Source organism: Stegostoma tigrinum, chromosome 37 (genome assembly GCF_030684315.1).
Source record: "Stegostoma tigrinum isolate sSteTig4 chromosome 37, sSteTig4.hap1, whole genome shotgun sequence".
Classification (NCBI taxonomy): Eukaryota; Metazoa; Chordata; class Chondrichthyes; order Orectolobiformes; family Stegostomatidae; genus Stegostoma; species Stegostoma tigrinum.
Window position 1 is genome coordinate 4,678,034 of NC_081390.1, and position 72,089 is coordinate 4,750,122.

Below are 72,089 nucleotides of genomic sequence, written 5' to 3' on the forward strand. Positions count from 1 at the left end.
ACAGCTTCATCTCATTCCTTAAAATAAAAGCAAAATACTGCAAATGCTGGAGATCTGAACTAAAAACAGAAAGTGCTGGATAACCAGCTCTGGCAGCATCCACGGAGAAACAAAACAGAGCTAACATTCTTAGTCCAATATAATCCTTCTTCAGCTCTCCAGCACCACAGCACCAATGCTTTGCATGCACTTTGTGTCAATTCTACATGTTGATTTTTGAATTAAAAGCAATCTCATTTCATTAATTTCAGGCTATTGTATGATGACAAGTAGTGCATGATGTCTGTTTCCAAGCAGCGATCGTGAGTTATTCATTCTGCAACAGTCTGTCCTAGTGTCTGTATTTGAGCCACCTTGGTAGGGTAAAGCTGACGACTGGGCATCAAGTGTTATCCAATCTTTCAATGGCTCTTGTGCATGGGAACATCCAACTTACAATAAGCAATGTGCTGCTGCGAGGAATGTGATGGAACACACCACTGGTGTCTCTAGGAAATGCTTCCACTGTCTCTGGAAGAGCTCTGCAATAATCAGCTGAGTGGTTTTCCAGATTTGTTGCAATCTGCTGCATGCTGCACGTACCAATGATGATGAGGGGACACCACTCATCAGAAGAAAAAATATCCAACTATCCTCTCACTTGACATTCAATAGCATTACCATCAATGAATTCTGTCAATATCAACATCCTAGAGTTATCATCGACCAGAACTGAATTGGAACAAGCGTTGAAATTCCGTGATCCAACAGCAGGTCAAAAACTAGGAATCTTGAAATGGGAAACTCACTTTGTCATTACTCATCACACAAGTCAGAAGTGTAATGTTATACTGCCCACTTCCAAGACAAAAGCAGTCTGCTTGGTTGGCACCTCATCCACCACCTTCAACATTCACCTCTCCATCACTGTCCCTTAACGGCAGGAGCGCATACCATCTACAAGATGCATTGCAGCATGGAGACAGATTATCAGCCATAACATTTCCAAATGGTGCAACAGGTTTGACAGGTGGAATGGCTAACTCCTGTTCCTACTTCCTATGTTCCTCTTCTGGTTCAATATCTTAAAATGCACAGTATCTTAACTGGCAGTTGCAACTTTGAGCGCGAGAGACTGTCTTCTTCCTCTTCCTCCACTGTCTCGCCAGATCTTAGTTACTGAGTAACCATAATGAAAAAGGGATATGAGCTGGGTCATGGTGTAGGGACAAGGGAAAGTAACAGGTACATATTCGTACCATCTTCACTTCTTAGAGACATTGTGTCATGAGGAAGAAATGAGATGAGAGAAGTAGAATTAGATATGTAGATATCTTCCTCTTGAAAACGATGGCAAAGCATGTTTGAGAGTCCAGAAACATCCCGAGCAATGTGCTGCTAATAAGTGTGAGCTGCAAGTTGAGGGTGAGCCTTGCAAGATGCTCATTGTGAGTAACATAAAGAATACAAATGATAAGGGAAAGGTAGGAGAGCGTGATAAAGAGGAAAATAGATGAAGGTAGAATGAAAGCAGGGTCTTGGGTGAGTTAGAGGACATTCTGAGTGGTGAAAGTGGGGATTGGGGGTGGAAATGAGGAGGTGAGAGGAGAGGATGGAGAACAGGGAGGGTTTGGTTTATTGAAAGAATTAGCTTTATTGTAACAGGTACTCAGACAAGTCGTGAAACATTTACAAGTCGCCACTAACAGTGCCATCTCAGGTACAAAGGGACTTAGATATAGATTTTTCAGTGCAAGTTCTTAGGAAAAAGAAATGTTAGAAAAATAAAGAAATAAAAAGCCCAGCATTGCAGACTGGAAGGATAAATTAGAAAACAGGAAAAAAATTGAGAATAACAGTCCTTCCAATCTACTCCATGCTGGCACCTGGCCTCCAATCAGTGCAGGGCATTGACTCCAGTCAGAGCTGGGCATCACCTCAAGGTTTTTGAGACCAGGACACTGCTCTGGAGTCACCTTCACACAGGAGATCCATGCTGGGCTGAAAGGCCACCATGGGCCGCTGAAAAACCATCATTCCAGGCCGAGAGACAGCTACGCTGGGCTGAAAGATTGCGATGCCAGGCCAAGAGACCACAATCCTGGGCTGAGATACCACGATGCCAGGCTGAGAGACCGTCATACAGGGCCAAAAGGACATTTCACTCGGCCAAGAGGGCGCCATGCCAGTCTGAAAGAATGCCACGCAGGGCTGAGATACCACCAGAGCGAAATATTGCCTCACTGGGCTGGGAAGCCACTACATTGTGACGAGAGAATGCCTTGTTGGGTCTGCGCTGAAACTCAGAGTCCAAGGCTGGGTTTGCAAGGCCAAGAGTCCGAGTACAAGCTCAGGCGGGGAAACTGAGATCGAGAAGAAAAAAGAAGAAAGAAAACACAAAAGAGAAATAAAACAGAAAAAAAAAACAAATGGACAGAGATGACAATATCCAGCTGAAGCAGCCTACTCCACTGGCATCTTGGTTTGGCTGGGGTGAGGATGGCAGGGTGAATCATAGAATCCCCACTGTGTGAACTGGAGTCAAGGTGGGCTCAGAGTGGCTGGTTGGGGTCAGGATGGAGGATTGAGGTTATGAGTGTGGGTGCAGAGATGTGGGGCTCGGGTCTAAGTAAGGATTAGATGTAGGGTTTTAGGTTGGGAACAGGAAGGGTAATACAGTCAGACTCGGGGAGGGCTGTTGCAGGAGATGGTGGGGGTGGGTTGCAGTTCAGGGATAGGGTTTGCATGTAGGTGTGGGAAGTTGAGGGATGGGGTGCTAGGGTCAGAGTGGAGCATTGTAGGTGGGTTCAGGGCTGTGGGAGCAGGGGCAATGGGACGGGGTCAGAATGGAAATGAGGTTTGGAATGGGAGTGAGGTCGGTGTGGGAGTGGGTCAGAGTGGGAGTGAGTCAGAGTGGGGGTAGGGTCAGTGTAAAGGGAGGGTCAGAGCGGGATGGGGGCAGAGCAGGTGCAGATTGGTAGGTAAAGGTTTGGGGTGGGGTGGGAAGCTAGTCTGCAGGTTAAGACAAGGAGGGAACGTTAACGTCAGGTTTGGGTTTGGGCTGAGTTGTGCGAGGGGATGGGGTGAGGGTCAGAGTAGAGATGGATCCAGGTTGGGGGGGGGGGGTGAAGGTAAAGGGTTGGGTTGGGGTGAGGGTGAGGGTCAGAGTGGAGGTGGGTTCAGAATGAGAGGGGTGAAAGTGGAAGGTTGGAATGGGGTGACGACGAGACTGGAGATGGATTCAGATTGAGGGGGGTGAAGGTTGGAATGGGGTGACGGCCAGACTGGAGATGGATTCAGATTGCGGGGGGGGGGGGGGGGGGTGAAGGTAGTGGGTTGGGATGGGGTAAGGGTGAGGGTCAGAGTGGAGATGGATTCAGGTTGGGGAGGTGAAGATTGGGGGATGGGATGGGGTGAGGGTGAGGGTCAGAGTGGACATGGATTAAGGTTGGAGGGGAGGTGAAGGTTGGGGGATGGGGTGAGGGTGAGGGTCAGAGTGGAGATGGATTCAGGTTGGAGGGGGTGAAGATTGGGGGATGGGATGGGGTGAGGGTCAGAGTGGAGATGGATTCAGGTTGGGTGGGGTGAAGATTGGGGGATGGGATGGGGTGAAGGTGAGGGTCAGAGTGGAGATGCATTCAGGTTGGAGGGGAGGTGAAGGTTGGGGGATGGGGTGAGGGTGAGGGGCAGAGTGGAGATGGATTCAGGTTGGAGGGGGTGAAGATTGGGGGATGGGATGGGGTGAGGGTCAGAGTGGAGATGGATTCAGGTTGGGGAGGTGAAGATTGGGGGATGGGATGGGGTGAGGGTCAGAGTGGAGATGGATTCAGGTTCGGGAGGTGAAGATTGGGGGATGGGGTGAGGGTGAGGGTCAGAGTGGAGATGGATTCAGGTTGGGTGGGGTGAAGATTGGGGGATGGGATGGGGTGAGGGTGAGGGTCAGAGTGGAGATGGATTCAGGTTGGGGAGGTGAAGATTGGGGGATGGGGTGAGGGTGAGGGTCAGAGTGGAGATGGATTCAGGTTGGAGGGGGTGAAGATTGGGGGATGGGATGGGGTGAGGGTCAGAGTGGAGATGGATTCAGGTTGGGCGGGGTGAAGATTGGGGGATGGGGTGAGGGTGAGGGTCAGAGTGGAGATGGATTCAGGTTGGGCGGGGTGAAGATTGGGGGATGGGGAGCGGTGAGGGTCAGAGTGGAGATGGATTCAGGTTGGGGAGGTGAAGATTGGGGGATGGGGTGAGGGTGAGGGTCAGAGTGGAGATGGATTCAGGTTGGGCGGGGTGAAGATTGGGGGTTGGGATGGGGTGAGGGTCAGAGTGGAGATGGATTCAGGTTGGGCGGGGTGAAGATTGGGGGTTGGGATGGGGTGAGGGTCAGAGTGGAGATGGATTCAGGTTGGAGGAGGTGAAGATTGGGAGTTGGGATGGGGTGAGGGTCAGAGTGGAGATGGATTCAGGTTGGAGGGGATGAAGATTGGGGGTTGGGATGGGGTGAGGGTCAGAGTGGAGATGGATTCAGGTTGGAGGGGGTGAAGATTGGGGGATGGGATGGGGTGAGGGTGATGGTCAGAGTGGAGATGGATTCAGGTTGGAGGGGATGAAGATTGGGGGATGGGGTGAGGGTGAGGGTCAGAGTGGAGATGGATTCAGGTTGGAGGGGATGAAGATTGGGGGATGGGGTGAGGGTGAGGGTCAGAGTGGAGATGGATTCATGTTGTGCGGGGTGAAGATTGGGGGATGGGATGGGGTGAGGGTGAGGGTCAGAGTGGAGATGGATTTAGGTTGGGCGGGGTGAAGATTGGCGGATGGGATGGGGTGAGGGTCAGAGTGGAGATGGATTCAGGTTGGGGGGGTGAATATTGGGGGTTGGGATGGGGTGACGGTGAGGGTCAGAGTGGACATGGATTCAGGTTGGAGGGGGTGAAGATTGGAGGATGGGATGGGGTGAGGGTGAGGGTCAGAGTGGACATGGATTCAGGTTGGAGGGGGTGAAGATTGGGGGATGGGATGGGGTGAGGGTCAGAGTGGAGATGGATTCAGGTTGGGGGGGTGAATATTGGGGGTTGGGATGGGGTGAGGTTGAGGGTCAGAGTGGACATGGATTCAGGTTGGTGGGGTGAATATTGGGGGATGGGGTGAGGGTGAGGGTCAGAGTGGAGATGGATTCAGGTTGTGCGGGGAGAAGATTGGGGGATGGGATGAGGTGAGGGTGAGGGTCAGAGTGGAGATGGATTTAGGTTGGGCGGGGTGAAGATTGGCGGATGGGATGGGAGAGGGTCAGAGTGGAGATGGATTCAGGTTGGGGGGGGTGAATATTGGGGGTTGGGATGGGGTGACGGTGAGGGTCAGAGTGGACATGGATTCAGGTTGGAGGGGGTGAAGATTGGGGGATGGGATGGGGTGAGGGTGAGGGTCAGAGTGGACATGGATTCAGGTTGGAGGGGGTGAAGATTGGGGGATGGGATGGGGTCAGGGTCAGAGTGGAGATGGATTCAGGTTGGGTGGGGTGAAGATTGGGGGATGGGATGGGGTGAAGGTGACGGTCAGAGTGGAGATGCATTCAGGTTGGAGGGGAGGTGAAGGTTGGGGGATGGGGTGAGGGTGAGGGGCAGAGTGGAGATGGATTCAGGTTGGAGCGGGTGAAGATTGGGGGATGGGATGGGGTGAGGGTCAGAGTGGAGATGGATTCAGGTTGGGGAGGTGAAGATTGGGGGATGGGGTGAGGGTGAGGGTCAGAGTGCAGATGGATTCAGGTTGGGCGGGGTGAAGATTGGGGGATGGGATGGGGTGAGGGTCAGAGTGGAGATGGATTCAGGTTGGGGAGGTGAAGATTGGGGGATGGGGTGAGGTTGAGGGTCAGAGTGGAGATGGATTCAGGTTGGGCGGGGTGAAGATTGGGGGATGGGATGGGGTGAGGGTGAGGGTCAGAGTGGAGATGGATTCAGGTTGGGGAGGTGAAGATTGGGGGATGGGGTGAGGGTGAGGGTCAGAGTGGAGATGGATTCAGGTTGGGCGGGGTGAAGATTGGGGGATGGGATTGGGTGAGGGTCAGAGTGGAGATGGATTCAGGTCGGGGAGGTGAAGATTGGGGGATGGGGTGAGGGTGAGGGTCAGAGTGGAGATGGATTCAGGTTGTGCGGGGAGAAGATTGGGGGATGGGATGCGGTGAGGGTGAGGGTCAGAGTGGAGATGGATTTAGGTTGGGCGGGGTGAAGATTGGCGGATGGGATGGGAGAGGGTCAGAGTGGAGATGGATTCAGGTTGGGGGGGGTGAATATTGGGGGTTGGGATGGGGTGACGGTGAGGGTCAGAGTGGACATGGATTCAGGTTGGAGGGGGTGAAGATTGGGGGATGGGATGGGGTGAGGGTGAGGGTCAGAGTGGACATGGATTCAGGTTGGAGGAGGTGAAGATTGGGGGATGGGATGGGGTCAGGGTCAGAGTGGAGATGGATTCAGGTTGGGTGGGGTGAAGATTGGGGGATGGGATGGGGTGAAGGTGAGGGTCAGAGTGGAGATGCATTCAGGTTGGAGGGGAGGTGAAGGTTGGGGGATGGGGTGAGGGTGAGGGGCAGAGTGGAGATGGATTCAGGTTGGAGCGGGTGAAGATTGGGGGATGGGATGGGGTGAGGGTCAGAGTGGAGATGGATTCAGGTTGGGGAGGTGAAGATTGGGGGATGGGGTGAGGGTGAGGGTCAGAGTGGAGATGGATTCAGGTTGGGCGGGGTGAAGATTGGGGGATGGGATGGGGTGAGGGTCAGAGTGGAGATGGATTCAGGTTGGGGAGGTGAAGATTGGGGGATGGGGTGAGGTTGAGGGTCAGAGTGGAGATGGATTCAGGTTGGGCGGGGTGAAGATTGGGGGATGGGATGGGGTGAGGGTGAGGGTCAGAGTGGAGATGGATTCAGGTTGGGGAGGTGAAGATTGGGGGATGGGGTGAGGGTGAGGGTCAGAGTGGAGATGGATTCAGGTTGGGCGGGGTGAAGATTGGGGGATGGGATTGGGTGAGGGTCAGAGTGGAGATGGATTCAGGTCGGGGAGGTGAAGATTGGGGGATGGGGTGAGGGTGAGGGTCAGAGTGGAGATGGATTCAGGTTGGGCGGGGTGAAGATTGGGGGATGGGATGCGGTGAGGGTGAGGGTCAGAGTGGAGATGGATTCAGGTTGGGGAGGTGAAGATTGGGGGATGCGGTGAGGGTGAGGGTCAGAGTGGAGATGGATTCAGGTTGGGCGGGGTGAAGATTGGGGGTTGGGATGGGGTGAGGTTCAGAGTGGAGATGGATTCAGGTTGGGCGGGGTGAAGATTGGGGGTTGGGATGGGGTGAGGGTCAGAGTGGAGATGGATTCAGGTTGGAGGAGGTGAAGATTGGGAGTTGGGATGGGGTGAGGGTCAGAGTGGGGATGGATTCAGGTTGGGTGGGGTGAAGATTGGGGGATGGGATGGGGTGAAGGTGAGGGTCAGAGTGGAGATGGATTCAGGTTGGAGGGGAGGTGAAGGTTGGGGGATGGGGTGAGGGTGAGGGACAGAGTGGAGGTGGATTCAGGTTGGAGGGGATGAAGATTGGGGGATGGGGTGAGGGTGAGGGTCGGAGTGGAGATGGATTCAGTTTGGGCGGGGTGAAGATTGGGGGATGGGATGGGGTGAGGGTCAGAGTGGAGATGGATTCAGGTTGGGCGGGGTGAAGATTGGGGGATGGGATGGGGTGAGGGTAAGGGTCAGAGTGGAGATGGATTCAGGTTGGAGGGGATGAAGATTGGGGGATGGGGTGAGGGTGAGGGTCAGAGTGGAGATGGATTCAGGTTGTGCGGGGTGAAGATTAGCGGATGGGATGGGGTGAGGGTGAGGGTCAGAGTGGAGATGGATTCAGGTTGGGGAGGTGAAGATTGGGGTATGGGGTGAGGGTGAGGGTCAAAGTGGACATGGATTCAGGTTGGAGGGGATGAAGATTGGGGGTTGGGATGGGGTGAGGGTGAGGGTCAGAGTGGAGATGGATTCAGGTTGGGCGGGGTGAAGATTGGGGATGGGGTGAGGGTGAGGGTCAGAGTGGAGATGGATTCAGGTTGGGGAGGTGAAGATTGGGGGATGGGGTGAGGGTGAGGGTCAGAGTGGAGATGGATTCAGGTTGGGGAGGTGAAGATTGGGGGTTGGGATGGGGTGAGGGTGAGGGTCAGAGTGGAGATGGATTCAGGTTGGGGGGGTGAAGATTGGGGGATGGGATGGGGTGAGGGTCAGAGTGGAGATGGATTCAGGTTGGGCGGGGTGAAGATTGGGGGTTGGGATGGGGTGAGGGTCAGAGTGGAGATGGATTCAGGTTGGAGGAGGTGAAGATTGGGAGTTGGGATGGGGTGAGGGTCAGAGTGGAGATGGATTCAGGTTGGGTGGGGTGAAGATTGGGGGATGGGATGGGGTGAAGGTGAGGGTCAGAGTGGAGATGGATTCAGGTTGGAGGGGAGGTGAAGGTTGGGGGATGGGGTGAGGGTGAGGGTCGGAGTGGAGATGGATTCAGGTTGGGCGGGGTGAAGATTGGGGGATGGGATGGGGTGAGGGTCAGAGTGGAGATGGATTCAGGTTGGGCGGGGTGAAGATTGGGGGATGGGATGGGGTGAGGGTAAGGGTCAGAGTGGAGATGGATTCAGGTTGGAGGGGATGAAGATTGGGGGATGGGGTGAGGGTGAGGGTCAGAGTGGAGATGGATTCAGGTTGTGCGGGGTGAAGATTGGGGGATGGGATGGGGTGAGGGTGAGGGTCAGAGTGGAGATGGATTTAGGTTGGGCGGGGTGAAGATTGGCGGATGGGATGGGGTGAGGGTCAGAGTGGAGATGGGATTCAGGTTGGGGGGGTGAATATTGGGGGTTGGGATGGGGTGACGGTGAGGGTCAGAGTGGACATGGATTCAGGTTGGAGGGGGTGAAGATTGGGGGATGGGATGGGGTGAGGGTGAGGGTCAGAGTGGACATGGATTCAGGTTGGAGGGGTGAAGATTGGGGGATGGGATGGGGTGAGGGTCAGAGTGGAGATGGATTCAGGTTGGGGGGGTGAATATTGGGGGTTGGGATGGGGTGAGGGTGAGGGTCAGAGTGGACATGGATTCAGGTTGGGGGGGTGAATATTGGGGGATGGGGTGAGGGTGAGGGTCAGAGTGGAGATGGATTCAGGTTGTGCGGGGTGAAGATTGGGGGATGGGATGGGGTGAGGGTGAGGGTCAGAGTGGAGATGGATTTAGGTTGGGCGGGGTGAAGATTGGCGGATGGGGTGAGGGTGAGGGTCAGAGTGGACATGGATTCAGGTTGGGGGGGTGAATATTGGGGGATGGGATGGGGTGAGGGTGAGGGTCAGAGTGGACATGGATTCAGGTTGGAGGGGGTGAAGATTGGGGGATGGGATGGGGTGAGGGTCAGAGTGGAGATGGATTCACGTTGGGCGGGGTGAAGATTGGGGGATGGGGTGAGGGTGAGGGTCAGAGTGGACATGGATTCAGGTTGGGGGGGGTGAATATTGGGGGTTGGGATGGGGTGAGGGTGAGTGTCAGAGTGGACATGGATTCAGGTTGGGGAGGTGAAGATTGGGGGTTGGGATGGGGTGAGGGTGAGGGTCAGATTGGACATGGATTCAGGTTGGGGGGGTGAATATTGGGGGTTGGGATGGGGTGAGGGTGAGGGTCAGAGTGGACATGGATTCAGGTTGGGGAGGTGAAGATTGGGGGTTGGGATGGGGTGAGGGTGAGGGTCAGAGTGGACATGGATTCAGGTTGGAGGGGGTGAAGATTGGGGGATGGGATGGGGTGAGGGTCCGAGTGGAGATGGATTCAGGTTGGGCGGGGTGAAGATTGGGGGATGGGGTGAGGGTGAGGGTCAGAGTGGACATGGATTCAGGTTGGGGAGGTGAAGATTGGGGGTTGGGATGGGGTGAGGGTGAGGGTCAGAGTGGACATGGATTCAGGTTGGAGGGGATGAAGATTGGGGGTTGGGATGGGGTGAGGGTGAGGGTCAGAGTGGAGATGGATTCAGGTTGGGGGGCGGTGTTTGGGGTATCCAGGGCACGGGGTAATCACTCCCCAGCCCCTGTTGCCCAGGAAACTCTAAGGCCCAATCATTGGTGGTCGCTGAAGACGCTCGCCGCTTCACCAATCAGAACAAAGACAGCGATGCACGTGACGTACGCTCGCGCTCCCCACGGCATTCTCGGCCTTGTAGTGCCGCCACGGCGCATGCGTCTACCCCCTGGAGAAGGTTCCGGAAAGAAGCCGACAGTGAGTGCGCAGCAACTGGAGCCGGAGAGGTGAGGGACCGTTCCCCCCGCAACTGGGATAGGGCCCGGCTCAGCGAGAATCCAAACCCCCCCCCCCCCCCCCCCCCCGGCGGGGAACGAGACACACGTGGTGAGAGACGTTGTTAACCCTCCTACCACCGGAATGAGAGACATAATCTCCCCACCCCCCCCCCCCCGGGGTGTGAGAGTTTATCTGTCCCCACCCCCACCCCACCTCCCCCCGGGGTGAGAGAGGTTGTTTCTCCCCACACCACCCACCCCCCAAGCCTGCCTTCCCCCGGGGTGCGAGAGGTTGTCTGTCCCCACCCCCCAGCCTGCCTCCCCCCTCAGGGTGAGAGTGATTATTTCCCCGCCACCCGGGGTGATAGACGTTATTCTCCCCCATTCCCCATGCCCCTGAAGAGATTATGCTTGGGTTCCTACACAGAGGAACAGAGTTGTGGTTTCTGAGCCAGAGCTGTTTGACTGTTAATGTCATACCTACTGTTCATCCGTCTGAAATCGCAATACAGGGTAGATCCACTAATATCTCTTGTGAACTTGATGAAGATTGTACTTGTTATCTCACAATTCCCTCCCGTCTGTTTTTTGGATTTGGCTTCTCATTTTCTGTGCTGCTTCTAATCCTTTGCTCATGGGATGGCAGGATTGTAATTGTGTGAGGCAGTTGACTGTCTGTATTGCACCATGTGATTATTGTTCAGATCTCAACTGTGAATGCTATGAGTTAGAATCAAACTAGGTATCTATTGCCCCACGTTTTTGTGTTAATGTTATCTTGACTTGAAAATGAAAACTGAATAACCTTCAGTTTCTCCTCTTAATGCTATTGTACTGTTTATCCTAACCTGGAAGCAAGTGTTTTGACCAGCCTGCTCCTGCCCCACCGAACTCATCTCCACCTATCTGGACTCCATTTTCTCCCTTTTGGTCCAGGAACTCCCCACCTACGTCCGTGACACCACCCACGCCCTCCACCTCCTCCAGGACTTCCAATTCCCTGGCCCCCAACACCTCATATTCACCATGGACGTCCAGTCCCTATACACCTGCATTCCGCATGCAGATGGCCTCAAGGCCCTCCGCTTCTTCCTGTCCCGCAGGCCCAACCAGTCCCCCTCCACCGACACTCTCATCCGCCTAGCTGAACTCGTCCTCACCCTCAACAACTTCTCTTATGACTCCTCCCACTTCCTACAGACTAAGGGGGTGGCCATGGGCCCCAGCTATGCCTGCCTCTCTGTTGGTTACGTGGAACAGTCCCTCTTCCGCACCTACACAGGCCCCAAACCCCACCTCTTTCTCCGGTACATTGATGACTGTATCGGCGCCGCCTCTTGCTCCCCAGAGGAGCTCGAACAGTTCATCCACTTCACCAACACCTTCCACCCCAACCTTCAGTTCACCTGGGCCATCTCCAGCACATCCCTCACCTTCCTGGACCTCTCAGTCTCCATCTCAGGCAACCAGCTTGTAACTGATGTCCATTTCAAGCCCACCGACTCCCACAGCTACCTAGAATACACCTCCTCCCACCCACCGTCCTGCAAAAATTCCATCCCCTATTCCCAATTCCTCCGCCGCATCTGCTCCCACGATAAGACATTCCACTCCCGCACATCCCAGATGTCCAAGTTCTTTAAGGACCGCAACTTTCCCCCCCACAGTGATCGAGAACGCCCTTGACCGCGTCTCCCGTATTTCCCGCAACACATCCCTCACACCCCGCCCCCGCCACAACCACCCTAAGAGGATCCCCCTCGTTCTCACACACCACCCTATCAACCTCCGGATACAACGCATCATCCTCCGACACTTTCGCCATTTACAATCCGACCCCACCACCCAAGACATTTTTCCATCCCCACCCCTGCCTGCTCTCCGGAGAGACCACTCTCTCCGTGACTCCCTTGTTCGCTCCACACTGCCCTCCAACCCCACCACACCCGGAACCTTCCCCTGCAACAGCAGGAAATGCTACACTTGCCCCCACGCCACCTCCCTCACCCCTATCCCAGGCCCCAAGATGACATTCCACATTAAGCAGAGGTTCACCTGTACATCTGTCAATGTGGTATACTGCATCCACTGTACCCGGTGCGGCTTCCTCTACATTGGGGGAACCAAGCGGAGGCTTGGAGACCGCTTCGCAGAACACCTCCGCTCAGTTCGCAACAAACAACTGCACCTCCCAGTCGCAAACCATTTCCACTCCCCCTCCCATTCTCTAGATGACATGTCCATCATGGGCCTCCTGCACTGCCACAACGATGCCACCCGAAGGTTGCAGGAACATCAACTCATATTCCGCCTGGGAACCCTGCAGCCTAATGGTATCAATGTGGACTTCACCAGTTTCAAAATCTCCCCTCCCCTACTGCATCCCTAAACCAGCCCAGTTCGTCCCCTCCCCCCACTGCACCACACAACCAGCCCAGCTCTTCCCCTCCACCCACTGCATCCCAAAACCAGTCCAACCTGTCTCTGCCTCCCTAACCGGTTCTTCCTCTCACCTTATCCCTTCCTCCCACCCCAAGCCGCACCCCCATCTACCTACTAACCTCATCCCACCGCCTTGACCTGTCTGTCTTCCCTGGACTGACCTATCCCCTCCCTACCTATACTCTCCTCCCCACCTATCATCTTTTCTCTCCATCTTCGGTCCGCCTCCCCCTCTCTCCCTATTTGTTCCAGAACCCTCACCCCATCCCCCTCTCTGATGAAGGGTCTAGGCCCGAAACGTCAGCTTTTGTGCACCTGAGATGCTGCTGGGCCTGCTGTGTTCATCCAGCCTCACATTTTATTATCTTGGATTCTCTAGCATCTGCAGTTCCCATTATCACCTATACATCCTTACACCCTGCTTCCTGTAAAGACTCTATTCCATTTTCCCAGTTCCTCTGCCTCCATCATATAAATTCCAATGCTGCCATGTTTGACAGGGGAGCATCCAAAACATCCACCTTCTTCCTCAACGGAGGATTGCCCAGCACCGTATCAACTGGGGCCGAACCATGTCATGCCGTCATGCCGTCATCCCTTCTCTTCCTTCCCGCAACAGTAATAGGGTTCCCTGTGTCCTTAACTATCATCCCACCAGCATCCACATCCAGAAGATCATTAGCCACTATTTCCAGCACCTCCAGAGAGATGCCACCACCAGTCACATATTCCCCTCCCCTCCCTTGTCCATCTTCCACAGGGGCCATTCCCTCCAGGACACCTCGGTCCACTGTTCCTTCATTCCCAACACCCACCACCCCCCCAGCCCCATGGCACCTTTCCCTAAAATTGCTGAACTTGGACACTTGCCCATTTACCTCCTCTCTCCTCACTATCCAAGGGGCTAAACATACCTTCCAAGCGAAGCAGTGCTTTTTACCTGCATTTCACACAGTCCAGTCTACTGCATTCGCTGCTCATCCCCTCCCTACCTCCCCACCTATACTCTCCTCCCCACCCATCTTCTTTTCTCTCTATCTTCGGTCCGGCTCCCCCTCTCTCCCTATTTATTCCAGAACCCTCACCCCATCCCCCTCTCTGATGAAGGGTCTAGGCCCGAAACGTCAGCTTTTGTGCTCCTGAGATGCTGCTGGGCCTGCTGTGTTCATCCAGCCTCACATTTTATTACCTATGTAAGGATGTATAGTCTGGTTTACTATGGGAGTCAGTGAGTTTATAGTGGATGTCAGTGGCCAGTCTATCCCCAGAAATACAAACAGATTTTGCGGAAGGGAGGAGTCAGATGGGCCAGGTAAAAGTGAGGGCATAGTGGAAACTGGACGCAAATTCGATGAATCATTCCAATTCCATGAGAGAGACGGAAGCACCACCGACGATATCATCTATACATCAGAGACAAAGTTACGAATGGGGGGCTGGAATAGCGCTTGCAACAACGTTCCACTTGCGCCACGAAGAGGCAGGCATAACTGGGACCCATGCAAGTACCAGTGGCCACCCCATCTGACCTGAAGGAATTGAGAGAAAGTTGTTTAGGGTGAGGACAAGCTTTGCCAAGCAGCAAAGGGTGGTGGTGGGTGGAGACAGTTCAGGGCTTTGCTTCAGGAAGTAGGGGAGAGTCTGAGACCATCCTTATGGGGGATGGGCATGTAGAGGGATTGCAAGTCCATGGTGAAGAGGAGTCTGCAAACTGAAAATTCCAAAACTGGTGTAAGGCATCAGAGGAACTGTGGACAGAGACTGGACCAGAAGAGAAAAACCCGAGTCAAGTTAGGAAGACAGAAGACCTCAGCAAGCTATGTAGCATCTGAAGGAAACATTTTGGGTATTACCCTTCTTCAGGAATGGCTTTACCAGCTTGGTGCTGACTATGTTACCAAGCTGGGTAATGAAACATTTGTGACCAAACACATTGGCTTGATGAGCAAGTTTACATATTCATCCACAGCCTGACCTACAAATCTTTCCAAAGACTCTAAATGCGAAACTACAACAGCACCACCGTATTGGGAGGCTTAATAACAAAGTCAGTTTTGGAGCTGAGTGCAGTCAGTTCAGGGAGATAGGTTGGAATGGGTGACGGGAGGGTCTGAGAATATCACGTTGATAGTTTTCGATGAACCGGTTGAGTCAAGGTAAAAGGCCAGGTGGAGGGGAAGAGTGTTGGAGGTGGGTGAAGGGCTCTGTGGGATAGGGAGAGGACATTTGCCCAAAGAAATGGGCACAAGGCCAAAGACAACAGAAGAGGTCGATGTCCTGTTGTGCCCAGAGTTCATTAAGGTGGAGATGCAGAGGGTTAAAACTGGGAGCTTTGCTAAGTACAGAATGTTCAGCGTCGGAGAGCAGATGGTTAGGAAGGATGGTAAATATGTGACAGTAGGTGGGGTTGAGGGAGGGGATGGAGTCAGATGGAAGGTTCCAGAGGGCAGTGGGTTTCACTGAGTAACCAGAAGGCATAAATTTAAAGGTGACTAAGTGATGTTGAAAAATTTCCCCTTGATATTTAATGCCAGAGAATGATGGAAGATCAGGAATTCACAGTCTGAAAGTGGTTGAGGCAGCAACACTCAACATTGAAAGATGTACCTGATGCTACATCACCTACAAAACCAGAGATGCTGATTGGGAAGTGTGATTTAGGCTGGGTGGGGACATGTAGGACAGCATAATATCATGGACTCCTGCAATTTCTGTGAATGCTTTTTTGCAGCACAGCAGTCCCTCAGTACTAACCTAGACACCCACCCCCCCAACCCTAACTCCGTTACAATTCTTTTAGTTCTGAGGCAAGAGTCTTACCAAGTGAGGAAAGCTGTTAGTTTTAGCCCGTAGAACAGTACAGCAAAGTACAGGCCCTTTGGCCCATGATGTTGTGATGAACTTTTACCCAAACCTAAGGCCTATCTAACCTCCGCCGCTACCTTATACTATCATCCATATGGCTATCTAATAGCCGCTTAAATGCCCCTAATGAGGCTGACTCCACTACCCTCTCCGGCAATGCATTCCACGCCCGACACTGAGTAAAGAACCTACCCTGACGTCTCCCCGATATCACCTTCCTTTCACTTTAAAACTATGCCCCCTCATAAAAGCTACCTCTACCCAGGAGAATGTCTCTGGCTGTCTACTCTATCATTTTGTACAACTTTGTCAAGTCACCTCTCATCCTTTGTGCTCCTGAGATGCTGCTGGACCTGCTGTATTCATCCAGCCTCACATTTTATTATCTTGGATTCTCCAGCATCTGCAGTTCCCATTATCACCTCTCTTCCTTTGTCGTTCTAAAGAGAAAAGCTGTAGCGCTGTCGACCTTTTACTGGAACAAGTGAATATTTTGTAATGACATTGTCAGGTTATTGTATCCAATGATGTACTGTATCACATTTGTTGTTCAGACTTTATTTATTTATTTCTTGCTCTCTTTTTCTCACTCGCTCTCTGGCGCGCTCTCTCACTCACTCTCTCTCTCTGTCATATGAAACTCCCTATTTTCCCATCTCTTTCCTTTTGTAGAGCAGCTGCAGGTTTTTCAAGATCCAAGCACAGCATTGCTTCCATTTGATTTATCTTATTGCTCCTATTCTTTTTGACTTGTGGTGGTAAAGGGTGTAATTTTTCATCTGGCTTTCCCAATTCTCTCAAACTTTTGAAATTGCATCATGTTATGAATAAATGATGCAGTTGTAAATGTTTGTAACTATACTGCAACAGAGTGAGCTGATGTTCTGTAATCGATCAAGATGATGAAGCAAGCTATGATCAGAGATCTGTGTGTACTGTTAGAAGAGATCACACTTTTGTCAAACAGTGTCCTTCATTGAATAATAAACATTTTTAGTTAGAGCTGGCTTAGTGCAATAGCCAAAAATCCAGAATTCAGGAAAGCACAAAGGTCTTTCAAATCAAGTATTCATTTCAGTAATAACATCCTGGGCTCTCTGGTTCTCATTCTTCTCATCAGAGTCTCTAGTATGGGTTTTTGGGGAGTAGTTCAGCAATATTTTACACCGACAGTATGGTGCACCTGCCACATCTGATATATCTCTTTGCTTTCTTGACAGTTACAATCACTATTACATGCTGGGACATCATGTTCGCAGCAAAGTTCACCTGTCTGAGAAATTTACCAGCCCTGAGCCTGAGGCCAGTTCTCACCCAAGGGGGTCCAGCATGGAGGAGCTGCAACTTTAAAGGCACTCAGTGGCTTCTGCAGCCCAAACAAGTGAGTTTGTTTGTCACTAAACAAGATTGTGATGCAGTAACAATGACTATGCTCAGTCCACTTCAGTGTGTGTGTAAGTCAGACAATGCCTCTTTCTTTGGAGAAAGCTAGAGAAGTTGGTGTTGCCATGACATTGGCTATAACAAGATAGATATGACTGGATTAAAAAACAGTGGTTCTGCTGCAGTGCTTTCTTAACCCAGTACTGAGAAATTACTTTGGATCCAACTTGGGGACATGTGGTCCCCTTCATATTTCTCATGTACACTCTCAGCTCTGAACTCTAACCTCACTACCAATGATCCCATGTGTTTTTATGCTCTGTTGTAAGACTAAGTCACTGATTTCACATCTTGTTACAAATGATGTTCCCCACCACAGAAACAGTCCATCTCCCTGGCCAATATGTCAAACAGCACTCGTCTGTTCCCAAGCTTAACATTCTACTCAACACTGTATATTCTTTCATTCAAAAAGACTAACTACGTGCAGCTCTACTCATCTCTACGGCTGCCTCAGCTTATCTGTGGCTTAGAAAGGGAAGCCTGAGTGAGTCACACCTGTTCCAGAGATTTGTATTAATATATTGACTGATGCTTCTCAGTGTCTCAGTCCCACAGTTATTTTCATAGGGTTCTGTACCTCTACTTGTTTGGTTCTCTTCCAGTGATAGTTGTTCGTTAACTCAAGTGGCTTTCTGTGAGCTGTAAATTAACTGGCTTTGAGATGTAGCAAGAGGTACACACAGGTGTTAGTTAAAGACTGCAATGATTGCTACATTTAGATCCAGAAAAGTCATTCTTCAACACTGGTAACTGTGATTTTATGTATTATGAACTTGAGATGTTTCTTGAACTTGTCTGTTTATTTATCAATGTGTCATCCCCTAACTCCCCTTCCGTTTTGAATGTATGTCTTTCCCACTTCACAATATCTTACTGGTTCAATAGCAATAATCACGAGCTTTCCTGTTCCAGAATTATGCCACCAAGTCACGTGTTAACATACGACGGACAAAAACAATGCGTGAAAAGATGAAGGAAGCAGTATTCAGCCCTTCGTTGGAAACTGCAGCAAGATGTAAGACTGTTTCAAGAGCTTGTCCTTGTCTGCAAAGATTTGTAGTTTAAGAGCAAAATGATGTTTGAAGCAGTTGGAAGATACTGCACCATGAATGAAATATACTTATGATAGTCTGACATTATGATGTGATATAAGGCACAGGGAAATAGAATACCTTGTGTCCACTTGATGTCCATGTGTTATGTTTAGCCTTGGACTGTCATCTTCCATCAGTTTAAGCTTTTCCTAACTACCTTTATAGTGAGCCTACTTTGTGATAAGGTAACGAAAATAATAGAGCCACAGTAGGTCCTTTAAAACATGTTGTGCCTTTGAACAGTATTATGGTTGGCTATCTATCTCAACTCCATCTTCTGCCACACCCCCATAACTATTAAGCCTCTTGTCTATCTTGAATATGTGCATCCACAGCTGTGATTTTTAAAAAAAATCCCAAAGTATCATAATTCTTTGGGTGAAGATATCTCAGTCCCAAATGGTTGACCTCTTATTCAGAGACTTTGTCCCCAACTGGAAGAAGCACCTTCTCATCAACTGTCCTGTCAAGTCTCATAAAAAATTTTATATTTTTTAATCAGATTTGTCCCTCATTTTTCTTCTTTCCAGGGATGATGTCCATCATCCAATCTTAGGTTAATTAGTATTCTTTTGATTGAAGTGAATTAGTTCCTAATGTGCATGGAGTGTGGAAATTCATATTTCTTGCTAATATTTTCTTAATGGCATTTCACCAATGAGTGACCACCCTATGCATTATATTCACCCTTAAAATTCTCGGCCATGCTTCTTTTTTTCAATGGAGCTATCACAACACCCTTATAATATATTTTGATCAGTGACCAGGCTCAAAGCATTAACTGTAGTTTCTCCCTGCAGATGCTGCCAGACCTGCTGAGTTTCAGCAATTTTTGTTTCTGTTGCCTGTAATATATGGATTAGTTTTAGTCTATGCCAAACAGTTTTTTACCATCGGGATTTACCTTGAGTTTTGCTGAATTCTTCCAATATTGACAGCTGTACAAGACTTTACAAACTGTAGCTCAGTCGGTTAGCACCTTTTGTACCGAAAGGTTGCTAGCTGAAGTTTGCTATCTGGGAATAATGTTTCCACCATCTTCACCCCATTAACATTACTTGTTAGATTTAAATGTTGAAAAAAAGTTCCTCAAATGGTGTAGTTAGTCTGGGTATTATGTAGTGAGAAAGCAATAATTCGCAGCTTAGATGTGCAAGTGATCTTGGGGCAACGGAAGCATAACTTGATGTTAAGTGGCATAGTTGATTCTGAGATTAGGGTCATGAATCCAAATGAAACTATGATAGTATGAGGCATGAGCTGGCTGTTTTAAATTGGGAGCATTCCTCAAAGGATTCACAGTGGATACACAGTGGCAGACATTTAAAGAGTGCATGGGTGAACTGTATGAATTGTTCATTCCTGTCTATCACAAAAATAAAATGTGGAAAGGTGGCCGAACCACAGTTGACAAGGGAAATTAAGGGTAGTATTAGATCCAAGAAAGGAGCATACAGATTGGCAAAAGAGCAGGAGCAATTTAGCAAAGAAGTACAACAGGTTAAGGGGGAGGAAATAGAGCACAAGGGTAAGCTAGCAGGGAATAAACTGATTGTAAAGTGAAGTGAAACAAATTAGTACTGACAAATGTAGGGCTTTTGCAGTTAAAATGAGGGAAGTTACATGGGGGGAGGAAAGAGATGGCAGACCAACTAAATGAATATTAAGCTTACCCTTGTACTCGATTTCCTCCCTCTTAACTCCGTTGTACTCCTTTGCTAAATTTGAACTGCTGCTCTTTTGCCAATTTGTATGCTCCTTTCTTGGATCTAATACTACCCTTAATTTCCCTTGTCAACTGTGGCTCGGCCATCTTTCCACATTTTATATTTGTGACAGAAATGAACCATTCATGCAGTTCACCCATGCACAAATAATGTCCCAAAAATGTTGGGGAACACAAGGTCTAGTTGAACAGAGGAGCTGAAGAAAATAGGTATGAGTAGAAAAATAGGAAATTGTTGAGATTAAAGACCAATGAATACCCAGGATAATCTCCATTCCAGGGAACTTCAGGAAGTGCCCCTTGGAATAGTGGATACATTGGTTATCTTTCAAGGTATTTTAGAAATTGAAATAGTTACAATGGATTAGGTGGTTGCTAATGTAACCCACTATTTTTTTAAAACATAGGTAGGGAGAAAACCGAAATTAAATGAGTAGCAATAGATTGGGAGAGGGGGTGGTGCAGCGTGACCTTGGTGTCCTCATATACCTGTCACTGAGAAGGAGCAGGCAGGTGCAGAAGGCTGTGAAGGTGGTAAGTGGTATGTTGGCCTTCATAGCTTGAGGATTCAAGCGCAAGAACAGATATATCTTGCTGCACTTCTACAGGGAATTGGTAAGACCATGCCCAGAGTATTATGTGCACTTCCAACCCTAACCCTAACCCCATCGCAGATATTCTGGCCATTGGAGTACATCACACTGATTTCTGGGATGACCAGACTGATACATGAAGATGCATTAGATCTGTTGAACTACGTTCACTGGCGTTTAGAAGAAAATGAGGGAGAATCTCAAACACACAACATTCTAACAGGCTGTAGTAAATGCAGAAAGGATGTTCTCAAAGATCAGGGAGTCTAGAACCAGGAGTCAGAGCCACAGTCTCAGGATGTGACACAGGCCTTTTAAGGCAGTAATAAGTAGAAATTTCTTCATCCAGCAAGTGGTGAGCCTGTGGAAATCTATGCCACAGAACGCAAACAAGGCCAAACCGTTGAATGTTTTTAAGGAATTAAATATAGTTTTTAGGGCCAAAGTGTTCAGAGTTCTGGGAGAAAGCGTGATTTGGTTTGACGTGATTTATTGTCATGGACCTAAATACAGTGAAAAGTTCTTGTATGCAGTACAGACACATCATAGCATATACGGCCATATAGATCATGGGGTGGTTGAACAGAGACATACAAAATTAGAGCTGCATAGAATGTAAACAGAAGTAAGATCAACATTAGATGCGAAATTTCAGAAGCCCATTCACTATAATAACTATAGGGAAGATGCTGCTCTTGAGTCTGTTGGTATGTGTTTAAGCTTCTGTCCCATCTGTCTGACAGAAGAGGTCAGAAGGTATTATAACGGGTGGGAGGGGTCTTTGGCTGCTTTTCCATGGCAGTGTGAAGTGTAGATATAGCTGATGGATGGGAGGCTGGTTTGTGTGATGGTCTGGACTGTGTTCACACATTTTTATACTTTAACAGTCCTGTGCAGAGCAGTTCCATATCAAGCTATGATGCACCCAAATACAATGCTTTCTGTGGTGCATCTGTAAAAGTTGACGCAGGTCCTTATGGACATTCCAAATTTCCCTACGCTTGCAGAGGAAGAAGGGGTGTTGCTGTGCATTCTTGACCATCTCGTCTACATGGGTAGTCCAGGACAGATTGTTTATCGTCACTCCCAGGAACTTGATGCTGATATGAATAGAGGCATGTCCTCCTCCCTTCTTCCTGAAGTCAGTTTTGCTGACCTTGAGGCATTCTTATCTTTGCACAAGGACACCAAGCATCTTGTCTCCTTCCTGTATTCTGACTCATTGCTTCGTATCCAGCCTACAACATGGTGTCATCAGCAGACTTGTCGATTGCATTTGAATGAAATTTGGCCATGCAGTCACGTGTACAGGGAGTAAGTAGGGTGTTGTGTACATATCCTTGTGAGGTGTCACTGTTGAGGATTATTGTGGAGAAGGTGCTATTGTCTATCTTCACTGATAGGATAGAATAGTGAGGTGGATAATCAACCATGATCATATTGAATGTTGGGCAGGCTCAAAGGTTCAAATGGCCTACTACTACTACTGTTTTCTTTCTTTGTTATCCTGCAAGTTCTGACACTAACATTGGACTCTTGTGGCAGAGTGGTGGCATCCCTGTCTCTAGGCCAAAAGATCCAAGTTCAAATTCCATTGTCCTGTAGGTATGTCATAAGTCAAGATGGCAGCAGAGGAGTAGGCTTACTTGATAAGAGTGCTGTTCTGTCAACAAACAACTTTAATGGGCTCTGGAGCAGTGGCAGCAGGGCTACAGAGTCCACTTGGCCTGTGATGCTTGGAGCAAGACTTTTACTTCAGTGCAGTGGGCCCCTGGCAGTGGCATGGTGTGGGCTAGGTTAGCATGAAGTGGGACTCTATCAGCAGGGAAGGAAAAGTTGGACACTCACTCTAAATTTTTTTTAATACTGTTAATGTGACTGGCACCTATGTACAGTGATGGTGTACACATTTCACTGTTTTATATTGAATACAGACGACAAATGATTTGATTCATAAAATGTCTGAACTGGTTGATTCAAACTACTTACAAGAACAAAGCTTGTCAGCAGTTAAATAATCCTCTCACTACAATCTGTGTCCATTGTAATATGCTCTCTACTTTTGTTCTGCACTCCTGTAATCATTTCTGCTCTTCAGCTTTCTCCTCCACTTTCTATGTTACCAATTCATTCCTCCACCCTTTCTCCTCTGTTTATCCTCACCTAGAAGTAACCTCATCTATTTCACTTGCATCTTTCTCCAAAAGGTGAAATTCTTACTTTGTTCAGATGTCACTTTGCAGTCAGTAGTTTTATAAAGTCAGATTTCAGCAGGTCGTCGATCTTCTTAATTCACCACCACGTTCTAGTTTTGTCACTCTTTGAGACGTCTTGGAATTTTGTTTTTCAATATTAGGTATGTGCCATCATTCAGAACATTACTGTGAAGTGGAAGATGGATTAAAGACAGCTGTACCTTCTGTTCAGTATGAAGTACTATCTGGTTGGATGCTTCATAAAGCTTTCTGTATGCTGTTTCACTCATGTTTTAGCGAATCTGACATCAATAATATCTTGGTGACCCTTGAGTAAATTGGCTCATTAAATCTGTATTATGAGTTGTAGTCTGTGGATTAGTATCCATAGGAGCCAAGCAGCCTAGTTATCAGGGATTGTCTCAAATCTACATTTAATGTGTGTGAAAGACTTAACTAGCACACTGTTGCCTGGTGTGCTTACTAGACCTTTTGATTCTACTAACATTCATTTAGCTTGGAATGCAGAATTTTCTGACAAATCTGAACTATTGTATTTCAGTCGACTCCACAGGAAGATTGCTTGTGGCTGGAGGAGCAGCTGTAGGTCTTGGGGCACTTTGTTACTATGGACTGGGAATGTCCAACGAGATTGGAGCCATTGAGAAAGCTGTGTAAGTATGTAACTGTGAGCATTTGTAAGGAATGACAAAGAAATTTGATACAAATTTAGAATGACCTTTCAAGAATATTCCCTACAGGTCATTGGAATGTTTATGTACATGTAATGTTCAGAGTTGATATTTAGCATTCTGTTTTCACCAAAGGCAAAGATTGCAATTTAAATTTAACTACTTTGTTTAAAAGTCATGAGTGTTTGCCCTGAATTGCCAAAGAATTTTCACAGCAAATTTGAGTTATTTTTGGTGACACTGGCTGACAAGCTGCCATTTATTTCCTATCCATATTTACCCTTGAATTGGGTGGTGAGCTACCTTGAATAGCTGTGTTCCATGCGGGGTGGGTAGACTTTTATAATGCCTTTGTGAAGGGAATTCCAGGATTTGAACCCAGTGAGAGTGAAGGAACAGTGATATGTTTCCAAGCCAAGATGGCTTGGAGGGAAACTTGCAGTTGTTTCCAGGTATCTGCTGGCCTTTCCTTCAAGATGGTAGTGGTCATGGAATTTCTGCAGAGCATCTTATAGATGATAGACACTGCTACTGAGTTTTGGTGGAGGGAGTGGTCGTGGTGCCAATCAAGCAGGCTGCTTTGTTCGGGATAAGTGTCAAGTTTGGAGTGTTGGTGGAGCTTCACCCATCCACGTAAGTGGGGTGTATTCTGTCATAATCTTAACTTGTGCTTTGTAGCTGGTGGGGCAGGTTACAGGGCATTGAGAGATGAGTTACTCCAGTATTGCTAGCCTGTGACCTTCTCTGTAGCCGTTGTATTTATATGGCAAACCCAGTTGAGTTTCTGGTCAGTGGTAACCCACAGAATGCTTATAGTGGGGGATTCAGTGATGGTAATACCATTGAATGATGAGGGGCGATTGAAATTTTTGTAGTTTGGCATTTGCGTGGCGCAAATGCCACTTGCGACTTGTCAAGCTAAATCTGGATGTTGTCCAGATCTTATTGAATTTGAACATGGACTGCTTCATTATCTGAGGAGTTGCAAATGCTGCTTAACATTGTTCAGTCATTGGCAAACATCCCCACTTCCCTTTACAATGGAGGGAAGTTCATTGATGAAACACCTGAAGATGGTTGGGCATCGGAGATTATCCTGAGGATTTCCTGGTGTAATGTCCTGGAGCTGAGATGACTGACCTCCAATAACCATAACTATATCTTTGTGTCAGACATCTCTCTATTCAGAGAGTTTGCAGCCCCCCACTCCCCATACCTACTGATTCCAGTTTTTGCTTAGGGGTCCTTGATGCCACACTTCCACATGTGGCCATGTCAAGGGCTGTCACTCTCACCTTCCCTGTTAGTTGGGATCAAAGCTCTAGGATAAATATCAAGTGGAAATGTATAAATGAGATATTGTTAACTTTTCCAGTGCTGGGACTGGACAGACGTAAAGTAATGGTTTCTTCCGGTTGTCTAAATTTCAAGTATCTCAAGTAAGATTGACAAACCATGTGCAAAGAGCTGTGGAAAATTGGAGGCAGGAAATCAACAGGGTTCTTATTATTATACTTAGTGGGTATTAATTTTAAGATGCTATCCACAATGAAGAAAAGTAAAAGCTGAGAAAGTGCAGCTGTTTTGCCAGAATCGTTAGAGCTGGGACGAGCACAGGGCAGACATGTATTCTGAGTTACTAGAAGCTAGGTTATTTTAGAATGGTGATTTCACTTGTCTCTGGCTGGGTAACCAGTCACAGAGGGCAGACTTGTATTGTTTCATCAGCCACCAGGACACCTGGTAATTGCACAGCTTAACTTGAGCAAGAGGAGCAGGGAAAACTCTCTCTTTCTGAAGAATATGTTTTAACAACCTCTAGCCTGACTGGATTGGCTCCCTCTTGAACATCCAGTTTGCCAGTTCAGGTGAGGCAGGTGAAAATACCCATTGGAGGGGAAAGAAAAATAAAATCACCTGATTTCCTTCACCTTTGCTTTCACTAGACTGCTACCTCACAGGTGGTAGTGACCTTACAGTAGCCAAACACATTCTTCATCTCTGACTCCAGTCAGTGTATGCTTGTGGGATATTGGCCGTCAGTGATCATGAATAAAAGAGAATTATCCTGTAGTCGTCAAACTCTGGAACAGAAGTTGAATAGGCAAGCAATAGAATAAAGTTTGTTACTTTAAACTCTACTTCATTTGAAAGTGATCTCACATGACATTACCTCTCTACTTAAGATAAACAAAGTAGAATTGACAGTAGAAAAAGAATTTCTGAATCCAGAATTGGAGACTAAAGTAAAATTAGCAGTATATTTCCCATCAAAAGCAAGTAATTGGAAGTTGACCTCAGTTCACATTAGGGATGAGTACTGAAGCTAATAAATTTTAAGATTGAAATTTCTAGCATCAGTTGTAAACATAGTTTAAGTTATCTCTTAGTCATGGTCCATGAGTGATAGTTTACTGTTTACTAACTAGGGATGCTGAAGTCAATTCTAGTACCTAACTACTCCTGTAATTAAGATCAGCTCAGTAATCAGTGTTGAAACTTGGAACCCCCTTACACTATTTGATCTAGCATGCTTTACTTCAAGTTGGCAAAGGAGAAATATTTGGAATTAAAGTCTGACTTTATAAAATGTAACTAACCTGATAATCCATTCCCGCAGCGTTTGGCCACAGTACGTGAAAGAAAGGATCCGCTCCACATACATGTATTTTTCAGGAGGTATAGGACTCACAGCACTGTCGGCTGTAGCAATCAGCAGATCACCAGCAATCATGAATCTCATGATGAAGAATTCCTTCCTGGTAAGTTATCAAGAATAGTACCATTGGGCACCACCTTGCGTCACTTAGTAAAGTCTCCACGATGATGTGCTGATGTTTACTTAAACACTTCCAAAGGTATTTCATTGAACCATCTTGAAGGTTTTTAAAAATCTTCCCTCCAGGAAGGGGTTGTTGAAAACTAATTTTTAATATTGTTTGATAAGGAATAAATAAATCTCTCAAGATTGTTTTGGACAAGTCAATTCAGGTTAGTTTAGAATTACTTTGCTAGTTTTGTTTTTTGTCATGTTGACAAGACTTTACCCTGACTGTGTAACCAGTCCTGCAACCAAAGTGAACTGTTCCCAGAGCTGACAGCCATAATCCAAATCTGTCCTGAGTTTACCAAGTTTATAATATTCATGTATGTGATATTGCTTGATGATACTGACAGGGTTTGTGCTGGAACTTCAGGATTGGCAAAATAGACTTCTTGCAGCTCTCGGTATGCTCGTCTAGCACGTGACTGCCAGTGAATTTAGTAAATTATATCTTGCAAGAAATTAAGCATGTCATTAGCGCTAAACTAGTTTGTACCTTGAGTTACGGAGCCTGAGTAAAGCTGATAAATAAACCACTGCAGTGCTTTGCCTTCTGCCACATGGAGAGTCTCGAGGCAATGTTTCAAGTTCTCATGCTGGGCTTTTGACTTAAATCCATTGCACATCACCACTTCCATTGGTATATCATAATGATTTGACCTAAATTCTTGTTTGGCAAAGGAGCAATATAAATGTTGATTGTTAAAATGTAGATTGTTAAAAGGTATTGTCTTTGGTAACTAACTGTGCTTTGGATGCATATTTGTAATCTTGCGTTTTTAATGAGTTCACTATGAAATGTCGAATTGTTAAAGTAATTTATATCCAGTACTGCTCAAAAAAAACTTCTAAACTTTGATTTGAATAGTAGCTTGGAGAAAGACTTAGACTCAAACTGCACATCAATAACATTATCCTAGTTAGCTTTTCAGGATAAAATTACAGTAATTGTTGGAAAAGCTGATCAGGTCTGGCAGCATTTGTGAAGAAAAAGTCAGCTGAGGAAGGGTCACCGGACCCGAAATGTTAACTGATTCTTTTTGTCTTAGATGCTGCCAGACCTGTTGAGCTTTTCCAGCAACTTCAGTTTTTGTTCCTGATTTACAGCCTCTGCAGTTCTTTTGGTTTTTACAATGGTTGTCTGTTTCCAATCTGGTTCCTGTAATTGGTTTGTTCTGCTGTATGGCTTAAATGTTACACCTGTGTCCTGAAGTTTGATTTCCTTTCTAACTGCTAACAGGCAATAGGAGCATCATTTGCAGCAATGATAGGAGCAAGTGTTTTGGTGAGGTCCATACCCTATGAAGAAGGGCTGAATTCGAAGCACTTAGCCTGGATACTGCATTCGGGTGAGAACTGTGTTTAAACAGTTTGATTTTAACATAACTGGTTCACATCTGCTAAGATGCCAGACATAAGAATTTCATAACTAAATTATATTGACATTCAGATGCTGTATTTTTTATTTCAATATTTTAGCATTTAAGCCTAATAAACATTCAACTTCTGACATATTTGAAAACCTTGATTTATTAATCTATGATTTTATTTCTATTCAGGTGTGATGGGAGCTATGGTTGCTCCAATGGTTCTTCTTGGTGGCCCCATCCTAATGAGAGCTGCCTGGTACACAGTAGGGATTGTCGGTGGTCTCTCCACTGTGGCGATGTGTGCCCCCAGTGAAAAGTTCCTGCACATTGGTGGGCCATTGGCTGTTGGTCTGGGATTGGTTTTTGCTTCCTCTATAGGTAAGTGACTTCAGTGAAAGTCAGTCTCTGCGCCTTTGAGGTTTTAATCTATTTTTGAGAGTGTACTCGGGTAAATTTGTGTGCTTTTTCAGGCTCCATGTTCCTGCCCCCTACCTCAGCATTTGGCGCTGGTCTGTACTCTGTAGCTGTCTATGGAGGCCTTGTCCTTTTTGGCATGTTCCTGTTGTATGATACCCAAAAGGTGATCAAACGAGCAGAGATGTACCCAGTATACGGCATTCGAAAATTTGATCCCATTAATGCGTAAGTATTGTATTTTTTCTTGGATTTTCTTTTGCAGAATAATAAAGGAAGGATCTTGCAAATGTACAGTACCTTTCTTGTTTTTGTAAAACACCTTCCAGTCAATAAAGTTTATTTGCCTACTTGCCGTAGTATTGTAGGTAAACACAATACGTTTCAAAGCTGCCATGTGATTAATGACCATATCTGTGTTAGCGATTAAAGTTTGAGGGACAGAAAGTTACCACTGTCTCATTAAAGAGTAACAACTGGTGGTAGTTTAACTTGAGAGTTACCATGCCTCAACTGAGGGGAGAGGTTGAGGACTGGTGACCTCTGGGAATCGAACCCGTGCTGTGCATCGCAAACCAGCCACCCAGCCAACTGATCCAGTTGAGGAATAATGGTTGGCAAGGACACCTTAACAACTCTCCAGCTCAAAATGGCGTCATGGGATTTGACTGAAATTACTTGCAATTAAAGTTGGGAAGAATACAATCACCTTCTCGAGACGGAAATCATGACTACAAACTCCATATCTTCATCACCATTGACTCCACCCCCTCAAATCTTTCAAGCAGAGCCTTCTCAATCTTGGCATCCTAGTTAACCCAGTTCCTTCTCACGCGAAAGATTGCCCACTTTCAGCTATATAATGTTGCATTTCTTGGCTCTCCCCTTGAGTTTATTTCCTACTGAAATTTCATCCTTGTTTTTGTTAGCTGTATTACAACTCTTCATAATCTGCTTTACTGACCTTCATCTGTTACATTTGTAAAATGTGAGCTCATTTCAAACACTTCCCATTTATTAAATCAAAGCAAGCCCGACTCACCCTTTCCCAATTGTTCATTCACCTGCCTTGGCTTCTGGCCCTTTATCATGGTTTTAAAATTCTTATTCGTGTTTAAGTGCTTCAATTAACTTAACTTTCCCTATCTTTATAATTGACAAAACTGCACTCTTTCAACTCCTTTCACAGGAATCATACATCACCTCCCTTTTCCAAGTAGTAGAATTTCCTCATTATACTTGCCCTCCTCAGTATCTGACATCTGATTAAGGTGTACCTTAAAAATGTCTTTGTCACCTTTTGTAATATTACATTTGATTTGGACTCCTATCTGTTCGATTTTATGGTATAATGGCCAAGGGCACTATAAAGCTGGAAATGTTGCACAATATCCATTCAATATCTTGTACTCGGTTGACAATCATCTTTTCCCAAGAAGTGTTTTTTTCAGGAGATTTGGTCCCTTGATTAATATTGTCCTTTTACTACTTGTGCTTGAATTCACTCCAAATGTCTGTTACTTTACACTGGCCGATCGCTTCGCTGCCCTTAGAATCCAGTAACACTTTCAATTATTTAGTAATCCAGTAAGTTGATGTTTAGAAGTAATAGACCCAGAATCCATTTCGATTATAATTCACAAGGAGCATTGACAGTGACAAAGGCATCTTTCTGGCTGAATGCGAATTATAATACTGCTTCCCACTCATTGGATTGGCCCCAAAGCATCTTAATCTATTTTGTCAGCAACTCCGTGTTTCAGGTAGACTTTGAGCGTTGCTTTACACTTCCTCTGTTTTTGCCAAAAAGTGTTTTGTCTTTCTGCAGCTACCATAAATCAGTAACTGTCCTCTATAAATGATTAGTTCAGATCTCTTAGTGTCTTTTCTGTATTCTTAAGGTCTGTACAGCCGAGGTCCTTGTGGTTGAGCAGCTTGCCTCTATGTGACTCTTGAGCTAAAGTCAGCCACTCCAGTTTGATAGTTGGACCCGAACATGAGGCCAGCCATTGGCACAGGACTGAGCCTGAAGTCAGTCAACGTAATGAATCGTGGTTGCAGAATCAGATACTGTCAAGCTAAGTTTCATACCCATGCCATCTGGCTGAAAGTGCAGTCAAGGTGAACAGTGTGGAGCTAGATGAACACCAGGTCAGACAGCAGCAGAGGAGCTTGGGACCCTTAATCAAGACTGGGGAGGGGGGAATGAAGCTAGGAAATAAATAGAGGAAGGAGGGGTGGGGCTTGGGGAAGGTAGGTGGGATGGTGATTGGTGGATGCATGTAGCATGTAGATTGGATTCGTCAGTGGGAATGTTGGGATGGATAGGTGGGAAAGAAGATTGGACAAGTTGTTAGGTCAGAGAGGCAGGGATAAGAGGGAGGGTTGGACATGGGATGAAGCTATCGGTGAGGAGATTTTGAAACTGGTGAATTATTTGTTCAGGCCATCGGGCGGTAGCCTCCTGAGGTAGAATGAGATGCTTTTCCTCCAGTTTGCCTGTGGTGTCATTGTGGAACTGGAGGAGACCCCAGGATGGACATGTTGCCCTTGGAGTAAGAGTTAAAATGTTAGCAACTGGAAGATGGTGGTGGCTATAGCATAATGAGCGCAGATGCTCCGCGAATTGGTCACTGAGTCTGCACATGGTCTCACTGATTGTAGAAGAGGTCTCATCGGGAGCAGTGGATACTGTGGACCAAGTTGGAGGATGTACAGGTTTGGATTTGGAAAGTTTGTCTTGGGCCTTCAATGGAGGTGAAGGGGGAGGTGTCTGCGCAGGTATAGCACTTTGTGCAGTTGCAGGGAATGGTGCCGGGGTGGTGGGGTTAGTGGGGAGTGTGGAGTGGACAAGGGAATTGCGGAGAGAGCAGTCCATACGAATAGGGTGGGGAGGGAAATATCTTTGGGGTCGGATTGTAGGTGGCAGAGGATGATGCACTGGATGTGGAGGTTGGTGGGGTGGTATGTGCACCTTGACTGTAATATGCTCCGTTTGCTGATAAATTTAAGTGTCAAATGGTGTACTTCTGAATAATGTGCACATTTCCACAGTCTGTAGCCTACATCCTTTTATGCATCTTTATTTATGCAAATTGAGTCTAACAAACGATCTAAATCATACCCAGTTTTTATTTTTAATATTCATTCATGGGTTGAGGGCATTTGTTGACCATCTCTAGTTGCCCAGAGGCAGTTGATACTCAACCACATTGCTATGGGGCAGTTTCCTTCCCTAAAGGATATCAGTGAACCAGATAACTGCATATTGGAGACAATAGGCCTTTCAGGTTGTCTATATCGTGGATTCTTGGTTGGTAATCGATATAGGAAACATGTAGTACGGGCATTTACTGAAAGGATGTTTTTGGTAAGGACTGAAGAAGGACTTTCTAATGTTAAATTGCTGGGGTCCTGTGCTAAGTGCTAGAGAAGTATATTGGGGGCATATGTGTAAAATTGATCTGCGATGATGTCATCCAGCAAATTCAGTCTTTCAGTACATTGGATGTCACAGGTATGGGAGGAGTGCTGCCAAGAGGAAGTTATCCATGATCATAGTGACAGTCTTTACATGAAATGCATGGACTGTGTTAATTGACAGAAGCACAACCAAGATCAGTTTTGGCCTCCATCTGATCTACTTGCAGTCTTAAATTGGCAAGAGTTATTCGAAACTTCTCCCTGATTGATTGACAGAGCTAATGACAGACCCCAGACCTCTTTTAAAACGTAAAGTGGTCTGTACTTTTGAATAAATGTGAAGCACTTTGCTGTGCTAGTGTTAATCTTTGTGCTTCTTCCTAGGTGTATGGGGATCTATATGGATACATTAAATATCTTCATTCGAGTAGCAACTATTCTGTCAAGCAGTGGCACTGGCAGGAAGAACTGATGGGAAGAAAACTGGCTGATTAAACTCAAGACTTTGTGAATTTGCTCTCCACTATTTTTAAGTTGCTGAACCATCACTGTACCTGCTAATCAGAGCCAAGTATAAACCCTCTGCTGAAACAGCTCGCAATAAAGGGACAGTGGCTTAACGTGGATATTCTTTGCACCTCGTTTGTTTTCCATGAAGAATAAAATCAGTTATAATTGGGTATATTGAGTTCTATGTAGGTCTGTGTGCACAGAGGTGATCTTTATATTTTCAAGATTTGAAAGCCATTTTCATGCACTTTCAAAGATAACTTGCATTTTTATTGCTTCTGTTCAATAAAGTTTTCTCAAATGAAACTGCAGTTAATAGTTGTAACATTGTACCAGGATGAGAGAGATTAGCCAAGATCTGCAAAGTTTATTTTGTGGTCCAGTGTTGTGGCTGAAGAATAACAGCATGGTTGAATTGTGAATGTAGAAACATTGAGCTGAAAAGTTGCGTACAACCAGTCTAAGCTTCAAATACATACACTTTGTAATCGGTGTTTGATGGTCACTGTTAAGAATCTACTTTCGAGACAGTTGTGATGTCCCATCAGGCCATGAGAGGTAGGAGCAACAGCCATTGAGCCTGCTGTGGCGTCCAGTAAGCGCACACTGCATCTTGGAACTTTGTTTTTGTGTGGGATCTGGGTAATGGCAACAGGCTGCCTGTTGCTATTTGCCCTTAAGCTGAGTGGGTTGCCATACAGTTGAGGGTCTTTGTGAGTCTGACACATTGCTGTGGGTCTAGAGTTATTTTAAGAACACAAGATTTCCTTCTGTGTTTTCATAAAAAATTGGCAACAGTTCCGTGGTTGTCATTAGGTCAGCTTTTCATTCCTTTTCAGTGGTTCAGTGGTTAGCACTGCTCCTTCACCAGTGACCCGGGTTCAATTCCACCCTTGGGTAATTGTGGAATTGACACGTTCTCCCTGTTTCTGTGGGTTTCCTCCGGTGTTCTGGTTTCCTCCCACAGTCTAAATATTTGGCCATGCTAAATTACCTATAATGCTCAAGGGCATATAGCATAGCTAAATTAGCCTTTGAGAAATGTAGGGTTACAGGGAAAGGGTAGGGGAGTAGGTCTGTGGGATGGTCTTCAGAGGGTCAAGTGGACTTGTTGAGCTGAATGGCCATCTTGTACACTATGGATTTCTGTGGAAAAATTTTGCTTTCTGTCTTGAGCCCTGTCTCCAGAGCTTTATCTTGACTTTGTGGATAAGTAATCCACTAGGATTAAGGATTTTATAACTGTGTGCTCTTGCAGGGCGGGTTGGGGGGAAGCCCAGGGTAATCCTGAAAGAATCAGCATGGGTTCTGTGAAAGGGAAGTCATGGACAGCCTATTGGAATTTCTAAAAGAAATAAAGGAGATCTCATTCATGTACTAAAATTTCCAAAAGGCATTTGACAGTTCTACATGAAATGTTATGCAAAGTATGAGCCCTTGGCATGTTGAGCAATACAACATGACTAGAAGATTGGTGTCTCGGAGGAAACTATGTACATGTATAAATGAGATAATGGGAACTGCAGATGCTGGAGAATTCCAAGACAACAAAATGTGAGGCTGGATGAACACAGCAGGCCGAGCACAAAAGCTGACGTTTCGGGCCTAGACCCTTCATCAGATGCCTCTCTGATGAGAAGACAGTTCACCACTACCATCTACTACTATTTTCTCATGGAAAACTCAGGATGGGCAATAAATGCTGGTCCAGCCAGTGACACCCAAGTCCAATGGGTGATTCTTTCTAAAAGAAAAGGTACAGCTAGTGATTAAGAATTTTAATGAATTGGTATCTTTTATTAGGAGAGGAACTGAATATAAAAGCCAGGGCACTAAAAAGTTGGTTAAGATCCTGAATCTAAATCTTGACAAGGTAGACATGGAAAGGTGCGTATGCATGAGTGAATGCACAACTAGATGATGCTTTTAAAATTAGGGTTCACCCTTTTCAGGAGGGAATTGATTACTCTTGGGGTTGTGCAACTTGGGATTCTTCCTGTGTGGAGGTGGGGATAGATTAATTCTCTGACATAGCAAGAATCTAAGATTATCAGGGATAGATGGGGATGTGGAATTTTGAACACAAGTAGATTAACCATGATCTTACTGAATAACAGAGCAGGTTTGAAGGGCCAAATCACCTACCACCACTCCTGGTATGTATGTCTGTTCTTAGTAAATCTCCAGGACCTGATGATCTCCACCAGGGTGTGTGGAAAAAGATAGCCACCAAATTTATTGATACATCGGTGATCATTTTTCAAAATTATATTAATTCCACCACATTTGGAAGCTTGCCAAATGTAAATCCACCGTTTAAGAAAGGAAGGAATTTAAACTGGGAACATTAGCCTTGATGTCAATAGAAGGGAAAATGTTAGAACGCCATTATAAAGGATGTAAATACTGGACATTTGGAAAATAACTGGATGGAGCCAACATGAATTTGCAAAAGGAAAATCGTGATTGACGAACCAGATAGGGTTTTGTTTTGAGGTTGTTATTGGGAGATCAAGAAAGAGAAACTGGAGGATGTGGTGTATTCTTGCTCCCATGTCCATATTTGCCAATGGTTTTATCAATAGCACCAGAGCTTATACGTATTTTACTGAAATTTACGTGGCGACTGTACGCTGCTGTTACAGGAGAAGCATTGATGCCTAGTTCTTCGGGAGAGTATTTCACTCCTGTGGGAGTGATAAATGGATATTTGCTGGAGCTTCTGACATAGACTCATTCACTCTTTTTATTTGGAAGAATGGGGAATAGCAAGTGTGGTTCTTAAAAAAAGTTTAGCTGCTTTTATTTTCAATCCAGACACATTGTTAATGATTCAATCTTTAACCAATGATGAGAGAAATGAGCTTTTGTTCAGCCAAAACTCAAGTAAGAGAGATTTAAAATAATTATAGGATTATAGTCAATACCATTACTGACCGACTTGGTCCTAAATGTAAATGTCCTTCCCTGGTGAGTTTTCATATTACTGAATTTATCTCAATCAAATAAATTTACATGTGTATATTGTAACAGAAACATTAAAGTTAACCAATATCACATCCTGACGAGAATTCGAGAATAGTTTTAATTATTTGTGGGTCTTGCATTAAGTGTGAATCTGCAATTTTTTAATGCTTCTTTAATGACACTTTATTGTAAAAATCAATGCTGGTTTACAATATAATAATGGTTATAATATTGTGTGGTGTAGGAAAATTAAAATAGTCAATTCATCTAGAACTAACCAGCAGTAACGAATGCATAGAGATAATGTTGGTTTTGTACATTCAACTAGAAAGAAACCTAACAACACTTTCTATTTGGAAATAAGTGTTCAAATTCCTGTAGAAACAGATGTTCAGAATGCTCACATTTAGACAGCAATATATGTGAAGTGTTTAAATTCACCGAGACACACAGTCAGCATATATGAACAAATATTTTACAAAAACCCATCAGATATAAATTTATGGTTTTATTTTGTGTCTTATCAACCTTTTTGAGGTGGTCTTAGAAAATGACTGGCAACGAGTGGTGGTCGATGGAAAATATTCAGCCTGGAGTCCGGTTACTAGTGGTATGCCACAAGGATCTGTGTTGGGACCACTGCTGTTTGTCATTTTTATAAATGACTTGGACACAGGCATAGGTGGATCGGTTAGTAAGTTTGCAGATGACATTAAAGTCGGTGGAGTGGTGGACAGTGTGGAAGAAAGTTGCAGGTTGCAGTGGGATAAACTGCAGAATTGGGCTAAAAGGTGACAAATGGAGTTCAATGCAGATAAATGTGAGGTGATTCACTTTGGGAAGAATAATAGGAAGGCAGAATGGAAAGATTCTTGGTAATGTGGTTGTGTAGAGGATCTTGGTGTCCATGTACACAGATCCCTGAAAGTTGCCACCCAGATTGAGGTGCAGTTAAGAAGGCATACAACGTGTTAGGTTTTATTGGTAGAGGGATTGAGATCCGGAGCTGTGATGTCATGCTGCAACTGTGCAAAATGCTAGTGTGGCCTCACTTGGAATATTGCATGCAGTTCTGGCCGCCCCATTACAGGAAGGATGTGGAAGCATTGGAAAAGATGCAGAGGAGATTTACCAGGATGTTGCCTGGTCTGGAGCGAAGGTCTTATGAGGAAAGGCTAAGGGACTTAGCTGTGTTATCATTGGAGAGAAGAAGGCTAAAATGGGATTTAATGGAGACATACAAGATGATCAGAGGATTAGATAGGGTGGACAGTGAGAGTCCGAGGATGATGACGGCTTGTAGAAGGGGGCATAGCTACAAATTGAGGGGTGATAGATTTAGGACAGATGTCAGAGGCAGGTTCTTTACTCAGAGAGTGGTAAGGGCATGGAATGCCCTGCCTGCCAATGTAGTTAACTCAGCCGCATTAGGGGCATTTAAACAGTCCTTGGATAGGCATATGGATGATGATGGGATAGTGTAGGGGGATGGGTTAGTTCACAGGTCGGCGCAACATCGAGGGTCGAAGGGCCTGTTCTGTGCTCTATTGTTCTATGTTCTATGTTCTCTGACTCTGGGTTTTGTGTCAAAGACAGCCGACCTGCTTTGCCTTAAAAGCGTGCTGTAAGTATTTTCTACGTAAATTTGAGAAACAGTTGCTAAAAATAAATTTCTTTTTTTTTCATTTCATGTTATATGAAAAAGTATTTTCTCAGGCTAAAATGGGCTTTTCTGCAGGTATCTGCAACTATGAAAGAAAAAGATCTTCCACCAGCCTGCTGCCCCTGCACAAAACTGTCCCTGACTAAAACAGAAATTGCTGGAGAAACTCAGCAGGTTTGGCAGGAAGAAAGTAAAGTTAATGTTTTGAGTCCAGTGACTCTGACCCTGACTATCAAGATTTATGGAAAGTCAGTGGACAGTATGAAGAGGAAGACACAATCGGTGAAAATCAACATTGCCTCCAGTGGCCAGATCAGTCTTTTGCCAAGTAAGTAACAGAATGTTCAATGGTGAAGAACTCAAGCCCAATACCAAGCTTCAGGGCAACAATATTACCAGCTCTCCTGTATGTGTCAGAGGTGTGGACAATGAACAGCAGACACCTCAAATCTCTTGAGAAATATCACAAAATCCTGTGAAGACGCTGGGCACTGGAATATCACCGTCTTGATATCCTGTCTTGGGCCTACATACCCAATACCAAGGCACTGGTTCCAGTCAATCAGCTGTTTTAGGCAGGTCACATCGTCCATATTCCTGACACAAGGCTGTTGAAAAGGGGTTCACTCTTCCATGCTTCAGACAGTAGGCAGAGAAACGTCTTCAAGGATGACCTCAAAGCCTCCCTTGAAAAAAAATCAAGCCTCTTCCCCAGTTTGTGGGAGTTTCTTACCCAAGACCACTGAAACTGTGCAAAGAAGCATTTGCAACAATGCAGAGCATTAGTGACAGGCCCAGATTGCGGGCCAAGTTCAAACAGTGGAAAGAACCTGCAAAAAAAACTAGATCAACTCATCCCCTCGCCAGCCCCACCTGCAGTGGGATGTTCTCATCCAGAATCGGGCTGGTCGTCACCTCAGGACCCCCCACCGTGGAATGGAAGAAAGTCATCGTAGATCTCAAGGGATGCTGAAGGAGGAGTATGTATCTTCACTTACCTGCTGGTTTTTCTGTCACCCTTTCCCATGCAGGCTTGTTTATGGGTCTCAGCCTTGGCAAAGATTCAGATTCAGTGTTGTTCAGTTTTCAAGATTTTATTCCCAATGGTATTTTGTTTTGAAGTTTAGCACTACAAAGGCTCCATTAAGATTCCCCTTACACTGTTCTTTTAAATCCAGACACATTAACAATTTTGACAAAAGAATTACAGCTCACAGACTTTACAATTGAGTTTCACTTAAAGCGGGGGATCATTCACATTTCAAGGTGTTTTGCTTTTCAGTTTGTTTACAACTGTTGCTGGTAGAGTATTGTCAGTTTGAAATCCGGCTTCCTGGAGCTGTTCCCTGAGATATAAGAAAGTTGTCCGTTACAAATCCAAACACTCACTCAGGTGGAGAGTAGTAGTATCAGTGATATTGTCACTAGATTAGTAATTCAGAAAGATAGCCTAATCCAATAGTGGCATGGGTTCAAATTCCACCCTGCCCCTCCCAAGGTAGCAGGTGCAATTTCAATTCATTTTTTAAAAAAATCTGGAAAATGAAGCTAGCCTCAGTAATGGATGTCACAGTGGTTGAGTAGTTAGCACTGATCCCTCAGAACCAGGGACCCAGGTTCGATTCCATCCTTAGGCAGATGTCTGTGTGGTGTTTATACATTTTCCCAGTATCTGTGTGGGTTTCGTCCCACAGGCCAAAGATGTGCTGGTTAGGTGGATTGGCCCTGGGAAATGCAGGGTTACGGGGCTGGGTGTCCGTGGGATGCTGTTCTGACAGATGATGCAGATTAGATGGGCTGAATGGCCTCTTTCAGCACTTTAGGGATTCTAGAGTTCTCTGGTGACTGCGATGGCTATCACCAATTTTGACAAAAATCCATCTGGTTCTATAGTGCCCCTTAGAGAAGAAAATCTGCTGTTCTCTTCCTGGTCTGACCTACATGTGACTCCAGACCCATAGCATACTGATCTGACTGGCTATCCTGTGAAATGACCTTGCAAAGCACTCAGTTTAAGGGCAATTAGGGTTGTACAACAAATGCAGGCCCTGCAAGTGATGCTCACATTCCATGAACGAATAAAGTCAGGAAAATGCCTTATTATTTGAGAGATTCTTCATGTCTAAGCTCAGACTAGACTGAATACCATCGGAAAACAGAGGTCATAACTGACACTCAGAGGCTTCGAATGAACATACAGAACTGGGGAACATGAATGAAGGGTCATTAACCATACTCTATTCTAAACCAGTCCTTCTCGTACCCTCACAGCTTTATCATCTCCCAGTGAGACACAGAATGAGGGTAAAATCCCAATGTCAATAATGGGATGAAAATCTGGAAATGGCCTCTATGACCTCAAAAGGACCCCAGGACAATATATCATCCCATGCGAGTGTGAACTGTTCATCCACATTCAGCTCTTTGTCCCAGGCACAAATCTCCCCAGGTTCCTCTTGAAGGTGTCACAGATCCAGGGAATAGCACATGACACAGCCATGTTTTCTAGAGTGATATTGCTCCTTAGAAAACAACTCAACATTGCGTCTGTTTCTAGTCCTTCATGGTTCACAAGTGTATGTCCCTTATCCTCTTTCATTTGTCAAACTGAAATACACTCCATCCATTAGCAAGCAGTGAAGTGTACAATTTATCAGAGGCCTCAGTTAGGCAATCTCGCTGTCTGCACATTACTCTAAAGTGAACAGAACAGAATAGAAATTTACAGTCACCGGTACTTTCACATGAAAAACACAGTGATAAGTTTTATAAGTCGCCCTTTCAGCTAACTACAGATCTTTGTGCAAGGAATCTTTCCTGTGGCTCTTCTCTGAGCCCATCCTGTGCCGGGTGAAACCAGAATTAGGTGCATCATTTCAGATGCAGCCTAACCAGGAGCCTGTATAGTAGAATGGAGTCCTTTGAGATGAATTTTAATACAGTTAATAGCCTCTTTGCTTCAGCTATGACTACTGTGCACTGATGATGACCCTTGAATAGTCTGTGATTAAAATCCTTTTCAATGTGAACCACTCACACTATTGCTCCCCTGTTTTCCTTATCCACATGTACTTTCTTTCTTTTACAGAATAAATACAAACAGCCATTTTTTTGGCAATTAATGCCTGTTCTGCTTTTAGGTACAATGGAATCAAATTACACTTAATATATTGGCTTTATTTTACTTGAAGAATCTCTATTTTTTTGGATCTCCTTCTGTATTTTGGCAAGGTTGAATGCAAATTACTGAATCGGGGCTTCCCCTATTCACAGTTACTTCTTGTGTCCACAAGATGGAAACAGAATACCACAGTGCACAGAATATCAGCCTCTCCGCACTAACCCTCATCCAAACTGACCCTGAAGAAGGGTCTAGGCCCGAAATGTCAGCTTTCCTGCTCCTCTAATGCTGCCTGACCTGCTGTGTTCCTCCAGCTCCACACTGTGTTATCTCAGACTCCAGCACCAGCAGTTCTTACTATCCCTTTACAAATGCAACTTGTTGCGATGCGCCAACATCTAATTTAAGAGCTGCCCTTGAATTTATTCTTCTGCATTAACGTAATGAAAACGACTCTCTTAAAAATGCCTTTCTGGATATTTTAATGTCCCTGCACTCTGAACAACTTGGTTCATATAGAGCTAGAGTTAATTGCTGTTCATTTAGAGGTGGAGTTTATTGCTGTTCATTACATTCCATGCAGTTTACAAGCTTAGGATAAACAACTGAAAAATAACACCACGTGTAAGCTCAATAACTTTGAGATCTGGGCCTTAGGTTTTTGGGTGAGTTCTTATCTGACTTATCCCCAAGACGCTGTGTGATTGCTGAGTTATTTTAAAATGGTTAGACTGCATCACCTTCAACATTCACTCCCTCCACCACCGACACTCAGTAGCAGCAGTGTGTACTATCTACAAGATGCCCTGCAGAAATTCACCGAAGCTCCTCAGACGGCACCTTCCACTAACACTTCTACCTCGAACAGCAAGGGCAGGGAGCCATAATATAGTCAACCAGTCAGCAATACCCATGTCCCATAAAAAACAAAATGAACTGTGCTTTTGCGTTCACTGCATCTCAATAGAAAATCCAGCTGATGTCATTGAGAAATTTCACAGATCAGTATGAATCTGTGAGCCGGATCTCACGCCTTGCCACTACCTGTGCTTTTCACATGGCTGAAGGCATCTGAAGCTGTGCCTGAACTTCACATTTGCACTTTTGTTTGAGATAAACTAAAACATTATTGATAATTGTAAGCTTTGACTCAACACACTGATGGATAAAGGCAAGCGTGCCAAATGCCTTCTTCGCTATCCTGTCTCCCTGCGACTCCACTTTCAAGGAACTATGACCCTGTACCCCAAAGTCTCTTTGTTCAGCAATGCTCCCCTGGACAGTCTCTTAAATACATAACTCCTGTACAGATTTGCCTTACAAAAATGAAACACTTTACATTTATCTAAATTAAACTTCATCTGCTACTCCTCAGCCCATCTGATCAAGATCCCATTGTACTCCAAGGTAACCTTCTTCGCTGTCCACTACACCACCAATTTTGGTATCATCTGCAAACTTACTAACCACACCTCTTGTGTTCACATCCAAATCATTTATATAAATGAAAAAAAAAGCAGTGGACCCAGCACCAATCCTTGTGGCACACTGCTCACTGGTCACTGGCCTCCAGTCTGAAAAGCGACCCTCCACCACCACCCTCTGCCTCCTACCTTTGAGCCAATTTTGTATCCCAAAGGCTAATTCTCCCTATATTCCATATGATCTAACTGTGTTAACCAGTCTACCATGCAGAAACTTGTTGAAAGCCTTACTGAGGTCCAGATAGACAATGTCCACCGCTCTTCCTTTATCAATCACTTCTTCAAAAGCTCAATCAAGTTAGTGAGACACAATTTCCCATGCACAAAGCCATGTTAACTATCCCTAATCAGTCCTTGACTTTCCAAATGTATGTAAATCCCGTCCCTCAGACTCCCTCCAACAACTTGCTCACCACTGACGTCGGGCTCACCTATCTATAGCTCGCTGGCCTTTCCTTACCACCTTTCTTAAATAGTGGCACCACATTAGCCAACCTTCAGTCTTCCAGCACCTCACCCATTGCGATGAGCGGTACAGCTGGCTCAGCAAGGGGTCCTGCCATCACTTCCCTAGCTTCCTATAGAGCTCCGGGTCCCAGGGACTTACCCACCCTTGTGCATTTTAAATTGTCCAGCACCATAGTTTTCATGTCATCTTGAGTTTATGTTCAACTCACCAACTCAGGAAAACAGTTATGTTTTCCTTTTTTTCCTCCTGATTGACTTCACGTTCACCGGAATACACTTTTAATGTGATTTTCGCCTTGAACAAGATGAACGAAATGAAGATTCCATCACTCCAATTTGCACAGAGTCTTAACTTTGAGGATATTGGCTGATTCTGAAATTCTCATCCTTTGCTTACAATTCCCTCCATAGCCTTTCCTCCCAATCTGTGTAACCTCCCGAGCACCAACGCCCTGGATATTACAGTGATCCCCAAATCTCGACTTCTGCACTTCCCCAGTCCACAATACGGGAGGGAATGTGATTGCACTGCAGGGTGTGTGGAGGAGATTTACCAGGATGTTGCCCAGGCTGGAGAGTTTCAGTGGTGAAGAGAGATTGGACAGACTGGGTTTGTTTCTCTTGGAACAGAGGAGAATGAGAGGGGACATGATTGAGATGGACAAAATTATGAGGAGCACAGACACGGTAAACAAGGAGAAACATTTCCCCTTGGCAAAGGGATCAATGGCCATGGGACATCAGTTTAAGGCAAGAAGAAAGATGTTTAGAAGGGAAATTAGGAGAAACCTTTATCACTTAATAGAATGGTGGGTATCTGGAACTCACTGCCTGTAAGGGTGGTAGAGGCAGGAAACCTGAGAACATTTAAGAAATATTTAGATGTGTGTTTATGATGCCAAGGCATGAAAGGACCAAGTGCTGGAAAATGGGACTAGAATGTTTGGAGATACTAGGAACTGCAGATGCTGGAGAATCTGAGATAACAAGGTGTAGAGCTGGATGAACACAGCAGGTCAAGCAGCGTCAGAGGAGCAGGAAAACTGATGTTTCGGGCCTAGAACCTAACTCTAACCTTAAACCTAACCCTATCGCAGGTCTAGGGCCTGAAACATCAGCTTTCCTGCTCCTCTGATGCAGCTTGGCCTGCTGTGTTCATCCAGCTCTGCATCTTGTTATCTTAGAATAGTTAGGATGTTGTTTTTGACCAGTGCAGACTCAATGGGCTGAAGGGTCTTTTTCTGTGCTGCAGACCTCTAATGGTGACTGTGTCATCAACTGAAGAGCTAGGCTTTTGAAGTGGCCTTTGTTGGATGCTGATTAGTCCTAGTGAAGAGAGATTGAAGAGCCTTTAGAATGTTTAAGCAATAGCTAGTTTATTCCATAGACAGGAATTATGCACAGCTTGCTATAAATAGGCCTACCACTACTGAAATCATGGCCAAACTCCTCTAAATCTCTCAGTCATGTGTCCTCTTCCGTCATCATTATATGAGGTAACTTGCACAACCCAAGATATTAAACTGATCATGACAACCCCCTCAACCCATTCCTCTCAAACTCTTTCTCTTATTTTAAGATACTCCTTGAAGCTGCCCCTTTACCCAATCCTGTGTTCATCCCTCCTGATACCCACTATGTGGCTTGTTGCATTCGGAATAAGGTTGGCGTATTAATGAGGCAAATCGAGATCACGAGGATTTTAAACTAGTTAAAGTGGGGAGTGCCCAGCAAAGATTATTAACATTTCTGGATCAAGTATTAGGACAGAGAGTATGGAAAGGGTCAGGACTCTAACTTCAGTTACAGCAGATGAGTGGACAACTATGAGAAGGGGAGGCAGTCAATGCAGTGTAGGAGTTGGAATGTCATGTTGAGGTCGTACAGGATGTTACTGATAATGCCTTTTCTGGAGGACTGTGCCCAGTTATGATTGCCCTGTTATAGGAAGGATATTATTACACTGGAGGGGGGGTCAGAATAGATTTACCAAGATGTTGCAACAAAAGGAGGCTTTGAGTCATAAGGAGATGCTGGATACGCTGGGACTTTTCTCACTGGACCATAGGTGGTTGAGGGGTGACCTTATGGAACATAGAACATAGAACAGTACAGCTTAGTACAGGCCCTTCGGCCCATGATATTGTGCCAACCTATTATCCTATGAAGATCAATCTACCCTGCATACCCTATATTTTGCTATCTTCCATGAGCCTATCCAAGAGTTGCTTAAAAGTCTCTAAATTATCTGGCTCCACTATCACTGCTGGCAGTGCATTCCACACACCCACCACTCTCTGAGTGAGGAGCCTACCTCTGATGTCTCCCCTGTACCTTCCTCCAATCACCTTAAAATTATGACCCCTTGTAATAGTCATTTCCACCCTGGGAAAAAGTCTCTGGCTATCCACTCTATTTATGCCTCTCATCATCTTGTACACCTCAGTCAGGTCACCTCTCATCCTTCTTTGCTCCAACAAAAAAAGCCCTAGCTCCCTCAACCTGCTTAACTCTGCTTTTTCTCCACAGATACTGCTAGGCCTGAGTTTCTCAGAAACGTCTGTTTCTGTTATGGACCAGGAGGCTTCCTACTGATTACCAAGTACCACACCAATATAACTGATGACTCCATGTTAAACACTACCTTTCACCGGTGTGTCCGTCCATGACCGCATCAGTCACAACAAACACTACGCATCTTTGTGCGGACAAAATCATGTCTTGACATTGCAAATACTTAATACATTAACTTCATTTTTTAATAACAGTGAAGTGGAAATTGGATTTCCTTGAGGAACTGAATGATAAGAACTCTTGTATCAGTGAGTATCCAGAACAGCAGACAAGCAATAAGGAGCTCCCTGTAAACTCATTTGGGTTAAGTTACTGGTGTAATGAAGGAGGTGAGATCTATCTACGTATATATTCTACATTGTGTTAGGCTTATGGATTTTGAAGTTATGACATGGATTTTTCTGCATGTCTGAAGAAAACAATTAACTTAACTTGAGTGTTTCTGTGGTCTTGGCATGCTTTTTAGCAATGTAAGCAATTGTGCCTCAATAATTCTGCTAGAAATTTCTGAACTTTTTTTTAAGCTTTAGTGAAATACCAATAGCTTAGAGAGTAACCTTGTCAGTCTTACTTCCGGTTTTGGGCAGTTTTGAAGGTGGCTTCATATGTAAAGATGCTCTGGAAACTAGGAGGATACATTAAGTTAGAGTTTTGTCACAGCTCCACTTTGGGGCTATGTGGGTAAAACCATGGAGATTACTTAAGGCTAGAACATTTGAGCTCAGATGTAAGAAAGCTTACAGGAGAACCTATCAAATTTTATACACTGAGCTGAAGTCAAAGTGAACACATCAAAATGTTACAGAAAGGGATTTGCTGGTGCGAGCTTTGTCGAGGGGCGCTTCTGAAATCAATAGGATTATATTTCACATGTTGAAGATCTTGAAGTATATGTAAATTGTCTCCTTTATTCTATCTTCATTTCTCATTCTCCTTGCTCTTAAAAAGAATTGCTGGATTGCTTCAGTTTCAGTAAAAAAAACAATTTACTGAAATAAAACTAAAACAAAACATCATCTCTCAAGGGTGACAGAGATAGTAGGAATTGCCAATGCATCATCTGTCAAGCCTGATTTTAGTCTGGGATGCGACTTGTCCAGCAATAACATTAGCTGGGATCATAACACAAACTTGGAGTTTATAAAATCATGAGGGGTACAGATAAGGTGAATGGCCGGTGGCTTCTCCTTAGGGTGGGGGATTTTAAGATGAGGGGGCATATTTTTAAGGTGAGAGGAAAAGGATTTAAAAAATACATGAGGTACAACATTTTTTACACAGAGAGTGGTTCAAGTGTGGTCGAGGCTTGAATTGAATTGAATTGAAATGAATTTGCTTCATTGCCACGTCCTCAAATTGAGTACAGTGAAAAGTTTATAAGTTACCAGTTACAGTGCTTCCAGAGGAAGTGGTGGATGAAGGTACAGCTATAACGTTTAAAAGCGTGTGTTCATCCCTCCTGATACCCTTGTCTTTAAAAAATGTTTGGAGGGATACGGGGCCAAGTGCAGGCAAGTGGAATTCCCCAGGTTTGAGACTGTAGTTGGCAGGGACTGGTTAGACTAAAGGGTCTATATCTGTGCTGTATGACTCTATGACTGTGTGAATCTATGACTGTATGGCTCTATGACTGTATGGCTCTATGACTGTGTGACTCTATGACTGTGTGGCTCTATGACTGTGTGATTCTATGACTGTATGACTCTATGACTGTGTGGCTGGCTCTATGACTGTGTGGCTCTATGACTGTGTGACTCTATGACTGTGTGACTCTATGACTGTATGGCTCTATGACTGTGTGACTCTATGACAGTGTGACTCTATGACTGTGTGACTCTATGACTGTGTGGCTGGCTCTATGACTGTGTGGCTCCATGACTGTGTGGCTCTATGACTGTGACTCTATGACTGTGTGGCTGGCTCTATGACTGTGTGACTATGATTGTATGGCTCTATGACTGTGTGACTCTATGATTGTGTGGCTGGCTATATGACTGTGTGGCTCTATGACTGTGTGGCTCCATGACTGTGTGGCTCTATGACTGTGTGACTCTATGACTGTGTGGCTGGCTATATGACTGTGTGACTATGATTGTATGGCTCTATGACTGTGTGACTCTATGACTGTGTGGCTGGCTATATGACTGTGTGGCTCTATGACTGTGTGTCTCTATGACTGTATGACTCTATGACTGTGTGACTCTATGACCGTATGGCTCTATGACTGTATGGCTCTATGACTGTGTGACTCTATAACTGTGTGGCTCTATGACTGTGTGACTTTGTGACTGTGTGACTCTATGACTGTATGGCTCTATGACTGTTTGGCTCTATGACTGTTTGGCTCTATGACTGTGTGACTCTATGACCGTATGGCTCTATGACTGTGCGACTCTATGACCGTATGGCTCTATGACTGTATGGCTCTATGACTGTTTGGCTCTATGACTGTGTGACTCTATGACTGTGTGACTCTATGACTGTATGGCTCTATGACTGTATGGCTCTATGACTGTGCGACTCTATGACTGTGTGACTCTATGACCATATGACTCTATGACTGTGTGGCTGGCTCTATGACTGTGTGGCTCTATGACTGTGTGACTCTATGACTGTGTGACTCTATGACCGTATGGCTCTATGACTGTATGACTATGATTGAGGATGTTGCACTTAAATGTGCACAGTAAATGAAATAAAGTAAATGAGCTTGTAGTACGGATTGAAAATGGCAGGTAAAATGTTTTGGATATCACGGAGACGTGACTGCAGGAGAATCAGGGCTTGAAAATAAAAATCCAAGGATACGCATCCATTCAAAAGGACAGAGATAGCAAGAACTGCAGATGTTGGAGTCAAGGATAACACAGTGTGGAGCTGGAGGAACACAGCAGGCCAGGCAGCATCAGTGGAACAGGAAAGCTGATGTTTCGGGTCAGGACCCTTCTTCAGATTTCTGACTTGTAACGCCAACTCTCTATTCCCTCTGATGCTGCCTGGCCTGCTGTGCTTCTCCAGCTCCACACTGTGTAATCGACAAGATGGGCAGATAGGCAATAGAGGCAGGGTTGCCTTGTTAGTAAGAAGCTAACTTAAATTGATAGCAGGAAGTGTTATACAGTCAGAAGGGTTAAAATCTCTGTGTGTAGAGTTAAGGAACTGTGAAGGATAAAAGACCCCGATGGAAGTTGTGTACAGGCTGCCTAGCCACAGCCAGGATGTGGGGCAGAAAATAAATCAGGAGATAGAAAAGGCAGGTAAGTGAGGCACTATTACAGTAATCATGGGAGACTTCAACATGAGGTGGACTGGGAAATAAGATTGGTGGCACATCTCAAGAAATTTGATACTCTTGAAATGTCTATGAGATGTGTCTTTTTGGAGCAGTTTGTAGTAGAGCCCAAGAATAACATGGTGTGGAGCTGGATGAACACAGCAGGCCAAGCAGCATCAGAGGAGTAGGAAAGCTTGACGTTTTGGGTTGAGACCCTTCTTCAGAAAAAATCTAACTATATCTAACTGTGTAACTATATTTTTTCTAACTATATTACAACTGAGTAAAGGCAAGTACAAGGACATGACAGAGGAGCTGCCAAGCAGGGCTGATGATGGGGCAACAATAGCAGGAGTTTCTGGAGCTAATTCAGGAGGCGCAGCAGAAATTCATCCCAAGGAAGAAGAAACATACTAAGGGGAGGATGAGGCAACCAGGGCTGACAAGGGAAGTCAGGGACAGCATAAAGGCAAAAGAAAAAGCATGCAATGTGGTAAAGCCTAGTGGGAAGCCAGAGATTGGGAAGCCTTTAAAAACCAACAGAGGATAACTCAGAAAAACGGGGCAGAAGATGAAATATGAGGGCAAGCTAGCTAAGAATATAAGATTGCAAGAGTTATTTTTAGATATATACAAGGTAAGAGAGAGGCAAGAGTGGGCAATGAACCGCTGGAAAATTATGCTGGAGAAATATTCATGGGGAACAGAGAAACGGCAGAGGAACTGACGAGGTACATTGTATCAGTCTTACAGTAGTAGGGGAGGTGATCACCTCATGGTATTATTGGCAGCTTGTTATTCCAGAGACCCAGATAACGTTCTGGGGACCTGGGTTCAAATCCCACCACAGCAGAGGGTAGAATTTAAATTCAATAAATATCTAGAATTAAGAGTCAAATGATGACCATGAATCCATTGTTGATTGTTGGAAAAAACCCATCTGGTTCACTAATGTCCTTTAGGGAAGGAAACTGCCATCCTTACCTAGTCTGGCCTACATGGGACTCCTGGCCCACAGCAATGTGGTTGCCTCTTAATGCTCTCTGGGCAATTAGGGATGGGCAATAAATTCTGCCTGGTCAGTGAATGAATAAAGAAGAAATCGACACCCACAGCATACAGGGTTCTGCTATTACATGAAGGTTACATTCCAGTGCGACATCACTATATACAGAATCGCGCTATATAAATAATGGGGCCTGTGGGAAAAGCAAGGTCAGTGGCACAAAGGACATGTAACAACTATATTTTTCAAAATTCTTCCTCACCCATTTGGCTTCAATCTTATAGCTGTGGTTATAATGACAGTTTATCAGATAGGTGATGCTGCAAAGAGGTAATACATTTACAAATCTGGCCTTGTATTTGCAATGAAGTGACAGCTGGGCTTTAAATACAGTTCTGTCACTGGACATCCCAGCAATGGTCAGTAATGCATGATAGTGCGAACATGATCCAAATGGGGTGAGCAATACGAAGTTGTGTGCGATAAAGCTCACAGCCAACAGCCCTCCATGAAACTTCCCTGAAATTGACACTGTCAGCAAGTTTTAGTAAAATTCCCTCCTCCATTAAATGCTGATCTGACCTGACATTCCATCAGCACAGACGTCTGGATAGATTTTCAGATAAATGAAGCAGAGGAATCTGACCTTTCTTTCCTATGTAGCCCATTGACATTGAAGTTAATTGTAGGATTCAAATGCATTAAAAATCTGAGTAATACTGTATTCAAAACAGTGCTGGAAAAGAGCAGGTTGTTACACAGTCAACTTTTGGTACAAATGATTTACATGAGCAAGTTCAAAAGTTCTTACATATTAGATATGTAACAAAATCTAGGCAAAAATACTCCACACAAAGGTGCATGTTTTAACAGCACTCATGATGTTAAACCATGCTTCAACTTTCACTTATACCATCAATTTAGCATTGGGGTCTATTCTTCTATTTAAATAGGCTGCATTTTTAAATAATGCTGATGCGTTTAATATGTTCAGCATAAACTCTTCAAACCAAGACTTCACATAGCTTCCTAATGACTTGGTTGTTTTCTATGTGATGTTATATTTGAGGTTTATGACATAAAATCCATACTCGATGGAATTATATTACAGCCAACCCAAAGTTTGTGTTTTAGAAATACCATTCACCTATTCATCAATCACATCATAGCTGATTCACATTGCGGGAACACGTGTTGTAGGAAAACCCCCTGTACCAGAACTTCAAGAGAGTCGGGAGTGGAGGTGAGTGTAGTTGACCATCACTAAGGAGAAGATGCTGGAGAAACTGAAAGGTCAGAAGGTGGATACGCACCTAGACCAGATGGACTATATCCCAGAGTTCTGAATGAGATAGCTGAGGAGATTGTAGAGGTATTGGTGGTGACCTTTCAGGAATCACTGAAGTCAGGGAGGATCCCAGAGAACTGGAAAATGGATAATGTAACACATCTGTTATAGAGGGAGGCAGAAGCCAGGAAACTATAGGTCGGTTAGCCTGACCTCGGTCTTTGGTAAGTCTTAAGAATCCATCATTAATGATGAGATTGCAGACTGTTTGGAAATGCATTGTAAAATAGGGCAGAGCGAGCATGCCTTTGCCAAGGGGACAGCATATCTGATAGATCTGTTAGAAGCCTTTGAGGATGCCACGAGCAAGTTAGAAAAAGGAGAGCCAGTGGATGTGATCCATTTGGATTTCCAAAGGCCTGACAAGGCGTTCGCACTGCAGGCTGTTAAACGAGAGCCCATGGCGTTCACGGCAAGGTATTTGCAAGATGGCGCTGACCCTGGGTGACTCCTTGCTAGATCGCTACAGCAGATCTTATTCAAACATTTCTTATAACCGTTTTAAATGTAAATTCTAAGTCTGTAAAAATTACAAACAATCTTCTTTCATGTCTACTTACAGGTTTGAGGATCCTGCAAACATCCAGACCCAAGTATTACCAACAGTGGATTCACAGGCCCAGGGCAAACCTACCGGCTTCCTGCAGGACTGATAGATTAGTGCGGAAACAGGCCCTTTGGCCCAACAAGTCCACAACGCTCCTTGAAGCATCCCATTCAGACCCATCCCCCTGTAACCCACACACCCCTGAACACTACGAGCAATTTAGCATGGCCGATCCACCTAGCCTGCACATCTTTGGACTGTGGGAGGAAACCGGAGCACCCGGAGGAAACCCACGCAGACACGGGGAGAATGTGCAAACTCCACACAGAGAGTCGCCCGAGGTTGGAATTGAACCCGAGTCCCTGGTGCTGAGAGGCTGCAGTGCTAACCACCGAGCGACCAGGACACTTGGAACCAAGGTTCGATCCCAGCCCGTGGTGATCCGACCCAACCCGGGTCAAAACCAGCTCCAACAGCGATGCGATCCCGAGGAGACCCGACCAGCCTGGGCCTGATCCCATGATTACTTAACTCCAAGGAGGCCCAGCCTGATTGGACCAGACTAACGCAAAACCAAAAGAACTGTGGATGCTGTAAATCAGGAACAAAAAGATAAGTTGCTGGAAAACCTCAGCAGTATCTATGAAGAAAAAATCAGGGTTAACGTTTCTGGTCCGTTCTGAGGAAGGGTCACCGCCGCTGAAACATTAACTCTGGTGTTTTCTTCACAGATGCAGCCAGACCTGCCGAGCTTTTCCAGAAATTTCAGTTCTTGGATCAGACTAACTGAGCTGCTCATGGGGCAGACTCGTACCACTGACTCCGAGGACCATCCAGATGCAGGAAACCTATAAGAAAATGGAGAAGATGCATTGGCCTTCAGGTGAAACCGAAACAACGTGGTTTCAAGTTCCCCCTCCCCAGCATATTCCCAGCAAAGGTTTAAGCTATCGAAAGCAAAATGGATGAACTCAGATCTAGACTTATCTTCCAGAGGGTACTGAGAGATTGCTGTGTGCTCTGCTTTACAGAGACATGGCTCACTTCTAGCTGTGCTCTGCCAGTTGAGGGGGTTCTCCATACAGACCACACAGCATCCTCAGGCAAGGCAAGGGCAGAGGGGTGTTCGTTCTAATCAACACCTCCTAGTGCTCAGACATGGCAACGCTAGTGATCCACTGCTCCCTGGATCTAAAATACTTTACAGTAAAATGTTGTCCCATCTACCTGCCGTGCAAGTTCAGTTCTGCTATCTTGACAGCAATCTACATACCACCCCAAGCGAATGTGAAGAATTCCCGAGATGAAATTTACACTGCCACAAACACTCTGGAGACAAAATTCCCTGAGGTCTTATTCATCGTGGCAGAACTTCAACCCGGCCAACCTCGAGGGTGCTGCCCAAATACCTCGAACACATCTGACCCACTAGAGGACCGAACATCTGAGACCACTACTAAACAACCATCAATAATGTTTATCGCTCCATCCACCGTCCGCATTTTGGAAGATTAGATCACAATCCTCCCAGTCTACAAGCAGAAGTTTAAACAAAAGAATCGTTCACAGAAAGTAATAGAATGCTGGTCTGAGGCAGCGGAAGACCTGTCTCCAGGATTGCTTGGAATCGGTGGACTGGGTCGTATACATGTAGTCAGCAGAAAACATAGACGAGTACCCCAACACTGTCATTGACTTCATTAGCAAATGTGTGGAGGACTGCCTGCCAAAGAAGTCAATCTGGGTATTACCCAACAAGAAAACTTGGATGAACCAGGAAATCCACTACTAGTGAAGACCAGGTGTGCAGCGTTCAAGTCAGATGACCCAGATTTATAGAGAAAATCCAGATATGATCCCACAAAGCCATCAGGAATGCTGACACCAAGTTAGAGGCCCAAACCAACTATATGAACAGCTACTGCCTATGGCAAGGCCTACAGGATACAAAATGAAGCATAGCAAGCTAGCAGACAAAGACACATTGTTGTACGCAATGCTTTCTATGCTCACTTGGAGCAGAATGCCAGTGGCCCCAACAGCCCCAAACTCACCTGTTCCTTCCATTACTGCTGCAGACGTCACATCTGTGTTCCTGAGAGTCAACCCAAGGAAGTCCTTGGACGTGTATTTAGATCCAGTTGGTGGAGGTATTCACTAACATCTTCAACCTCTGCCTCCTAGAAGCCAAAGTCCCTACCTGCTTCAAGAAAACCACCTTATCCTAGTACCAAAGAAAGCACATGCAACATGCCTTAATGAACACTGCCCAGTAGCTCTGACCTCAATCATGAAGTGCTTTGAGAGGTTGGATATGGCCCTCTTCAACCTGAGCCTCCCAGCCTGCCTCAATCCCCTGTAACTTGCCGACCGATGTAACAGGTCCACAGCAGATGCTATTTCCCTAGCCCCGCACTTATCCCTGGAACATCTGGACAACAAAGACACCTATGTCAGGCCACTATCCATCAACTATAGATCCACCCTCAAAAAATAATTCCCTCCAGACCGACCTCAGCTGAGACCTAGGTCTTCATTCTGCCCTCTGCAATTGGATCTTTAGCTTCCTGACCCTTAGACTGCAGTCAGTGAAGATAGAAAACTGAACCTCCGCCATGGTAACCCTCAACACTGGAGCCCCCCCAAGGATGCGTTCTCAGCCTCCTACTGTACGACTTTGTAGCTAAATTCTGAATGAACGCCATCTACAAGTTTGCTGATGACCCCACCATGGTAGGTTAGCTTTCAGATAACAATGAGGCAGAGTACAGAAAGGAGATAGAGGGCTTGGTGTCATGGTGCAGTCATAATAGCCTCACTCTCAATGTTGGCAAAACAAAAGAACTGATCATTGAACTCAGAAAGAAACAAGGCAGCCACACCCCCAACTACATCAGTGGAGCTGAGATGGAGATGGTCAAGTTCCTCGAAGTGATGATAACCAACAACCTGTCCTGAAATTCCCACGTAGCGATGGTAAAGAAGGCACAACAGCGACTCTTCATCGGCATGTCCACAAGGTCCCTCACCAACTTCTACAAATGCACCACTGAAAGCATACTCTCCAGGTACGTAACGGCCTGCTATGGCAACTGCTCTGCCCAGGAGTGTAAGAAACTGTAGAAGGTGGTGTGCACAACCCAGACCATCACACAAGCCAATCTCCCAGCCATGGATTCCATCTACACTTTTTGTTGCCATAGAACATCTACCAATGTCATCAAAGACCTGTCCCATCCTGGTAATACTCTCTTTGAACCTCTTCCATCAGGCTGAAGATGCAGAAGCTTGAAAACACACACCAGCAGGTTCAGGAACAGCTTCTTCCCAGCCGTTATTAGATTGGTGAATGGACTGTCTAGCCTCAAATAACGCTGATCTTGCTTTGTGCACCTCCTGTCCAAGCACCCTATGATCTGTATATCCTTGTTTGTTATGATCTGCCTGTACTGCTCACAAGACAAAGCTTTTCCCTGTACTTAGTACATGTGACCACAATAAATCAAATCAAATCAAGGTACTGGCATGGGCAGAGGATTGGTTGACTGGCAGAAGGCAGAGAATGGGTATAGAAGGGTCTTTTCCAGGGTCGAAGCTGGTAACTGGTGGGGTTTCACAGGGCTCAGTGTTGGGACCACAGCTAATATTACGTATTAACAATCTGGATGAAGGAACTGAGGGCATTGTTGCTAAGCATGCAGATGACACAAAGATAGATGAAGATATGGGGAGTAGGCTGGGAGGCTGCAGAAGGACTTGGACACGTTAGGACACTGGAAAAAGTAGTGGCATCTGGAATACAGTGTGGGAAATTTTCGGGTTATGCATTCTGATAGGAAGAATAGAAACCTAAACTGTTTGAGTAGCAGGGATTTGTGATCTCTTACCAATACAAATCTACATTCTTAAGGGTACTAAACTAAAGATGACTGAATAACCTTCCTTCTCTATCTGAGCGTATTTGCACTCTGTAACAGCCAAAATCTGGAAAGTATAGCCTATTGGGCATTCCTCTCCAATGTCCATCTGTGAACCAACACTACCCCAATACTGTACGGGGAGGCATCACATGTCAGTACATCTCGCTCGGGATTCCACCTTAGCTGAGGATAGCAGCCTCTTCACTTCCCTAAAGGCTATATCTCGGCTATGAGAGCATTTCCAAGGCTGACCCTTCCTCAGTAGCAGATGTAAGGGTGCCAACATGGGTTACATATAAACTTCCCATGATAATTCAGTAACCCAAGTTACTGTAGCCCTAAGTTCAAGTACAGACGTGGGATCACCCTCACTTTATCTTCCAATCAATGTAACCTGGTCTTGTCAACTCTGTAGCCCAAGTTGGTCACTTGGGGTGCCTGGAACAGACATTTTCCCTTACTAAGGCACATGCCCAGCTGGGAGAAACCTCTGAGGCCAATACTCAAGTTCTATAAATGTTCTCGATTGGTCTTCCCTGTTGTTAGCATTTGATCCAGATTAATGGTAACTTGGGGTAGACCTGTAAAATGTTTTTTATTGTCCACTGAAAAATTACACAGGCTGATGATGCCCCAAAAGACAGTCTCATATGTTGGTATAAACCCTTATGGGTACTAATTGTAACATGCTTCTGGAAATCCTGACCTAACTACAAGTGCAGGTACACATGGCTCATCTCCAGCTTCATGAAGGGCAGTCCCCTTGCCAGCTTTGCACATAAATCCTCTATGTGAGGGATTGGGTATTTATCCAGCTACAAGAAGCAGCTTTTACCGTTTGTTGAAGATTCCCAAAAAGGCAAACCAAACTGTTGGGCTTCACAGTTGGTATGACTGGCGCTGCCCATTCCACAAAATGGACAGCTTTAATGATTCATTTGCTTTCCAGCCTCCTGATTTCCACTCTGCTTTTATCCACAAGGCAAATGATGCTGGGCGGGTCTTGCAGAATCATGGAATTGCTTCCTGGTCAACATGCAAGGTAGCCTGGTCCCCTTCCATTAGACCCTAGACCACTCTGAAAACCTTTTAGGGGTAGTTCATTAGGCCTTCGCTCAGCCATTTTCTAATCGAAGAATATTGGGCCAATCATGCTGAATATTTCTCTAGCAATTTCACCCCATCAGGCTTGGGCATGGGCGTTTTACTAGCTGAAACTGCTGCTTCTCATACGAAACCGGAACAGAATTTGTACCCTTAATCTGTGAAGGCTCCCCAGTATAGGTTTGCAGTCTAGCCAAGGTCTTACACAAACTTAAGAATTTGAGTCCCAGAGTGAATCACCCTGCAATCACTGGTAGAGTTGCACTGGTATCAAAGTCCATTAGAACTGGGTGACCATTCAACCAGATGTTTCTTTTGATTGGTTCTGATTTGGATGTTGCTAAGCAATTTAACAATTCCAAACCAGGTGGCGGTGTACATTCCAGGGTGTGCACTCTCCTGCACACTGGCCTATGAGATCTCTCACTCCATTCAGGCCTCGTAGGCCTCTTGCTGTCTCAAGTGCACATACCAGCAACAGTTACAAAGGCTTGTTGGCCCAGTTCCTGAAGAAAATGTTGACCATTTGGCTGAGGCTTGGCTTTGTTTTGGGGTTTTGCTGTGGGCGACCTAGGGTCCCTCTGTTCAGGATGTGTCCTGGGTGAATCTATGCATTGCCTTCATTCAGGCGATGTTCCCCAAGCTCAGTCGTCCTGGCAAGGGTGTTCACTTTCATCGGAATACCCTGCAACGCACGTGCTCCATCTGCCGCACTTTTCAATGGTAAAGCTAGTTGTAGTGCCTGTTTGAAGTCCAGTTGCTTTTATACAGTTACATCCTTACTCCCAAATATCAAACAATCTCTCAACATCTCATTAAGAGTTAGACTAAAATTACTTGTCTCTGCCAGTTGTCTTAACCAAGTCAGAAATCTAGCCAAGGATCCCCTAGTTCTCGAACTGCTGAATAAAACCAATAGAGTGTCAGAATTAGAGGAGACGTGGGGTCATAATATTCCAAACCTAAATCCATTAACTCTTGTAAGATTTTAGTCTTTGGTGCCTCAGCAAACGTTAGGCTCCTAATAACAGATAAAAGCTAAAGTCCATAGAAGCATAGAAGGTAGGAGCTGGAGGGAGCCATTCGGCCCTTTGAGTCTGCTCCGCCATTCTTGACAATCATGGCTGATCGCCCAACTCAATAGCCTAATCCTGCTTTCTTCCCATAACCTTTGATCCCATTCACCCCAAGTGCTTTTTCTTGTTGCCTCTTGAATACATTCAATGTTTTGGTATCAACTACTTCCTGTGGTAATGAATTCCACAGGCTCACCGCAGTTTGGGTGAAAAAACGTCTCCTCGTCTCCGTCTTAAATCACCCACTCCGAATCTCCATACTATGACCCCTGATTCTGGACACACCCACCATCAGGAACATCCTCCCTGAATCTACCTGGTCTAGTCCTGTTAGAATTTTATAAGTCTCTATGAGATCTCCCCTCATTCATCTGAAATCCAGTAACAACAATCCCAACCTAGTCAACCTCTCCTCATACATCACACCCACTATTCCTGGAATCAGCCTGGTAAACCTTTGCTGCAGCCCCATGAGAGCCAGAGCATCCTTCCTAAACTACACACAATATTCCGGATGTGGTCTCACCAAGGCCCTGTGTGACTGCAACGAAATAGCCCTGCTCCTGTACTCAAAACCTCTCACAGTGAAGGCCAACATATCTTTCGTCCTCATAACTGCCTCCTGCACCTGCATGCTCGCCATCAGGTCCCGCTGCACACTCCCCTTTCCCAATATACAGTTTGCAAGCTGTCAGGAGATTTACTCATTGCTTTTCATCTGTCCTAGTGTCAATTGCCTGGAAAAAAGTAACGCATTCTTTCTACATACTAGGCCCAGTCTTTGATGGAATGAATGAGTCAATCCTCCCAAATAACAGCATGATACCAGAAATGCTTACCCCGACTCCAAGACAACTGTTGCGAGCAAAATTCTTCAGGAGCAAATTTTTCTCATGTCACCACTGAAATAACTGCACAAGGGCCGGTATCCCATTACCAAGTCACCCCTTATTTACACATATATAGTACTTAACACAGGCCCAGCTTCCTCAGAGCTAGCTCTCAGAGTGAACTGAACCTCTGACCCTCCTATTTTCTTCCTTTCCCGCACTGCCACTGCATGCAGAGGGTCCCAGGCATTTATATTTTCCCCGAATAACCCGTGGTTGTATGTGTCTGTGTAGTTACACAGTGAAAAGGACACCATTGCGCTCAAACTCTATAATTTCCACCACCAGAAAAGCAACCCATGTGGCTAGTGAAACATTAACAAGCAAATTGCAGTAAGGGCAATGTGTATGTGAGATAAGTGAAGGGGGGGGGGGGGTGCAGCTAGGAAGAGTTGGAAGGGACTAAATCAAAATGGAGGTGGAGCGGAAAATGAAGTACTCCATCCCCTGCGGTGCCCATCTCTCCCTAAAGGCATCGAGAACACTGGTGGACATCACATAGTCCCTTTCCAATATCGCCCAGGCCTGAATGTACCCACAGAAAAGGAACATTCCTGTATTGGAAGGGCAGCACAGTGACTCAGTGCTTAGCCTAGCACCTCAAAAAGCTGGGTTCAATTCCAGCCTCAGGCAACTGTGTGGAGTTTACACATTCTCCCTGTGTCTGTGTGGGTTTTCCTCCAGATGCTCTAGGTTCCTGTGCGCGCAGGTTATGTGGATTGACCATGCTAAATAGTCCTGAGGTGTGCAGGCTGTGTGGGTTAGCCATGGGAAATGCAGGCTTATAGGGACAGGGTAGGGGTGTGGGTCTGGGTTGGGTGCTGTGCAGAGGGCCGAATGACCTGCTTCCACACTGTAGGGATTCTATGGTATTTGTCAGCCAGGGCTCCCTGATTGGGCCAACCTAACAGTCCCAACCAGGGAACTCATATTTCATGCGGTCCACCTGGCTGACCTCATTACAATCACAACATCCATTCATTAAATCTGTCCAGAACATCCTGTCACCAGTTCATATCTTCCTCACAATACACATTCCATTTAGTTTTGTAATATTTACAAATTTAGAAATAATACATGTGATCCAGACATCCAACCCATCGAAATACATAGCGATAGTTCGTCAGGACCTTCAATCTATTTCTCTCCCTTGGATCTACTGTCATTAATACCCTTGACCGACATGAAAATTCAACAATCTTTCAGATTTATAAACTTTTTAATTTCTCACCAGTGTCAGCAGATTTTATCGGAAAAGAAATTACCGATTACAATGCTGCAGGGCTCAAAAATAACTATTTAATGTACAAATCAGGTGTTGATACTCTGAGGACCAAGACCTATGGTGATAGACATCCCTCTGGAGGATATTGGTGAGTCCCAGACACAGTAATCCTGAACTGCCCACAAAACAAAGTAGGAATAAAGAAATAACTGACAGACACACTGCTTGGATTACCGCCCTCAGCCAAGGCTATGTTAGCCAGCAGCTGGGATCAGTCATTTTGCCTGTGTGTGAATTTACTTCTCTGCATGCTGAAGGATTTTAGTGTTGCAAGGAAATGAAAACGTTCCATTTCAGACAGGTGGGGCAGAGTCTGAAATGACTCAGTTCCTGTTGAAATATCAGGACCAGATCCAGGTCTGGAACACAACTCTCTGAACACCACATGTGTGGTAAGATGAAATTCTCACTCCTTTGAATGACCAATGACAGGCATTACTGGGCATTACTATGTTGAGGAAATAGAGTGGGAGGACATCTTGTCTGGAGCTCTACAGATCCAAGATCCATGTCAGCTGAGATAATAAGTTGTAGAGCTGGAAGAACACAGCATCTTAGGAGCAGGGAGGCTGTCGTTTCAGGCCTAAATCCTTCATCAGAACCTTCTGAAGGGTCTAGGCCCAAAACATCAGCTTTTCTGCTCCTAAGATGCTGCTTGGCCTGCTGTGTTCATCCAGCTTCACACTTTGTTATCTTGGATTCTCCAGCATCTGCAGTTCCGAATATCTCCATGTAATCTGACATCCCTACAACATTGCTCCATTTGCACATGCTCAGTAGGTATACTTTCAGGAAAAGTATATTTAGCTTTGTTCCACATCTTTGTGGTACCCACCTGTTTTTGCCATTCGCTATTTGGCTATGAGGATTTAACCCTCATTATTCTGCTTCCCCTTATTGTCCTATTGGAGGTCTCTGGAACAATGGAGGATAGCTTGAGTAGATTCGCCACCCACCTTCCGTCTTTTTGGGATCAGTCCAGGCTACTGATACCATATGAGCAAGAATTCCCATCTAGTCTAGGCTACTAAAATTAGTCTAGGCTACTAAATAGTCTAGTCTAGTCTACTAATAGTCCAGGCTACTAAAATGCAATTTAGTCTAGTTTAGGCATGTGAAAGGCTACTGATACCAGGTGGAGGAGAATGCCCACCTAGTCTCAGCTACTGCCAGCACACAAGGTTCTGGGCAGGAGATAGCCTCTATCTTCTTGAACAGTCAATACGTTTCTCCCATGATCACTTACTAGCTAGTTACATTGACATCTAAGAAACGCAATTGTCTCCTGTGAGGCGTCAGGCTCAGCGTAAGAGTAAGTACACATTGCAGCTTCAGCTACTCACTATTAACTCGAGGAACAGCAACTCAGGAATTGTTTGGAATACTCTAACAATACATGGAGAACAGCTTAGCCTCTCTGAGATACAGGCCCATAGGTGCTGATGGTGGACATTATCTTGTGATGTCAGTTAACCCTATCAGGTGCTAACTGCTCCATGTAACAACCACAGGCCCTGCCATATATTTTTTTTTTTCGATGACAGAACTATTTATAACTCCAACAAAGGTTCCTGACTCTAATAAGTGGGATTCCTGGGATGGCTGGACTGATGCATGAAGAGAGATTCGTATTGATTTGGATTATATTCACTGGGAGTTTAGATGAATAGAGCAGGAGGAAATCTCACAGATACTTACAAAATTCTAAGAGGATCAGACAGCATAAACACAGGAAGCCCAGAACCAGGGAGGGCCACAGTCTAAGGGTACAGGGTAGGCCATTTAAAACTGAGGTGAGGCAAAATTTCTTCTCTCAGAGAGTGATGAGCCTGCGGAATTCTTTACCACAAAAACCAATTGAAGCCAAAATATTCGATGTTATCAAGAACAGTTAGTTGTAGCATAGAACATAGAACATAGAACAGTACAGCACAGAACAGGCCCTTCAGCCCACAATGTTGTGCCGACCATTGATCCTCATGTATGCACCCTCAAATTTCTGTGACCATATGCATGTCCAGCAGTCTCTTAAATGACCCCAATGACCTTGCTTCCACAACTGCTGCTGGCAACGCATTCCATGCTCTCACAACTCTCTGCTAAAGAACCTGCCTCTGACATCCCCTCTATACTTTCCACCAACCAGCTTAAAACTATGACCCCTCGTGCTAGCCATTTCTGCCCTGGGAAATAGTCTCTGGCTATCAACTCTATCTATGCCTCTCATTATCTTGTATACCTCAATTAGGTCCCCTCTCCTCCTCCTTTTCTCCAATGAAAAGAGACCGAGCTCAGTCAACCTCTCTTCATAAGATAAGCCCTCCAGTCCAGGCAGCATCCTGGTAAACCTCCTCTGAACCCTCTCCAAAGCATCCACATCTTTCCTATAATAGGGCGCCCAGAACTGGACGCAGTATTCCAAGTGCGGTCTAACCAAAGTTTTATAGAGCTGCAACAAGATCTCACGACTCTTAAACTCAATCCCCCTGTTAATGAAAGCCAAAACACCATATGCTTTCTTAACAACCCTGTCCACTTGGGTGGCCATTTTAAGGGATCTATGTATCTGCACACCAAGATCCCTCTGTTCCTCCACGCTGCCAAGAATCCTATCCTTAATCCTGTACTCAGCTTTCAAATTCGACCTTCCAAAATGCATCACCTCGCATTTATCCAGGTTGAACTCCATCTGCCACCTCTCAGCCCATCTCTGCATCCTGTCAATGTCCCGCTGCAGCCTACAACAGCCCTCTACACTGTCAACGACACCTCCGACCTTTGTGTCGTCTGCAAACTTGCTGACCCATCCTTCAATTCCCTCGTCCAAGTCATTAATAAAAATTACAAACAGTAGAGGCCCAAGGACAGAGCCCTGTGGAACTCCACTCACCACTGACTTCCAGGCAGAATATTTTCCTTCTACTACCACTCGCTGTCTTCTGTTGGCCAGCCAATTCTGTATCCAAGCAGCTAAGTTCCCCTGTATCCCATTCCTCCTGACCTTCTGAATGAGCCTACCATGGGGAACCTTATCAAATGCCTTACTGAAGTCCATATACACCACATCCACAGCTCGACCCTCATCAACCTTTCTAGTCACATCCTCAAAAAACTCGATAAAGTTTGTAAGGCATGACCTACCCCTCACAAAGCCGTGTTGACTGTATTTGATCAAGCCATGCTCTTCCAGATGGTCATAAATCTTATCCCTCAGAATCCTTTCTAACACCTTGCAGACGACAGACGTGAGACTTACCGGTCTATAATTGCTGGGGATTTCCCTATTCCCTTTCTTGAAGAGAGGAATTACATTTGCCTCTCTCCAGTCCTCAGGTACGACTCCAGTGGAGAGCGAGGATGCAAAGATCTTCGCAAGTGGCGAAGCAATTGCATTTCTCGCTTCCCAAAGCAGCCGAGGACAAATCTGATCCGGGCCTGGCGACTTGTCAATCTTAATGTTTGACAAAATTTTCAGCACATCAGCTTCGTCTATCTCTATCCATTCCAGCATGCACACCTGCTCTTCAAAGGTTTCATTCACTACAAAGTTGGTTTCTTTCGTAAAGACAGAAGCAAAAAACTCATTTAGGGCTTCCCCTACCTCCTCAGGCTCCACACACAAGTTCCCTATGCTATCCCTGATCGGCCCTACTCTTTCTTTGACCATTCTCTTATTCCTCACGTAAGTGTAAAATGCCTTTGTGTTTTCCCGGATTCCTTCTGCCAAGCCTTTCTCGTGCCCCCTCCTGGCTCTCCTCAGACCATTTTTGAGCTCCTTCCTTGCCTGCATGTAATCCTCTCTAGCTGAACTTGACCCTAGCTTCCTCCACCTTATGTAAGCTACCTTCTTCCTTTTCACTAGAAGCTCCACCGCTCTCGTCATCCAAGGTTCCTTAATCTTACCCCTTCTTGCCTGTCTCAGAGGGACATATTTACTCATCACTCCCAACAACTGTTCCTTAAACCGTCTCCACATGTCTATAGTTCCCTTACCATGGAACAACTGCTCCCAGTCCATGCTTCCTAACTCATGTCTAATCGCATCATAGTTTCCTCTTCCCCAATTAAATATCCTCCCATTCTGCCTAATCCTCTCCTTCTCCATAGCTATGTAGAATGTGAGGCAGTTATGGTCACTATCACCAAAATGCTCTCCCACCACAAGATCTGATACCTGCCCCGGCTCGTTTCCGAGCACCAAGTCTAGAATGGCCTCTCCCCTCGTCGGCCTGTCAACGTACTGAGTTAGGAAACCCTCCTGAACACACCTTACAAAAACAGCTCCATTCAAATCTTCTGCTCGAAGGAGGTTCCAATCAATATTAGGAAAGTTAAAGTCACCCATTATAACAACCCTACTGCGTCCACACTTTTCCAAAATCTGCCGACCTATGCTTTCTTCAATCTCCCTGCTGCTATTGGGGGGCCTGTAGTAAACCCCTAACGAGGTGACTACTCCCTTGCTGTTCCTAATTTCCACCCATACTGACTCAGTAGGCAGATCTTCCTCGACAAAGGAAGCTTCTGTAGCTGTGATACCCTCTCTGATTAGTAGTGCTACACCCCCTCCTCTTTTTCCCCCCTCCCTATTCTTTTTAAATGTTCTAAACCCTGGAACATCCAGCAACCATTCCTGCCCATGAGAAACCCATGTCTCTGTTATGGCCACAACATCATAGCACCAGGTACTGATCCATGCTCTAAGTTCATCACTTTTATTCCTGATACTCCTTGCATTAAAGCAAACACACTTTAACCGATCCCTTGGTTCCTTCCCAGGAAAATCCTTCCCACTAGCTGGTCTACCTCTTGCTACTGCCTCACCTGCATCAACGCTCACCTCTGGTATACAGCTCAGGTTCCCACCCCCCTGCTATACTAGTTTAAACCCTCTCGAACTACTCGAGCACTTGGGACTAAAGGAATTAAAAGGTGTGGGGAGAAAACAGGAACAGGGGACTAAGTTGGGTGATTGGCCATAATCATATTGAATGGGTCAGCAGCTCGAAGAGCTGAAAGCTCTATTCCTGCCCTTATTTTCTCAGTTTCTATTGCTATTGGATGAATGTACTGTCTTGTCATTTCCTTGGAGGGACAACACATGTTGGCTGTGACATTTACAAAGACTTGAAGACCAACCCAACAAAGAAGATTTACAGGAGAAGACTCCCAGGTTTGAATCTCCAGAAACTCCTGAGAAGGGAGACATGGAACTGAAATTCGTGTTCCCCTTTCTGTCTGCTTCTGTCGGTGTGGAGTAATACCTTTAGAACATGTTCAGTAGCCATTCACAACGTAATGGGACTTCCTTCCCTCCACAGTGTCTGGCAAATGCCTTTTACTGACGCAACAAGAATTATTATCCTCCCTCCAAAATAGGGAGGCCAAGTGAGTGAGTGTTAGGATTCATCCACTCTGTCAAAGGAAAGCTTTCCAGCTGAAGACACTTTGATATAGGTCAGTCTCACTAGTTAGAGGGGAAGGCAGTGACATATCGGTACTGTCAGTGGGCTAGTGATCCAGAACCCTAGGCCATTGTTCTGGGACATGTGGTCAAATCCCACCTTTGTGAAACCTGAATTCATTAATCTCCTTTAGGGGGAGAAATCTGCCCATCCTTCCTTGGTCCGGCCTACATGTGATTGACACTTAACTGCCCTCTGGGGAATTAGGGAAGGGCAATGACTGCAGTGACACCCACATGCTACGAACGAATGTTTCAAAACCATTTTGATTTCTGAGCTGCAGCCCCTGTAGGAATGCAGAAGAGGCACTGCGAACGCTGTTCCAGGGTCTTTGCCTGAGAGTCTATAGTCACATGAACTCCATCAAGGACAGCATGAAGAGAGCTACAGCATGGGTTATGGTTGCAAGGTACTGAAGAAATCTGCAAAAGAAGAATGGTCATTCAGACCAAAGACCCTGTACCAGGATCTGGAACCGAGGTGGTTTGATGAAATTATTAACTCTGATCTCTCTCCACAGATGCTGCCTGACCTACTGATCCTTTTCTAGCAATTTCAGTTTTTGTTTCTGATTTTGTACCTTCAGCCTTTATTTTGTGATGAAACATGTGTCCTTTATATAAATTAGTATCATTTATGAAATGTAAATTTTACCATAGAAGCAGACAAATGTGGCTTATTTCTATGGAGATTTCCTTTAAAATAAAACTAAGGTCAGAGTCGTCATGAAACACTGAACTTACTCGAGCATTGCTCAAAAGGCAAGTGGTTGTAGACCCCTGTGGTGTGTTAGTGGAACATGGTTTACATTACTGTGGTTTATGACTGATGGGTCAACATTGAAAGCTGTTGAACTTTGTTTTCAGCATTGGTTTAAACATTGAAGCTTATTGTCAATCGGTTTAGTTTAGAAAATCTAAGGATTGAAAGCTTTTTAGGGCAGTTCGGAGGAGACATGGCTGAGACCAAGAGCTGGTTTAGTTTCTGTCCTTACAAGAATTCAGGAATGTTTAGGGAAAATAATGTCTCCTCAATAGACAAGGTTTAGTTTACGCAGCTCCCAAACTAGGGGAGTTTGGTTAGCAATGTGCAGATTTTTAGAAGCTGAGAAAGCTTAATCTCTCAGTAAGGCAAGTATTCATGTAAGAAGACTCCACAGTACATAGAATCATAGAATCATCGAGTCTATGGGACAGAAACAGGCTCTTTAGGCCATCATGTTTACACCAACCAACAAAGACCAAACAACACTCATCCCATTTACCTGTCCAAGAAATTAGACAGAATCAATTAAATAGAAGTTAGAGATTTGATACTGAGGGATAATTCTCTAGATTCTGACGGCATTGGAAAGTAGCTTGAAAACATTACTTGTCTGTTTGTTTTAAGATTTTTCCAATCTGTCTTTGTGAAGGAGACAAAGTGCCATCTTAAAAAAAAGTATAGTCCTCTCAGGGAGAGTTTTCATGACTTGAGAGGTTCTCACCAATTTCACCAATCTGGCACATCAGTCACCTGCAGCAGTTTATTCAGTTTTACTGTCCACGTCGTCTGAGGGATAAGAACAAAAACCACATCAGGGTTTTCATCTCCAGAAGCAGCAGCAAGAGCACAGACAATCTTTTCCCCAGGACGCACACCGAGACAAATACTGATTGCACCCATCAACTCGGTGAAAAATGCTCTTTGGTCCGCCTGAACCTTGTTGGTCTTCCAGTGCAAAGAGGTGACCCCAGCTGAGTGTTGCAGACTGGCACATGCCAAGGTCCAGGACTGCATGCTGAGAAACACACTAAAGCTTGGGGCAGCTGATGCCAAGTGCACTGGGGAAAGACCACCGTCTCAGGTCTTTTTGCCAAAATATAACAGGGGGGTCTGTTCAGTTATCAGACCCTCCCACTGCCACAAATGTATGTAAATATTGTCCTGTTTGCAACTGCAGAGAACGTCAAATTGCAATGTTTATTTGTTATTCATGTGCAAAATCTGTACACAGCTTATTCAGTAAATGTGCATGCATATAAAGTGTTTTTTTTCCTGAATAAAGTGCATTGTTGCAATAAAAAAAGCGCAGGATTTTTAAAGTGCAGAGATTGAGGAGGTCATTCAGCCCGTTAACTTGACACTAGCTCGCCAATTGAATATTATGACATAGAATCCACCCAAGGAGTTCAAGGGTCAAGTGACCAAATGTTCGATCAACAAGTTAGACTTTCAGGAGCATCTGAAAGGAGGAGAGAGAGGGAGAAAAGTTTAGAGAGAATTCCGGAGCTCTGCATTATACAGCACAGTCAGCAGTGGCAGAGTGACTAAAATTCAAGCACTCAATGAAAAGCAAGAGAGAGAGCCCAGCTGAAACAGCACCAGACTGGTTTCTACCTGCTTCTCTGATTTATCACATGTTTTTGTGAAGTGGCTTTGAAAATGTGCCCCCCTGAAACACTGAAACATAACACATATTTATGCCACCAACCATATTGCGGCTTCACTAAACAATTACTTTGGCCACAGACAGGAGGCTCCCTTTTGTAAACAACTGGGCCCAAAATCAAATAGACAGGTTTCAACAAAAGTTGTACACGACTATGGTTTGGCCTAAGAAGGAATGGATTAGGTTTTGACAAAGTGAGCTAAAGTTTTAAAAAGTCAAATTTCATGCTCTAATAACAATTTAAACTAAAAGAAACGCTAACAATTGATTTTCAGTGTTAGAGATGCTCTTCGGCAATAACGAATACTTATCAAATGATTACAAGAGCATCAAGACATGAAATGACTTGGTGACTCTTTGCAATTAGTTTATTTTGTATCCACTCTGTAAACACAGCAACTTCAGCCTATTCAGTTCTGTCAATAATGTAAGATTTCATATCAGAGAAAGTAACTGCAAAGGGGGTTTCTGCACTGAAACCTCTGTATATTTCACAGCTCACTAGCCTCTTGGCTATAGTTTCTGTACCATTGGAAGATAAAAATGAGAGCTCCTTTCACCTCAGTTCTACTATTACCCACTTTAAAATATGCAGTGGGATACACATATCTATATCATGTTAATCAGCAAAGCCAGTTGATATTTTTGTTCAGTCACTGACAGGGTATAATGTATAATTTAAAAATAACCAGGCAGAACTTGCAACCTCAGTAAATGCTGCTTCCTCATTCAGAACTTGCTCACATTTTGACTGCTGTAATGGCCAGTGAATAATATTTATACCAGCACACCCCAGCTCCTTGCTGGTCTCTCTCCACTCAAAGTTTCTATAAGGTTGTTTCAACAGTCATTCAAAGACACTGAGTGCTTTGCCTCAAAGCATAGTCTTCCTGTAGTCTCCATCTTCGGTCCGCCTCCCCCTCTCTCCCTATTTATTCCAGAACCCTCACCCCATCCCCCCCTCTGATGAAGGGTCTAGGCCCGAAACATCAGCTTTTGTGCTCCTGAGATGCTGCTTGGCCTGCTGTGTTCATCCAGCCTCACACTTTATTATCTTGGATTCTCCAGCATCTGCAGTTCCCATTATCTCTGATCACAATTTTAACCTCACTGCGAAGCCTCTTCCAGGGATGCCTAACCTGAAGAAGTTACCCTCCTCCCTCCGGACCAACCTCAGGGAATCTCTCTCCCACTGCAACTCTCTTGCAATCTCTTCAGCCTTGAAACTGCTCGACCATGTCCTGAAGCAAACCAGGTACCACAGTCACATCACCTTCCTACGGAACCGGATCGTCCCTATTGGACTACAGTCCACATTCAAGCCTTCCCAATTTTTCCCCAACCGTGACCACCTCTACACCCAGAAAATTCAGACCCTTCAGAAGTGTTTCTCCCTGCGAGTCCTGAAACAGACACTCGCGGCCATGCGCCAGCACCTCCAGGCACTGCAATCCAGCCTGCCCCAGAGCCTCACTCTCCCAGACCTGCAGAGGACCTCTGCTGTGTTTTATCCTCCGCAGGATCCACAGACTTAACACCCACTTCTACTCAGCTTCACTGGACACCAAAAATCGTAAGTACAACAAACTCACTGGCTCCTGCCACCTTAAAAATGATTCCTTCGCCTCCCACATCCCCAGCCTGGCCCTGTCTCTCCCCCATCATGTACCCGCCGCCATTGACCACAAGGACACGGCCGGTGACACCACCGATGACGTCACATCCGCCTCCGCCGGGCACACCACTTCCGGGACCGCTGCTGCAGTCACCGCCTCCACTTCCAGTTACAACACCTCACACACCATCCTCACCGCTGCTGCTGCCGCCCACCCCGATCCTCCAACCGCCGACGGAACCCTGCCCACAGCCGAGGCCGATGGAACCCCGCCCACGGCCGATGCCGACGGAACCCCGTCCACGGCTGATGCCGACAGAACCCCGCCCATGGCCGACGCTGATGGAACCCCACCCACAGCCGACGCCGACGGAACCCCGTCCATGGCCAACGCCGACGGAACCCCGCTCACAGCCGATGCCAACGGAACCCCGCCCACAGCCGACAACCTCATCGCTCCACCCACAACCTCCACAGCCAGCAACCCCAGAGAAGACAGCCACACTGAGCCCTGTCGCATCTTCACCATCCCCCCAGACCTCCCACTGACTGAGGACGAACGGTCAGTCCTAAGCAAGGGGCTCACCTTTATCCCCCTACAACCACACATCAACAAATACCAGTCACGATTGGACACGGAGCAGTTTTACCGCCGTCTTCGCCTCCATGCCTACTTCTTCAACCGGGAGCCTAACCCTCCTTCCACTGACCCCTTCACCCGCCTCCAACAAAAGTCCTCCTCCTGGACACCACCCCCCAAGCCTCCTACCCTCCCTCGACCTCTTCATCTCCAACTGCCGTCGAGACATCAACCGTCTCAACTTCTCCACCCCTCTCACCCACTCCAACCTATCCCCCGCAGAACGGGCAGCCCTCCGCTCCCTCCACTCCAACCCCAACCTCATCATCAAACCCGCAGACAAGGGAGGCGCAGTGGTAGTATGGCGCACTGACCTCTGCATCGCCGAGGCCAAACGCCAACTCTCCGACACCTCCTCCTACCGCCCCCTCGATCATGACCCCACCCCGGAGCACCAAACCATCATCTCCAACACCATTCATGACCTCATCACCTCAGGGGACCTCCCACCCATAGCCTCCAACCTTATTATTCCCCAACCCCGCACGGCCCGTTTCTATCTCCTTCCCAAAATCCACAAACCCACCTGACCTGGTCAACCCATTGTCTCAGCCTGTTCCTGCCCCACCAAACTCATCTCCACCTGTCTGGACTCCATTTTCTCCCCTTTGGTCCAGGAACTCCCTACCTACGTCCGTGACACCACCCACGCCCTCCACCTCCTCCAGAACTTCCAATTCCCTGGCCCCCAACACTTCATTTTCACCATGGGCATCCAGTCCCTATACACCTGTATTCCGCATGCAGATGGCCTCAAGGCCCTCCGCTTCTTCCTGTCCCACAGGCCCGACCAGTCCCCCTCCACGGACACTCTCATCTGCCTGGCCGAACGCATCCTCACCCTCAACAACTTCTCTTTCGATTCCTCCCACTTCCTACAGACAAAGGGAGCAGCCATGGGTACTCGCATGGGCCCCAGCTATGCCTGCCTCTTTGTAGGTTACGTGGAACAGTCCCTCTTCCGCACCTACACAGGCCCCAAACCCCACCTCTTCCTCCGTTACATTGATGACTGTATCGGCGCCGCCTCTTGCTCCCCAGAGGAGCTCGAACAGTTCATCCACTTCACCAACACCTTCCACCCCAACCTCAAGTTCACCTGGGCCATCTCCAACACATCCCTCACCTTCCTGGACCTCTCAGTCTCCATTTCAGGCAACCAGCTTGTAATTGATGTCCATTTCAAGTCCACCTAATCCCACAGCTACCTAGAATACACCTCCTCCCACCCAACCTCCTGCAAAAATTCCATCCACTATTCCCAATTCCTCCGCCTCCGCCGCATCTGCTCCCAAGATGAGGCATTCCACTCCTGCACATCCCAGATGTCCAAGTTCTTCAAGGACCGCAACTTTCCCTCCACAGTGGTCGAGAACGCCCTTGACCGCGTCTCCCGCATTTCCCGCAACACATCCCTCACACCCTGACCCCGCCACAACCACCCAAAGAGGATCCCCCTCGTCCTCACACACCACCCCACCAACCTCTGGATATAATGCATCATCTTCCGATACTTCCGCCGTCTACAATCCGACGCCTCCACCCATGGCATTTTTCCATCCCCAACCTTGTCTGCCTTCCGCAGAGACCACTCTCTCCGTGACTCCCTTGTTCGCTCCACACTGCCCTCCAACCCCACCACACCCGGCACCTTCCCCGGCAACCGCAGGAAATGCTACACTTGCCCCGACACCTCCTCCCTCACCCCCATCCTAGGCCCCAAGATGACTTTCCATATTAAGCAGAGGTTCACCTGCACATCTGCCAATGTGGTATACTGTATCCATTGTATCCGGTGTGGCTTCCTCTACATTGGGGAAACCAAGCGGAGGCTTGGGGACTGCTTTGCAGAACACCTCCGCTCGGTTCGCAATAAACAACTGCACCTCCCAGTCGCGAACCATTTCAACTCCCCCTCCCATTCTTTAGATGACATGTCCATCATGGGCCTCCCGCAGTGCCACAATGATGCCACCCGAAGGTTGCAGGAACAGCAACTCATATTTCGCTTGGGAACCCTGCAGCCCTATGGTATCAATGTGGACTTCACCAGCTTCAAAATCTCTCCTTCCCCCACCGCATCCCTAAACCAACCCAGTTCGTCCCCTCCCCCCACTGCATCACACAAGCAGCCCAGCTCATCCCCTCCCCCCACAGCATCCCAAAACCAGCCCAGCCTGTCTCTGCCTCCCTAACCTGTTCTTCCTCTCACCCATCCCTTCCTCCCTCCCCAAGCCGCACCCCCATTTCCTACCTACTAACCTCATCCCACCTCCTTGACCTGTCCGTCTTCCCTGGACTGACCTATCCCCTCCCTACATCCCCACCTATACTCTCCTCTCCACCTAATTTCTTTTCTCTCCATCTTCGGTCCGCCTCCCCCTCTCTCCCTATTTATTCCAGAACCCTCACCCCCGAAATGTCAGCTTTTGTGCTCCTGAGATGCTGCTTGGCCTGCTGTGTTCATCCAGCTTCACACTTTATTAGAGATAATGGGAACTGCTTTATTATCACACTTTATTATCTTCCTGTTGGTAGGTGTTTTTTTTTCCCTTGAGTCCGCAACAAATTGACCAACATTGGGAATTGGGAATGCCGGTATATTTTATGTGAGTGTCCAGTTATGCAGCACAAGATGTATCTATTTGGTTCATTGTTCCTGTAGCAGTTCTTCGAAAAAGTTATCCAATTTTTTCTATTCCCTTACAGATAGTAAGAACTGCCGATGCTGGAGTGAGAGATAACACAGCGTGGAGCTGAAGGAACACAGCAGGCCAGGCAGCATCAGAGTGGACATTTCAGGTCAGGACCCTGCATCAGAAAAATTAGAAAATCCTATTCCCTTACTCTTTTTCGCTAGCTTTGGAAATGAATGATCCAAAGAAAGGTACACTGCATACCTTCCACTACAAGATTTCCCTTCGTCGTCTCACACTTGTTGGCATTTTTAATCTACCTGTTCAGATATTTATGATACAGCTCTGAAGCAGATAGGACATGAACCTGGGTTTCCTGGCTCACCACCAATGCGCTAAAAGAGTCTAATGGCTTCCCTCACATTTGTTAGCAAATGGTACATGCATTCAATTAGCAGTTTAAGCTCCATTCTAGCTCAGCCATTGCAGCGAACGGTCCAATTTCCTATCAAGATAAAATGTTATGGCATAATGATTGAATCATAGAGATCCACAGCACAGAGTCATTTGGTCTATCATATCTGCACCAGGCAAAATGACCACCTGATTATTCTAATCCCATTATCCAACACTAGGCCCATAGCCTTATATGCTTCCTTTTGTGGGAGAATCTGGAACTAGGGGTCACAGTTTAAAAATAAGGGGACAGAGATGAGAAAACATTTTGAATTCCC

General features: G+C 45.8%; 1 protein-coding gene across 1 annotated transcript; it reads left to right on the forward strand.

Moving 5' to 3' along the window:
* Window positions 1-10,144: 10,144 nt before the first annotated feature.
* On the forward strand, window positions 10,145-32,147 carry ghitm (growth hormone inducible transmembrane protein). Its single transcript, XM_059640285.1, has 9 exons — window positions 10,145-10,256; window positions 16,775-16,935; window positions 17,913-18,015; window positions 23,171-23,282; window positions 25,921-26,062; window positions 27,365-27,473; window positions 27,684-27,872; window positions 27,965-28,136; window positions 31,716-32,147. The coding sequence occupies exons 2-9, from the start codon at window positions 16,804-16,806 to the stop codon at window positions 31,801-31,803; spliced, it is 1,047 nt and encodes a 348-aa protein (XP_059496268.1). The 5' UTR covers window positions 10,145-10,256; window positions 16,775-16,803; the 3' UTR covers window positions 31,804-32,147.
* Window positions 32,148-72,089: the final 39,942 nt, after the last annotated feature.

What these genes read in the sequence shown, in the direction of transcription:
- ghitm (XM_059640285.1), top strand. Translation starts at nt 16,804, where the DNA reads ATGTTCGCAGCAAAGTTCACCTGTCTGAGAAATTTACCAGCCCTGAGC. An exon ending in GGCTTCTGCAGCCCAAACAA is followed by an intron (nt 16,936 to 17,912) that starts GTGAGTTTGTTT and finishes TTCCTGTTCCAG; the next exon opens with AATTATGCCACCAAGTCACG. An exon ending in TGATGAAGAATTCCTTCCTG is followed by an intron (nt 26,063 to 27,364) that starts GTAAGTTATCAA and finishes AACTGCTAACAG; the next exon opens with GCAATAGGAGCATCATTTGC.